Source organism: Larus michahellis, chromosome 1 (genome assembly GCF_964199755.1).
Source record: "Larus michahellis chromosome 1, bLarMic1.1, whole genome shotgun sequence".
Taxonomy (NCBI): domain Eukaryota; kingdom Metazoa; phylum Chordata; class Aves; order Charadriiformes; family Laridae; genus Larus; species Larus michahellis.
The window spans coordinates 214437720-214508200 of NC_133896.1; the positions used below are offsets into that span (position 1 = coordinate 214437720).

The 70481-nt window shown below is 48.0% G+C and overlaps 3 protein-coding genes across 5 annotated transcripts; all 3 read right to left on the minus strand.

Annotated features, from left to right (window-relative positions):
- Positions 1-3500: 3500 nt before the first annotated feature.
- On the minus strand, positions 3501-46958 carry PGM2L1 (phosphoglucomutase 2 like 1). 2 transcript variants are annotated; one of them, XM_074572226.1, is made up of 15 exons: positions 46846-46953; positions 46548-46757; positions 30195-30362; positions 23291-23397; positions 21069-21153; positions 20019-20102; positions 16801-16994; positions 15675-15864; positions 15341-15438; positions 14354-14534; positions 12896-12989; positions 12417-12546; positions 10939-11128; positions 10285-10418; positions 6716-8002 (listed from the first exon to the last, which is right to left on the minus strand). In XM_074572226.1, exons 2-15 carry the CDS (start codon positions 46656-46658, stop codon positions 7900-7902), a joined length of 1869 nt encoding a protein of 622 aa, XP_074428327.1. In that variant the 5' UTR covers positions 46659-46757; positions 46846-46953; the 3' UTR covers positions 6716-7899. The 2 variants fall into 2 exon arrangements, with proteins under 2 accessions (XP_074428326.1, XP_074428327.1); XM_074572225.1 differs by having other exon boundaries at positions 3501-8002; positions 46548-46958.
- Positions 46959-58356: 11398 nt separating this feature from the next.
- On the minus strand, positions 58357-61846 carry KCNE3 (potassium voltage-gated channel subfamily E regulatory subunit 3). The gene is made up of 2 exons (XM_074572229.1): positions 61457-61846; positions 58357-59207 (listed from the first exon to the last, which is right to left on the minus strand). Exons 1-2 carry the CDS (start codon positions 61708-61710, stop codon positions 58877-58879), a joined length of 585 nt encoding a protein of 194 aa, XP_074428330.1. The 5' UTR covers positions 61711-61846; the 3' UTR covers positions 58357-58876.
- Positions 58357-64772, minus strand: LIPT2 (lipoyl(octanoyl) transferase 2). Of its 2 annotated transcripts, XR_012585186.1 has the most exons (3): positions 64232-64772; positions 62060-62659; positions 58357-59207 (listed from the first exon to the last, which is right to left on the minus strand). XR_012585186.1 is itself a non-coding variant. In XM_074572228.1 (2 exons), the coding sequence occupies exons 1-2, from the start codon at positions 64701-64703 to the stop codon at positions 62427-62429; spliced, it is 705 nt and encodes a 234-aa protein (XP_074428329.1). In that variant the 5' UTR covers positions 64704-64772; the 3' UTR covers positions 61989-62426. The 2 variants fall into 2 exon arrangements, 1 of the variants encoding a protein (XP_074428329.1); XM_074572228.1 differs by lacking the exon at positions 58357-59207 and having other exon boundaries at positions 61989-62659.
- Positions 64773-70481: the final 5709 nt, after the last annotated feature.

Genomic DNA, 70481 nt, shown 5'->3' on the forward strand with positions numbered 1-70481 from the left:
GTGGGCACCAGACCAGCTTTGAGGTGGGTTTCGGCATCGCGTTACCCAACTCGCGGGGCTGGGATTATCCCATGGCGGTTACTGCGGGCAAGGGGGGGGGTCTTCGCTGAAGTTTTCCCCTATCAAAAGCCCCTGAGAAATAATTTATGTTGAGGGACTGGTGTCAGCGCCGAAGCCCGTCTCTCCCCACCCCACCTCCCATCTGAAGCAGAGCTGGGATCTTCTGCAGCTCCCATCGGGATAACAAGGCACAGAAACTGCCTCCAGCCGTGGATGTCTGGGATGATCCATGGCAGCTCATTTCTGGAGACTTGGGGGGGTCTCTCAGAGAGCCAGGGTGCGCAGGATCGACCCAGGGCAGACCAGTATTGGTCTCTGGTCTCGCATAAGGATGCAGCGGCACAGATAACCCCGCAGAGACGCTCCATCCTCCCAGCACTCGCCCGCCTGACATTTACAGATACCTATTTTTAGATGATCTTCATCACTTCTAATTGTTCAGGCTCCTCAGCCTCAGAGGACACATCCTCACCTCGGATGGAGACAAAACCAGTCCCCTCCCCGCAGCTCCTTCCCCTTCCTGTGGTTTTACACCGGTGTAACTGGCCCCAGGCCTTGGTAATGGTGCCATGTTACAGCTGCTCATGGCTCCATTCCCTCCCCACCATGGTACAATTTGCACAAACCTTCCTGCTTCAAAGGAAGCCCCTGAGAAGGACTTTTCTGTGCTGCCCTTTTGGGGAGGTTTCCATGTTCTTCACAAAGAGGAGCCAAGATCATCTCTGTAATGCACAAGAGGAGAACCTGCAGCTCAAACTCATGGAGATGCTGCTCTGCATGGGTACAATGAGCCTGCAAACCCATAGAGATGCTGCTCTGCATGGGCACAGTGGGCCTCTGAGCCCCAAAACCTATGGAGATGCTGCTCTGCATGGTCAGGATGAACCCCTGTGCTCCCAACCCATGGGGATGCTGCTGTGCATGCACATGACCAGGCCTTTTCCATCCCCATGGGACAAGTTTCCAGAGTAGAAGGACAGCCCTTCTCTTCAGGATGGCCCAAACTCACAACATCAGAGGTGGGCTTCCATATACCACTTGCAGCTCAGGCTTGAGAGAGAAGAGGAGTTGGGGACCACGAGCACCCCAGGAGCTCGGCTTGGCCCAGCCCAACTCCTTGTCCCTTGCAGAACAAGGGGACATCCCTGTGGCGCAGCAGTTATCAGCTGACGTTGTGTCATTGGGGTAAGGCAGCCTGAGAGCTGGGGGGACCCAAGGTTGCAGCCACGGGTCCCGGTGGACTCAGCTCCTGCCCTGTCCCCGCACCACGCATGGTGTCTTCTCTGCCCGTGGCTTGGCAGGAGCAAGAGCTGCCCAGGCTGCCCAGCACAGCGGTCGCACCACGGGAGAAGTGTCCCTGCCACCCCCTTACCAAGGACCCCGTGCCCCACCGGTCGGTGACCCACAAGCAAGGTCCGTCACCCATGGGCCAGAGCTGGTGCTCAAGGGGCATGGGGTAAATTTGGCTGTAGCACTGGGCTTTTGGGTGGTATTTCTCTCTTGCTCGGTGCCTCGGTTTCCCTTTCAGGGAGCAGCACAGTTGAGGACCTCCCCTTGACCCCAGGGACGGGGTTTTGGGGGCTGCTGATCCCACTCCGACCCCAAGGCCTTTGAAGGGACTTCAGGTGCTCTGGTGTGCTCCGTATGTGCTGCACACACATAGAAATCACTCCTTAGCTTTCCCCCAGTAATGTGATGGGAGGAAGTAACCCTCATCGCTTCTCGCTGCCCTGACACGGACACCGACCCACGGCCCCCACCAGCACCGTGTCCTCCCATGGCGAGACGGATCCAACCAGCAGGATGAAACCATGAGACACAGGCTCCTGAGATGTCTCATGAGTCCCCGGAGAGCCAAGCCTAAGGGACAGGCTATGGGGGCCATGCTTGGCACGTTAGTAATTAATTTAGTTACTAAATTAACATTTAAATTGACAAGACCTGAATGCAAAGCCAAGACTCACCAGCCTCCAGCAACTGCGGCTGCTCCCAGCCTCATGTCCCCAGATCCACCGGCAGCACAGATGGACCTTGGGACCTCCACGCGATGCTCCAGTCCCCAAAACCACTCACCACCTGCCCTGGAAGAGGCTGTGTCCTGCTGGTCCTCGAGAGATGTCCCCGTTCAGCAGAGCCTGGCCCCAGGGTCCCCCCCGTCCTCCCTGCTGAAGGACATCCCGCTGCTCCGCGCCCCAGCCCCGAACCCCGGGGGTGCCAGGCCTGTCCCTCGGTTGTCCCCAGCCTGTCCCTTGGTTGTCCCCGCAGCTCGAGAGGGGCGCAGCGGGCCAGCTGGGGCTCGGCACGGACTCGTGGTGACATCCAGCGCCCGTTCCTGCAATTACAGAGCGGTGGAGCCCGCGGAGGCTCAGCCATCGCTGACCCCACCGGTCCCTGTCCCCTCGGGTTCCTGTCCCCGCTGCGTCCATGGGCGACACCGCTGCTCCCCTCACCCCCAGCCCAAATAAACCCCTCCATCTCCAGGTCCTTCTACTGTTTTCTCATTTCACAACCAGTCTGAAGGCTTCGGGGGTATGGTGAAGTCTCTCCCTGGAAAGCACCATCCGCGTCAGCGCGGCACGGGGGATAACTGGGAGCTAACTGGGGTGAGCTGGGAGGGGGAGGGCAGCTCTGACGTGGAGCATCAGCCTTGGCAAGGAGAAAAAAAAACAGCGATTCACACGCAGATTCCCCCAAGATAAAGCCTGCAGCCATCGCTGAAGGGAGGCAGGAACCCTCCTGGACGCGCTGCTGCGCTCCCAGGAACCATCTTACATCAACCTCATTAAATTTAATATTAGAGCCAAACTGGGGTGGAATCACCTCCTGCCTCAGAGTTTAACAATGAGCATAAAATCCCCAGCACAGGGTGATCTTCTGAGGACAGAGGGACCAGCGAGAAGGTGGTCCCTCTGCCCCATCAGCTTTCCTGGTGGCACTCTACAGAGCTGAAACCTTTCTTTAGGGTGAATGCCACCCCTGGCTTGGACCCGCTCTGTCACCTGCAGCGCCCACCCCAGCTCCTCTCCCCCGGTCCCCTCACCTCCTCCCTTCTGTTGCTCTTCCTGAAGCAACTTCACCCCAAAAAGATCGGCCTCTCCTCATTCCGATTTGTGCCCCAAACATCCACCTCCCTTCCCACGTGCTCTGTGGTGGCATCGGTGGCAAATTCAGGTCACAATTAGTCCTTGGTGCTCTGCCCTGGAACACCTTCAGTGCTGAGCCCCTTGGAAATGGTGTCACAGGGGAGATCTCATCTAGCAGCAGCACCAGGATGAGCCTCTGAACAGGTTCTTCAAGAAGCGCCATTGTTCCCGGGGTTTTAGGTACCCGAGTGGCACAGGGTCAATATTCCTCCCACACCAAGTCAGGAACAGTTATCTGCCAGCTCGGGGTTTCGGGCAACATCGTTTGACTAAAGAAGACCGAAGAAACACAAAGGATTGCTACTACGAAGAGAATATTTTATTACTTGTAACACTTCATTCAGCTAAATCCACGTAGCAATACACACAGAAATACTTCAGGAAAGTGCAAATTCTCACTCTGTATTTGTAATGTGCCCTAGTTTTACAGAAGAACAGACACCGGGTAAACAAGAGCACAGATCCAGAACTCCCCAGGATTCTAGCCAAGGAGATCGCTGCAGCTGCAGGTACTTCCATCACCTCGTACAAAGTTACTCTCGAGCAGGCAAAGGGCAGGGGAGGATGGAAAATGGTATCGAGGCGGACTCTAACCATTCAGGGGGCACCATGCAGCCCCCCCCCCCTTACTTGGGGAGAAAAGAGGGCAAAACCAGGGGAAAGACAAAATGAAGTGATGATAATATTAGTTTTAAAATTAAAGAGAATATCCAAGTGCTTTTTAAAGCCAACCACGTGTTCCACCCTGCCCCAAATGACAGAAACCCCCATTCCAACCTTGCGGCTCCTCCTTCAATACTCTGAAAGTTTCACACAAACACACCCCCTGAAACTGAAACCCCTAATGCTTCAGGAGCCAAAGAGCGGATGCAAAGCGCTTACCTAAGTACCGCTAAATCAGGGAATAACGCCAGGAATTTCAACATGCAGGTATCCTCCAACCAGAGGTACGGCAACAGCCTGAGAGCAGTCAGGAACTGCTGGAGGCAGGTAAAGAAGCCCCAGGCTGCTGCACATCGTAACGCACCTCAACGTCTCAAACAGAAACACATAGAACTAATTCTTAATTCACTCTGTGGATGACACAAATAAGCACTTCCCCTCCTTAGAAGGAAGAGGTAGGTATTTAAAATTAAGGAAATTAGAGACCCACTCAGGCAAGTTCCCAGTTCTCCCACAGCCCAGGGGAAACCTGGCTCCTTGGAGCTGCACCCACCTGGGATGCAAGGGCAGGGCAGGGCAGGCACCACTGGCTCAGCGGCCGGACAGGACACCACGCCAACTGCAAACAAAGCAGGGGCTACGCCACCTCGGGCTGCAGCCAGAGCTGTGCTTGGAGCTCCCAGTCAAACTCTCCTGTGTTAAACACGCTCCCTCCTTCTCCCCCACGCAAGAGTTTATGATTCACTGCTGCTGTGGCTGGAGGCACCCTTCAGAGTGCAGGAGGAGAGACATGAATAGCACCTGAAGCTACTTAAACCACAGACTGGAAGCTGTATCACAACTAGAATAAAAAATTCAGCTACAAGCTCCGTAACGTAGACGTTCCACCTTGGCTGGCGGCTCTCCTGTACTTACAAAGGTCCTATCCCAGCCTCACGGAAACACAACTTCACCACGTCTGAGTGAGACAGAGAGTAAGCCTGTGACATCAAAAAGGGAAAGGACAGACACAAGCCCTCCCAATTTTATTATCAAACACTAAAAACAAATCACCGGCTGTGTGATTACAGTTTAAGCCAATGGCCTGCTGTAGACCAACCTTTGAAAAGACGTATTTTAACTGGAAGCGCCTAGTAAACAGCATCCACAGCGTACTTTGATCTATTACCTGCTTCCTACTCAAGTTTGAAAAGCCTTTGTTCTTATCTGAAAAGTAGTAAAGAACAGCTGACAACCGAAAGAAGATTGTACGCAAGCCTAGCAAACTCTAACACGGTGTATAACAAAGTTACAGGGCAATAAAATAAGAGAATTACAGTCCTTCACAGTAACAGAAGTAAGGGAAGCAAGATGAGAGGGAGGAGATAAAGGAGGAGTTCCACAAATGGAACAGTATAAATATATCAAACAGTTCAAATACAGTAGGAAAACAACAGTAGCAGCAGCTTAAAAACAGCAATAGTTATTATACCCTTAAAATACATTCAACACATTGTGCCTGTTGCTGTCATTCCAAAAGCACTACTACATCTATAACTTACTGCTCAACTCTATCGACGAGAAGAATCCCAGATACTTAACTCCCCGTATTCGTCTTCTTATTAAAGATATTTATACCATGAACAGTTACCAACTTCTAAGAATGCTGACTGGAAAACGTAATCACAATTTTCTTCCATACTGCATTTATAACGCTTGTCTACTGCTATAAAGCAGATCTCTCTGGGGCATTGCAGATTCCTGCTCTTTATAGGAGCATAAAAAAAAGGTAACTCACAAGACGTAACTCCTAACACTAACTGCTACAATACGCACACATAAACTATGCTTTTTTACAGTGTTTACCTTTGTTCAAAATTATGTTCTAAGTCACTTGTTCTCTTCTGAACTATTAGTGGGCTGTTCAAAAACAAAATCCAAAATGCCCAAGGCTTTAATCTGCTGCCCGTGAAAAAAAAGACAAGACCTCCTCCAAATTCAGTGCAGTTGGGATCCAGTTCTGCACTTTTTTGTGAAAACTAAAGACGAAGCAGCAGTCAAAAACGCCTTTACGCCTTCTGAGACCTACCCAGCGCTGTACAATAACATGAGTATACTCTAAGCGTAAATGCTTTCACTCATTTTCCCCATCACATCAGTCAAATGTACAATCCAGAAAAAAAAAAAAACCAATGTTTTTTGGTATTAGATACATTTCACTCAATTGCAGAACAATTTGGAAATACTTTCTCTTAAAATAAAAAATAAATAAATATCGGTGGCAAGTAAGAATTTGTGCAACACAGACCTTCTGCAGTACATGGACATTCATATACAGCAAAATACTTATCCACGGTTATAGTGCAAAGCTTCTGTCAGCATGAAATACCCGATACCCACACGGACAGAGAAACCTCAGTGCTCTTTAAAGCCATCCAGACGCAACACATACAAAACCACTCGGCGCAATCCTGCGGCATCAAGCTGTAAGGGTATAATAAGATGGAGGACAAATTTAGAGATTTAACAATAATGGCAAAACAACGGCTTTAATTTAAGTGCATTTCAGGTTCTTCTCAGGTAACCTTCAATACAGCGGTTAAGTGTTCAGCTTTATCGACTTCTTTTATCTAATTACTGTAAAGTGATAGCGAGGAGATGGCCAGAACACCGACTTTATGCTGAAGGCTTATATTAGCAATTTAGTAGCACACATTAACGAGTATTTTTCTCAGTTAATCAATATGCAATTTTCTTGAAGTGTTCTTTCAGTTAAAGCATCTTCCACGGCTTTTCTGTGCCAAAACACGGCTTTTCTTTTCTGAAATCCTCAGTATCTACATGAGAATTTCTGTATCAGTCTATTTTTTGGAAAAATTGATTAGCAGTATCATTTTCTGCTCAAGCAAAAGTAGGAAATAGATAATGGGAAGTTGTTAAAAATTTGCCCTGAAAGATAAAGAAGAGTCGCATTTGCAAACTGCTATTCTAACAGAAATTAGCTTACAACACATGACCAAAAAAATAATATTATTTAGTAATTAAAAATAATAATCAGCAGTGCCAGTGTCTCACCTCCACTTTCTTCTGTTTTTTTTTTGGTTGGTTGGTTTTTGTGTTGTTGTTTTTTTTTTTAAATACACAGTATGAATTACAGCCATCAAAACAAAAAAAAAAGTCACTAACTGGAATTTTCACTCAAAGTTACCGAATTTCTGGAAAAAAATAAAATAAAAAAAAAAGCTTAAGACTCTTCAGAGATGTGGGACCAAAAACTGGTTGCAAAGCCCATGGTAGTTAAAATGGGCAATTTAATTAAGGAATGAACAAGTTCCTATTCCTTTGAATGCCTTGGAAAGGCACTAGGTAATTCCAAACCCAGCCTGCAAGTGGAACTGCATGTGTTGCCACTATTGTTTCACTGTCAAAGTAAATATTTTAAGATGCACACAGGAAAGATACAATGCACCAAGAGCACCTTTAACAACGGAAAGATACTTAGGTAGCTGAAAAAATGTCATATTGAACAACTTGCCTAAACAAGAACTGCTAAGCACTGAACTCTACTTCAACATTTTTTGGAAATTAAGACCTGTAACAATCACGCACAACAGCTAGGAAGAAGCAGGCTTTTTTTTTGTCAGTTTGGAGCGCTCGCTTCCTTCAAATATTAGGACTACCCGATTTCAAAACCTTGTCACACAAAAAGTATTGAGTACCTGAAATGAATTTAAGACAAGATCTAGTGGTTAAGATCAGCTGTCTTAAACCCAGGGCAGTTTGTTTGCATTGCTGCAGGTTAATTAGTCTTTTGGTCAAAAGTGTAATAATAAATTGCGTCCTTTTCTCTCACGTACTGTCCTTATCCCAAATTTTCTAGCCCAGACTTTGGTGAAAAGCCTGACAAAAGAATGCTTCTTCTTTATAGAATAAAAATGTAGCTGTTTAACACACATACACACACGCACACGTCTTAAACGGAGTTCTGTTCTTGGTTCCTTTGTTTCACACGACGCAGTGCAGGCAGTCGCTTCTTTGAACACCTGTCAGAGGTCTAAGCAGAGCGCCAGATCAGTCCATTCTTATCAGGTTCAAGAAAATTCTCGATCAAAGCTTCAATAAGCTTCTGAAGTTCTTCTTCCAGCATGCTTCTGTCACTAGAAAGAGAACAATACCATGTCAGAGGTTTGATAAACAACAGGCATCTATTAAAAACAAGAAAAAAAAGCAAGCTGTGATGGTGATGGACTCACTTTATTATGTTTCCTACCAACATCAACGTGTAGAGACTCCAACCTGCTTGCTTTAACAAGTTAATTTTTGGTTAGGGACTACTGCAATATTAATTTAAATTCATTTAAGAAAAAAAAAAGTAATCGCCACTAGAGGGCTCTAGCAGAGCGGAGACAAGAACTAATGACCGCAAAACCAACGCAAGACTGGTCAGACACAGACTCTAAATGGATTAAAAAGTAAGAATGAGCTACTAACAAAAAGATAGATACCCTATGTTCTTTTCTAGATGGCATTCAGATGGGTATCAGATTGTATTTTGACTAAAGCGCAGGACTGAGTAATCAGGCAAAGTGTCACCGCTCACAAGAGGACACTGTAATATACTGATCCCTTCCCTATTTAAATGCCCAGACATTCATTCCAGTAAAAAGCCAACATCTACGTGCACAAACACTAATGCATTGCAACATTCCTTTAAAAATGCATAACCCCTCTCCTACGTCCAAAGTCTCAGTGGAGGGAGAGGAACTCAGTCTGTTTTTAACAGAGAATAGGCAAAACAGGCTTATTTACATCTGCTTTGTTCATTTGGGGAACTGGTGCCCTTCAGGTCACCACTTACTTTAAAAGAAAGCACCCCAAAATGCTGCAGTAAAACTGACTTTTCTGATGTTCAGCTTTTAAGAATAATCAGTAACCAGCAACTCAGAGAAATATTTGCAAAGCTATGACGGAGAAGAACGCCTTTTGAGGTTCCTACAGACCATTTTACGCCTTGAATCAGGCAAGCATGAAAGCTTTTCAATTTTGCGTTCCAGATAGTAATTGCCATTAACCACAGGTATTACTAAAATTAAAGGTCGATGTATTTTTCTGACTTACCAGAATGAACAGCAGCAGAAGCCCAAATGAGGCATCAAATCATCCTCATGTACTTCGTTTCTCTCTTACTTGTCTGGCCCTCACTTGTGTTAAGATTAGGTTAAGGGCAATATTTCTGGCATTTATTTCTTCCTTGTCAGTGGAGCTGTTTGCCTCAACTATATCTTACCTTTTCTTCAGTATTTACACCAAATGGTACATGGCCCACTCCCAGGTGCAGGGAACCATGTTCTAACTGAAGCGAGAATTTCCATATCCATGTAACAATGAAGCGTGTTGATGCGTCAGACAATCGGAAAGCTCTCTGACCAAATAAATACAGGCTTCTGGCAAGAGCTGCCATTCATAAAACTGGGATGTAGAATTCCTACCACTTCTCCAACCTGCTGTTATTCCACGGTCAATTCAGAACAATTTAGAAACATGACTCAAAAGATGGGCTGTAGCTGCATTAATACACTTCACGTAGTAATAAACTTTTAACTAAACTAAACTAAAAATAAAATTTTAAAGAATATTTAAGCAGCCTCTGGAAATCTGTCTAGGCATGGATCTGTGTTTCCCCTCCCGTGCACATTTTACAAGCAAAGGCAATCTGCCACTCACTGTCCACTGACTGCCTACATCTGACCAAACCGTTCAGTGATAAAAGCACGCTCGCCCTGAATTCCTGCCAATAAGTAGAAATAAATACCGCATCAGAGATCCCTTTACGTCATTTTCAATTCTCTGCTCCACAGGAACGTTGGGACACAAGTCTAAAGGGAGCGGTACTCACAGGATTTAGGTTAGGAATCCTTCTCTTCAGTAGCTGAACTAAGAACCTAGGCTCCCCAGTCGTACTCCTGATTTCAATGGTGTAAATGTACCGTTTTGTTTTTTTGTTTTTTTTTTTTTAAACTGGAAGAAGCTTAATCCAGCTGTCTGTCAAAAGGGGACAGACCTCTAGTTACTATCCAGTAGCTCAGAGCAACACAGCAGATTCCCAAATGCAACAGCATACCTGCCAGCAGCAGCACAACTTCATCACTTTTTAAGTGAAGTGAATTCTAAGTGAATGAGGATTTGCGTTAATAAAAGAAGTCTCCTACTGTAGCAGATGCTGAAAATTCAATTCTTTGTCTTATCCACTACAGAGGGGATCCCTTATGAGCAGGAATGTGCATCACTGGCCAGTTTAACAGGCTGGAACAGTCAGCTGAGGCTCAGGTCTCCAAGGAGGCAGCAGAGGAATCCCCCTCCACGAAGGGACAGATGCCCAAGTACTGACCTTTGAGCCCGAAGGCATCTTGCAACGGGTGCATGTGGCCTTGCTACTGACCTCTGCTCTGGCAGCGCGCACATCTCCGCGTAGTACTTGATCTTTGGTTCTGTTCCACTTGTCCGAAGGGTGGCAACACAACCATTTTGAAATGTAAAAGTGATCATCTGACTGCTTTTACTCACTGGCAGCACCTACATAAACAACAACATTTTATTACAGAACCCCCCAACTACCACAAAAGTGGGGGGTTTTGGTTTGGTTTTTAAAAAAATTTACAATATTCAGTAAATATAAAGCTAAATAAACATGCTGAAATCCCCTGCAGGTGACATCCACCAGCCAATGCAAAGACTAGAACAAGTTATTTCAGCCCGACACGTCTATCACCTAGATCAGAGTCAGTATTTCAGGATAACGTTGGAAGTCTAACATCTGGAAGTCTGCTAGATAGCTTAAGATCTGCAGGAGCATCAAGCTTACTTCAACTAACAAAGTTCATTCATTGTTATATCAAAATAGCCAACGCAACAGACAAGCCATTTCATATTTAAGCAGTGTTCTCCCAGTAAATGTTATTAAGCAGTTTTAATAGATGGTGGTAATTATACTGCCATCTTAGTTGACATAGTCTTTCTGCATAGTTCTTGGTGTATTTAACTTTCAGTCTCTTCAAAAACAGAACCGTTCCTGCAAAAATACTTTCTAACTCACCGATTTTTCATTTGGCTGGCTGCTGTCATAGCCAGTGGTAATATCTCGTACATGTAGTATATTGTAAATACCACAAAATTTTGGATAAGACTGAGGGGCATCGAAGTTCCGCAGTTTCTCAAATATCCTTTTGATAGTAGGAGGATCATAGCACAAGAAATAGGAAGTCTTTGATATGTGATATCCATACCTAGAAGTAGATTAACATTCACAGTTACAAGATTCAGAAGTTTTCTGCACATTTGGTATCTAAAGAAAGCCCCCGTTTGGAAAAGCAGTAACAGAAAAAGAATGCAGTTCTCACAGCTGTGAAAGCAGATAATTATAGGCAAATGTCTGGACTCTGAAACAGATTTCACTGTATTACTCAGATCATCTTAAGCTATTTTTAAATTCAAGCAAAGGTTTCAGCTCCAAAGAAATAAGAGCTAACCATTTGGCTAAGTGCGGCCTAGGTAGCCCTCAGGAAATTAATGTGCAGTATCATTCCCACACCATCAAAAATTGTCTGCTGTAGCCACACGAGCAGCCACAACTACAGATTATTTCAACAGCCTCTGAGGAAGGTGACCGATTATTTCACCCAAGTTAAAACTACTACCCCCAAGCAGACCTAACGCAAGTGCTCACTAGGTGCAGCAACCATGTTTGCACGCTGAAATGTAGTTGTTCTTCACTATATTCCACCCACTCCCCATTCTACAGAGACTCTTCTCTGCAGCTTAAAAAAATTAGGAGTGACTGGGAGATCATAGAACGGTTTGGGTTGGAAGGGACCTTAAAGATCATCTTGTTCCAACCTCCCCACCATGTCTCATTCAAGTTTCTAAGGAGCCACGGTCTGTCTTTCTGCTGGGCCGGCAGGAAAAGGAATGGCATATATGATTTACTGTAACTGTGCCGCTAATCCTGTTAGAGCACAGGAACTTCTGCTGGTGGGCTGGGCTTATCACAGTATGACTTTTAATTCTGACATAAACATGTTCCTTGTTTTCTTGCTGTGAATTGTGTCCATAGCTATTGAACACAGACCATTCCTTTAACACCTGTCCTGTTACAAATCTCTGCAAGAAAAGCACGTGGTCTTCTAACAATCCCCAGACTGTGTGTCGGTGAAAATATTAAGTGTTTAAAGAGAGGCACACACACCACAACTAAGATATAGCTACCCATCAGAAGGTAAGAGAAGTTACGTAGCATGAATCAGAGAGAAAAGTTTTACATATGGATCCACCAGGGCAAATTCTACTCTCTTACAATTTTTTTGCAGAAACACGATAGAAAGGGCCTCTTTAGTCCTGTGGGAGATATGGCATTCAAGCAGTATCTGTAATACTGAAGACTGCAGTCCACCATAGCACCAGAAAAAAACAACTTACAATGAGAAAACATCCGAGGGGCACATTAAAAATATTTACTAGACTACTCCCAGCTCCAAAATAGTTAAGTAGAACATACGAATGAAAAACACAACTTACGTTTCATAGATCTCAATGAGTTTCTGTGCTAGTGTTAGGTTCTTGCCCTCCAGGTAGGTTGCCATTTCAGCTATGACCACAGCTGCGCTTACACCATCTTTATCCAACACTGATGTGCCACACATGAAGCCTAGAAATAAAAAAAAAATGATTGTGGAAAAAGAACCCGACATACTATTACACGAAGGCCATGAAGCAACAGTAGTTTGGCATTTGGCACTGGCATCTCAGGACTTTCAACCTGTATCAGAAGCGGTTTGTATCAGGAAACTGCAGAAGCACAGTATCAAAATCAGAGATCCATATATCATTTATTACAATAGTTGTCAAGTTGATGTGATGAGAGCAAAAGGCCTGTACTAGTAACTACAAAAGACCAAAAACAAAGCATTTTTGTATTTCTTTTCATAACTAAGACCACTCCTTTTTAGGCGCATTTTCCCCCCACAGTTGAAATTTTATTATATTAACACACATACCAATAGACTCTTCAAATGCAAAGAGAACTTCTTTTCCATTATCTAGGAGATCTTTTACTCTACTTCCAATCCATTTAAAACCAGGGAGTGTTTCCTGAAACAGAAAAAAGAATGCATTAAATACATGTTTTCTATTTAGTTCCAGGTTCAAGAAGATAGTGTAAGCCACTATTCTCCCTTCACCTCCAGGGTGCTTCCTCGAATGGGAATCTTGTGTGCTCGACTTGGAAGTTAAGAAAAAAAAATTGAGGTCTCAGACTTTGAAAATAAAATAAAATTAAAAATGATGCATTCTGAGTTTTAGGGTCAATAGGAAAGACTGCAGAGTCAAAACACCGAAGCTTAAGGACATTTTTTTTATGTTCTTGAAATAATTTCCCTGAATTTAAATCTAATTAATTGATAACAGAATAGAGACAGTAAAGACAAAGATTAGACAAGTTGTATCTTCAACATGATGAATCTAAGGCAAAGAGTCACTGGACGAGTATTCACTAGTAAAATGCTAACTAGGACACGAATATCAAATCAAGGAGTAAGTGTGCCTGAGAGACTGTGACTCTGAGATCAGATAGGATCCTCCATGCTGCTTATCAGGTCAGGCAACTGTACAAAGGTATTCAAAAGGAAAAGTTACAGAAATATAAACAGCAATTTTGGGTGATGGGAGGGAAGAGCACTGCCTGTGTTCTTCAAATCATGCAAAAGCAGTCAAAAGCTTAGAAAGTCCTTCTTGGAGAGAAGAAAGGCACAAAGAGGGGAAGCTTTTAAAGGAGACCAAGGGGTTCTGTAAATTCCTAGCTGTTTTCCAGTCAAACATTCAACAGTCTCAGAAATCAGAGCAAGCACTTAATTTGAACACCGGAACTAAAATAATCACTGTCAGTCTGCAGCGGCATCCCCCCATTTTCTTTTTTAGCAAGTCCTTAATGAAGCTACATTAAAGATCTGTCTGTCTGTCACAATTTGAAGCAAAACCAAATTTAAAACCTACTAGTGATCTGGGCACCTGAAGGAAGTGTGTAACCTGTAAGTGTTTGTTACAAATCCATCGAAAAGCACTCCATTTTTGCAGTAAACACACCGAGTTGCACACACTTTCATTCTCTCACACAGAAGAACTTCTCTCTAGGAAAGCAGACAAGACAAAGGCTTTTCTATTAATTTAGGTTTTAATTTGTGTCACCTGTTACAGCTCCTTGCAGCTTTGTATAAACTGATCTCACAGTCTGCATTCACGGTAAGGTGCATTGAGAAACACTGCAGATGCTGAAATCAGGCTTGTCTAGGTACAACAGCATTCTCTGCAAGTTGGAACGCATTAAAACTCCCAGCCACAAGACTGGAAGTTATCCATCTATTTTTCATTTCGTAAAGTCATTAAGTGGGAGGGCAGGTGGAAAACACGGCAATCAGATTTTCACTCTGCCAAGACGACATCATAAAACCCACACTTACTTCAAAGTGAAATCCCTCTTTAAGTGCAATTGCCCTCAAAATTTTCGAGGAGACCGTGGTCGCTAACATGTAAACATTCTTCACATCAGCATCTTGGGAGCAGTTCTCCTTCCAGCAAAAAAACATCCACCACCCAAACAAAGCTGCCAGCTCGTTGCCGGTGAACACCTTCCAGCAGCCACTGCGGACAGGATAGAAATTAGAAGAGCGTTTTCACGTTTTTCAGAAGCATCCATGCAAGGGGAGATGTTTTCTGCAGTCACTGGAACAACGGGGATCTGAGCACACGACTGACAAGCTGCTCTATACGAAGCCACCGTACTAACAGGACTCCACATTTATCACATCTCAATGATTTACAAGCCCAGTGCGTTCTGTTAGCAAGCAAAGATACAAATCAAGTATCCTTACTGTCAGCTTGAAAACAGCTCAGGTCTTTTTAATTTATCAAACACAAGTATAGCAGTCTATACATTGCAGTCAGGCAATGCCTGCGCAACTGCGCATTATAGACAGTTACTTACACAACGATCAGAATTTTGGCCTGTTAGTGGAAGAAAAATAATTTCTATTCAATATGAAGCAGCCAGGGAAAAACAAACAAACAAAAAAAAGCCCACAACAGCTAGCTCTCCCAAGGCAGAATCTGTTTGCCTGACAGAAGTGAAAAAACAGTAACAACAAGATTTAAGTGTTTTTAGTAGTCACGCAACTTTTCAGTTACATTTTATTTGGCCATTTACTGTAACACTGGTAAGTATTTAATCTAATATTTTCTGAGTTATTAACTTATTTTATTTAAAATACGTTATTTCAGGTGGAGCTATACCACAAGATGAAGCTAGCAAGAAAAATATCCAAATAGCTAAGTCGCAACAGGAAAGAGCGGGCTGAAGGCGTGTGTGCCTGTCTACTATTGGGGGACATTTTGGGATTTTCAGTACCTTTTCTGCAGAAAGAGATAAAATAAAAGATCCCATCACTTACTTCTCCTGCTGTTCTGCCACTGCTAGTCTATCTGCATCTGGATCAGTGGCCACTACTACTTTAGCATTTTCTTTCTCTGCAAGCCTCAGTGACAACTCCTGGTGGGAGAAGAGGGAGGGGGGAAAAAAATAGAATCACAAGAGCAAATAAACTCACATTTTTCCTACTTACATATAACACGCAGTGAAAGAAAAATCTCATATGGATTGCCCACTGTATTAATACAGCTGAAAGCCAGGTACTCCCTGTTCTCTTCCCCTGATTTGTTTTTCACAGTATCATATCCAAACAGAGGAAAGCTCATAGAAATCTGATGATGTAGAAACAAAAATACCAGCACAGATTCTCCTTCTTCAGGATTTGGGCATTTGACAGTAGAGAAGTCTGGATCTGGATCTTTTTGTTCAGGTACTGGAATGGGGGGCTGAAAGCCAAACGCTTTAAAAGCCAACTGCACGTAGTCATGTCCAACTCCATGAAAAGAGGTATGAACAAACTTCAGGTTTGTCTGCACATTTAGCTCCCTGAGAAGGAAAAAAGAATTTCAGTAAGGTTTTAGTAAGACTACTTTCATGCGGGAAAGCAAAAGAAAATGCAATTACACTTTGTACTATCCTACTGATTTCTCCATTAATTTCAAAGAAGGAATGAGTGAACTTTCCTTGGAAATTGCTGGTTTAGAGCTGCTTTTCCTGGAAAATGAGAAATTTACCTTCTGCTGAATCAGCTGAAAGTCTCCCAAGAATGAACTGTTAATTTCTGCATCAAACTTGAGCTCTTCCAGCACCATGAAGATCTTACTCCAGCTCTTCAGGACCTACATTATTCATCCTCCTCCTTTTATTCTTGTCTTCTGCCCCTCCTAACCTTTAAACTTAATCTTCTCACCTCTATTCCATGCATATAGACCTCACCTTTACTCTGAATTTCTGCATTTTATTCAGAACTCTGAGCAAATTCATTTGCATAAAATGGTTCACATTGGGGTGCTTTACCGCAGTCTAGTATCCAAAGGCAGGCTGCTTTATTGTCGAGAAGTATGGTTTAGTCCTCATGATGGCGACCACCTAATTTAATGACACATCAGAGAAGGGATGGGGCGAGACAGAATGGGGAGATAACCGAAAATTATTCCCACCATGAAGGGCACAGAGCAATGGCCCCAAGCAGACCGTGACGTCTGTGGCAGAGTGAAGCACCCAGCTTCTGTGAACCGTAAAGACAGAAATCAAGTCACTAATTTGTGACGATAAAAATCACTACAGGCAGGTCCAAAGCTATTAAAATTTTGGAAGACAGCCCATGCCCTATACCCAAATTGAAAGTGTTTATGTATGGCAGCATCCCATGCTTTATTACTGAAGTCTATCTGTCAGCAGTCAGTTTTCCACATGTAACCCAGACTTAAAAATGTAATTACTTTAAAATATAATTTAAGTACTTTTTGTTTTATACAATACCTGTGATAACAGATCTTTCTCAGATCCTCCATGTAACAGTCACAAATTTTCTTCAAAGGATCCTGTCTAAGGGGACTGGTGTCTACTAGATTCTCATTCCAAGAGCCATTCCATGGTTCAACACACTCTTCTATACATTTTATAATTTCCTTATCGTGAGGAGAGGTGATCTGCGCTCCATTTTCCCAATAAACCTGGTATAAGTTTAAAGAAAACAAGACACGGTTTATTTACAAAGATTATCAACTTGATAAATTCTTTTAGCTACACGATTCTGCATACTTCCTGCTTCTTGAAGTCACACAGAAAAGGCCTCAATTCTTGAAAGCCATTTGGAATCATATCGTTTTCAACTGTAGTTATATAATGATAGCTACTGGACCTATTTGTGGTCCCTATGGAAAAAGAGAACACGGCACCCATTTTTAAAAAGGGTAGAAGGAGGAACCCTGGGAACTACTGGCCTGTCAACCTCACATCTGTGCCTGGGAAGATCATGGAACAGATCCGCCTAGACGCTCTGCTAAGGCACATGGAGGACAGGGAGGTGATTCGAGACAGCCAGCACGGCTTCACCAAGGGACAGTCCTGCCTGATCAACCTCGTGGACTTCTATGATGGAGTGACTACATGAGTGGACAAGGGACGAGCTACATATGTCATTCATATGGACTTCTGTAAGGCCTTTGACATGGTCCCCCACAACATCCTTCTATCAAAATTGGAGAGATACAGATTTGATGGGTGGACTGTTCGGTGGATGAGGAATTGGATGGATGGTTGCATCCAGAGGGTAGTGGTCAATGGCTCAATGTCCAGACAGAGATCAGTGACGAGTGATGTCCCTCAGGGGTCTATATTGGGACCAGTACTGTTCAGTATCTTCATCAATGACATAGACAATGGGATTGAGGGCACCCTCAAAAAGTTTGCAGATGACACCAAACTGAGTGGTGCAGCTGACATGCCTGAGGGATGGGATGCCATCCAGAGGGACCTGGACAGGCTGGAGATGCGGGCACATATGAACCTCATGAAGTTCAACAAGGTCAAGTGCAAGGTCCCACACCTGGGTTGGGGGAATCCCCAGTATCGATACAGGCTAGGGATGAAGGGATGGAGAACAGCTCTGCCGAGAAGGATTTGGGGATACTGGAGGGTGAAAAGCTGGCCATGAGCCAGCAACATGCGCTTGCAGCCCAGAAACCCCCCACAGCCTGGGCTGCATCCCCAGCAGCGTGGGCAGCAGGGCGAGGGGGGGGAATTCTGCCCCTCTGCTCCGCTCGGGGGAGACCTCCCTGCAGTGCTGCCTCCAGCTCTGGGGCCTCAGCACAGGAGAGACACGGAGCTATTGGAGCGGGGCCAGAGGAGGCCCCGGAGACGCTGGGAGGGCTGGAGCCCCTCTGCTGGGAGGACGGGCTGAGAGAGTTGGGGGGGTTCAGCCTGGAGAAGAGAAGGCTCCGGGGAGACCTTATTGCAGCCTTTCAATACTTACAGGGGGCTTATAAGAAAGATGGGGGCAGACTTTTTAATAAGGCCTGTAGCGATAGGATAAGGGGTAATGGTTTTAAACTAAAAGAGGGAAGATTTAGACTAGATATAAAGGAGACATTTTTTATGCTGAGGCTGGTGAGACACTGGCCCAGGTTGCCTGGAGAGGTGGGAGATGTCCCATTCCTGGAAACATTCCAGGCCAGGTTGGACGGGGCTCTGAGCAACCTGGTCTAGTTGAAGATGTCTCTGCTTATGGCAGGGGGTTGGACTAAATGGCCTTTAAAGGTCTCTTCCCACCCAAACCATTCTATGATTCTCAAAATAGCTGGTTCTCAGCTATTATGACTGAAATCATCAGGATGTGAGAAACCAAAACTGGGCACTTACGTTTGAGTGTGTTGTGCAAACTGTAACAGAAGAAAAACATTACTTTCTACATAGTCTGGCATTTCTTTTGAAAAAGAAGCACAACTTGTTTTTGATATCAAAGCAAAACAAGATAAGCAGTGTGCCAAGGTACATGTTTTTCCATAACTGAACAACTGTAATCTTTCAGCTGGAAACACTATCAAACTCTGAACTATAAAAAGTCTTTGTTAAAGAAGTATTTAGATGCCAGTTTTCCCACAGTTTGTTTCCAATAGAATGGTTGAGTTCACAGAGTAGACTTTTTACTCAGACCGATCTGTCTCTCTTTTCCTGTCTGCTGGCTTTCACAAAACCCATAGGTACACCCAGTATCTTCAAAACTACAGGTCTGTCAAGTTTGGTTAAAATTGTCCAAAACCTTCAGAAGCTGCTGAATTCACAGCAGAAACAGTGAAAGATAAAACTATTATTGTGAAAGACTAGACAAAGCAATATCCTGGCAAAAATAACATGCTTTGTGTCAAAAGACACAAAAATAATAGCTTTTTGATAAATGAAACACCTGGAAAACTGATGTGGCTTATTTTCTTATTCATTGCTATGGCTAAGCAAAAGCAAAGGCTGGTGAAGTATTTGTCCTCTGTGGAACAAGTTGTAAAGTGCAGTACAATCACCTCCAAGAGTTCTCTCTGTGCAGAGTAAGATTGGTTTTCCTATCATTGCCATTACTCACTGACCTCTTACTAAGCTTCTAGAATGCTAAGTTCAGTCAAAGTTTAGAGTTTAGTTCAGATTCTTATAAAGTTTAGAAAGGAAATACTGTGTTACAATCCTGCATAAGCAGCATTTGCTATTATGGATGGTTCTACGGTTCCAAGCTTTCAAAATTAAGCCACCCACCCCTCTCTCAATGCCCAGAAAAACAACCAACCCTACAGGGAGCAACACACTACTACGAAGTTTTATTAATCAGCTCTTAAACCCTCACCCATCTTCAGCACAGCTACCTACTGTGTGGATTAATTCACCTAAATTCTAGCTTAGTTTTAAACTCATTTTTAAGTCTAAGAAGTGAAAACATAAATTGCTTAAGCATTTCTTCAGCTGCTGATTAGACTCTATGGAATGCCACAACAGACTTGCTCTCAAGATACGCAAGCAGTATGGTCTTAAGTCCTAGTCGCAAAGAAAGTGTGTGTAATTCAGGTTATAGAAGGATGAATTACTTGAAATAATTTCTCCTTCTAACGTATGCATGTGCTCCAGAAGCAGCCAAATGCCAAAGGCACTTCCAGTAGGTAATACTGGAAAGCAGGTGGCTGTGACCAGGCTACAAACTTCAAGTTCAGCCTTACCTTGTACCCATTGTCCTCCTTCCGGTTGTGGGATGCTGTGATCATCACACCAGCCACAGCTTTGAGCTGCTGAACAGCATAGGGCTACAAAGGAAACCCAGAAATGCCAGTTTACCCAAGCGCTTTGCAGCTGGCACAAGTAATACTATATTATTAGGACAGTTATGCGATAGGATGCTACAGGAGAAGTGGCTCAAAGTTTCACCAGTTTATTTGAAAATTGTATATGTGAATGCTCATCATTCCGTGTCCTGGAGTAGAGAGAAAGCTTGTTCTATTCTCTTGCATAGGAACATTATTCTGTTTACTAATTACATAAACACAATTGTTAACTGGACACCTAAAGAAAGTCTACACTCAGACTACACTAGTATTTGAGAAAGAGAAAAAAGCCTGAAACAGAATGAAGGAATTCACCAAAAGGCTTGTTGAAAAAAAGGTTTCCAGCTAAAGAGCATCCATTCCTTTCAGTCCTCCCCTCAAAACAAGATCCACAGCATACAGAGTGCACTAGAAAATCTTGCAGAATAGAAAACAAGGATTTAAAGCCCTGCAAGAAAAAGCTGCTGTGACTAGAACAGAAAATGCTGGGTTTTGAGATATTAAAAGTAGAGGCGACTCTTCATTTCTTCCACTCTAAACAGCGTAAGCCTTATGTCCAAAACCATACAGTCCCTACATATATGTATACGTTCACATACACATAAGTATCATTTTTGACCCTTATAAGCCTCAGGTGTTTCAGCACAGAATAAAAGAAGACCAGAATGCTTCACCTGTAACTAACAGAGCAAAGCCTGGACTGCAATATCTATTGCCCTGGCATAGCAGCCTAGGGTGAAATGGGATTCTATTGACTATCTGCGTACAGAAAAATTCAGCGACATTCTCGTTACAAACTCCTCAAAGAGACAAACGTACCAAGCAGCCCTTATGGCTCTGTATAAAGGCTGGAATTTGAGAAGAAAATTGCTACTTCACATTTTTAGGAAACTTTCAAATACTCCCTTAACTGGATGGTTCTACAATATAAAGGAGAAGGTGACTCACCACAAACGGTGTAGGGACGTACGTAGAAAAGAAGTACACGGGCACATCTTTAGCCAGTAGGACTGCTGCAGTGAGCTTTGCAAGTCTACCAACATGAAAAAGAAAAGATTCAGTCAACCCAACTCCCCACGACAACCCAACAGCTGTTTGACATTACTGTAACCTTTATTTCACTTGTTTCTTAAATCCCTTTTCTTTCTTATGCTAAAAGTGGTATCCTGCAGTTTACACAGTCAACGTAACACAGTTTCCAGGTTATACAATCCAAGGCAGTGCTTTTATTTGTGACTTGAAAAGCACAAGGCACTCCAGTTAACCACATAAATAAACCAGTGATATCAAAAACAAAGATACAGGACCTACTGGTGTGACACTTGTCCTTCATTCAAGGACAGAACCAATCTCCCAGAAAGTTTAAAGTGCCAGATGGCTGCAACAGCAGGTTTGGGAAAGGATTCAGTATCCCAGACAGCACAGCTTGTTTGCTAGCCTTGCTAAGCAGCTTCAGACAATATTCACGGAGCAGATCTATTTCTGAAATATACTTCTGCAAACCAGCACACTCTTACTCCAGGAAGTTGAGAAACAGTAACAGCAGCTGAGTTTTTAAACCTTGCCTTTATAATAAACTTTTCCTTTCAAGCAGCAGGGAAACTCATTCTCTTTCATGTAACTGATATGAAACTGTTCTTTTCAAGTCAGGTACACGCAGCTCAGCGGTTAATGGGAAGTCTCAGAGCCGAAAGAGATAAGAGATTAAATAGGGTGAGTTTGCTTTGCTCACTTGTTTTTACAGACAAGCATTACTCCTTGCTTCCTTATCTCCCACGCTGAGTATACTGTAAGCCTAACTTTCAGTTACTTAGAATTTCACTATAGCACCTATCAAATGTAACCCGAAACCATTTAAAAGAGTTCTGAGAGCTCAGCTTGTAGCTGAAGCTACTGAAATGTTGCTTGTGTATCACAATGGCTTACATCAACTTAATTACGGGATGCAGCCAGAAGGTCTGCCATCTCCCTCGGCACTGGAACCGATGCAAAGAAAGGGGTGCTCCTGCTCACATAGTGCTGGATAAGCACGGTGATCCAACTGAAAACACTCTCTTGGGGAGGTTCAATTTGACTTTAGCGCTACTGGAATTGTATGTCATCCCAAGGGGACAAAAGAAATATGTAGTTGAGAACTGATTTGCTCCTTAGACATGTGAAACACAACTGCACTGCCATCAAGTCTGAATTCCAAGCTTTATGTGCCTGAAAAGGAATTTATTTCTTACATTTCCACATTTTTAAGCTGTGCATAACCCAATTTGGGTAATAGCCTTACAAACACAGTGTAACAGATCAATTTAAAACCTTTATGCCAAAGCCGGGTGGATAACGTGCCACACATAACTGAAACCAGACAGGAAGGCCTGGAGAGGCAGACTTCAGGGGAACAGAGAAACTCTTAGAAGACAGTCACTACATTCTGTGCTGTATTATACAAACAACTTTCACATCCTTAGAACATCAAATGCTGATAAAAATAATAAAAAACCCCAAACTACATTAGTTAGAACAATTAACTACATTAACTACAATAATTAACTACTAATTAACTAAATAAATTAACTACTGGTTTGGGGTTTTTGTAAAGCATGCCATTACAACATGTGTTTCGCTCCCCAGGGAATTAGGTTTCCTTACAGAATTCAGAAAGCAGTTTTTTCAGAGATTCCCTCTCCCCTTTCCCTGCAAATAGCACAGTCTGGCATCACTGAAGTTCACATTTTAAGCACTCCAAGTAAAATATTCCCAATGTGGAAATACAATGGGATTGCAGACTAGCGTAAGGGTACCAAAACACTGGGTTACAGTAGGCTGCAGGTAGAATTATTTTCCCCCAAGCAAGCTTAAATCAGATGTCATACTAAAGAAGAGTGTTAACAACAGTGCATTAACGTTTAGTGATTTCAAGCTAGATGTTAGTACTCTGAATTTACCTTCATATTCAAATTTTTCTCCGGGCATATCAACTTCTAATGTTCTTGTAAATTAGAGTTAGACCGTAAATTCTTTGGTGAAGTGACTAGCCTTACATTCCGCATTTGCAGACAACTGGACTAAGGGAGGGGAAAGAGCGTGTGCGGTTCATGACAAAAATATTCTGATAGAACAGAATGCATTTAAAGCCACAATTTAATTTCTAGTCTTGCAAATGTAATCAATACTCATACTTCTTACTGCTGCAGTTGCTGGTCACCTGACCTCGTGTGTCATATCCAACAACAAAGCCTCTCTGCTTAAAGTCTGAAAAACACCTCTCGAGATACTTGTAGATCCCCTGGAAAGAAAAAAAAAAAAAAAGAAGAAAAATAAAGCAGGGAAGAATTAGCTCTAGTGCAGCACACAAACATTAAAAATGACCTTTCACATAGGATGTATAATGTCTGTAAGCAAAATACAGCTCAGCAAAAACACCAATAATGATATTCACAAAAGCAGCATATTTATTTTTCCCCAAGGTGTTCACACAAAGAAAGAACGCAAATAGAGAAGCAGTTGTGGGAAATAAAAGCGGTACAACAGAAGTGACCAAGCAGCATAAACAGAAAGCTCGAGCCAGCAAAATCCTCAAGCAGCAAACAGTTGTTTTCAATCCATACTGTGCTTTTGTGTATTCAAACCATCTTCCCAAAGACCCAACTGAGGAAAAATCCATTTTTGCAAAGTCCATCCATTCAGGCAATATAAGACTAGTGTTAGGTGGTGCTAGTCTTTATCCTTGTGCTCCCAGTACAAGTCGGGCACCTTTTCAGCACTGCTTCCAAAGCTAGTTCTAAATTCGCATTAAAAAGGATGTTTCATGCTTACCCACTTTTCCAAAAGAAAGTTTATTGCTCGTGATCAGCTCCAGATGGACAGATTAAAGACCTCAATTTATGTACTATGCAGACACACTACCACAAATACAAGCTGTCTTCCATATATCAAGGCAGAACATTTCCAATGGCAAGATATCAGAGAAGACCCCCGTCAGGAAGAAGAAAGGGGAGCAGATGAAGGGAGTAAATTTTTAAAACACATTGAGGATGAAAAGAAATACGTGCTGAAACATCCTCAGCAGAAAACTCACCACAGCCAAGCTTATCTTACAAAATCTATCTCTTATGAGGGCACAAGCTTCCTCTGGAGAGAAGGGGTGGGGGTGTTTTGTACTAGAATTAAACAGATTTTTCCTCCAGCGTTTAGTGCAATTCTTTGCAATGTCCTTATCTGGATCTGACCCGATATCACCAGTAAGCAATCTCTCAACCAGAAAGCTCCTACCCATGAAATTCAGTTGAGCTCAATGTTTTTAATGGTTACTTCCCTTTCCACCAAAGAATCTGCATCAAACATGAACAAGTGGATTGTGGCATCTCTTTGGAGAATCACTTCAGTCACCAATGTAGTGTTTCTACAGGATTCACTAAGAGAGAAAAACTTCAAAATAAATAAAAAAATCTTTGAATACTGGAGGAGTTGGAAGCTGTGTCATGGCACGATCGCCAGCTGAAGTCGCCTTCACACAGAACTGAAATGTGCTGATACACAAACACATTCATAGCACCCTGACAACTTCTCAAGAATTTCATTCACAGTTGTAAAGTGATAGAAGACAGAGGAATGGGAAAAACTTGTTTAACTTTGACTTGAACAGATCGACTAACATTTAAAGAGATGAACAACAGATTTCTTATCAACAGATCCTTATTTAGGCGAGCAGTATCTTGACATCAGAGCACACTGCAGGGTTTTATCTGTACGAGCTCCTCAAACATCAAGAAGCTGCACCAAAAAAAATATTTACAGAAGCAGCAGGACCCTATTAGACAAACTGGAGCTAGTACTAATTAGAAGAAGAAAACCTTTTCAGAAGCAGCATGTACCAAGGTAAGTTCAGTAACACTCTTGTTCACATAAGAAAGTCAATACATCACCAATCACAAAACGCTCTTTACAAACGTAAAAGTGCTCCCCATGATTTCTATTTTACACCTACCCCCCAGGAGCTCTCCCTCGCCAGCTGAACGTTCTGGCAACCCTGGCATCTCTAGGATTCTGCACATCAAATCTCTTCCTCACCCCTTACTTCCCAATGACACCCATCATAGCTGGTGCCCACGCCCTTATACATCCCCCAGCTTTCCATTCCCTCATTCCTCAAACACAGAAGAACTGATTTATTTCTGTTGCAAAGGGTCTTTTTAGTAGATTTGATCTTCTGTACTTTCTCCCCTGCACCTCATCCCAGCTATTTCTGCCTGAGCATTTCTGGCAGCTATTGGGTGCCACTACAATCTAAATAACGTTCTCCTCAAGGGTGATATGAGATTTTTCCTAAGACATCCTCTTAAACCAGCTTCACTGTTTGACAGGGATCAAAGATTCCATATGAATAAAAATAGGAATGTCTTTACTTTCTGCCGTGGAGAGGTTTTGCTTAAAATTAAGACAACACGATATGCAGTACGAGAACAATATACCTAAGCTTAGCCAAAGATCCCACAGCTGACATTAGTCCAGCCCTACTGGACGTGTTTACCATCCAAACACCTCTATTAAAGCTGCAGGAAATGAAAATAAATAAAAAATGACAGTGAGAGGAAGTGAATGCAGACTCTCTCCACTATCTGAACCCTCTACTCAAGTACACACCTGTTTTCTTCCAGGTGCAGTTCCCCCTTTCTCAGAGGGCCATCAGCAGCTCCAACACCTCTTGGGATAAGTCCTCTTCTTTAATAAGTTTCTCAATTTAAAGAATTTATATTTCCTTTTTACAAGACTCAGGTTTTGATAGTGTCCCCATCTAATTTCTTCTGTGACAGCTACTGCTTCTAAATTGAAGATATCCAAGTCAACATTTTGCCATTACATACTTGGTGATAATTAATAACTTATTAGCAAGTGTCAGCATACAAATGTATAACCACCTCAGTGGATCTAAAAAAAAATAAATTCTCTTTAGGAGCACCGAAGTGTTTCTACTACTGCACAGCTCAGGTGATTTCAGTGTATAAAATTCACAGACAGATCTATTCTGCTTCTACAGTCACGTTTTAAATAATCCTCTTGCACATCTAGGCCCTTAATTTCAAAAGAGAAGTGAGAGGAAAGTGATGGTATCACAAACGGGATGGAAAGATTTTTGATTGATGAAATCAAGAAAGACAGTAACAGCTTTATGAAGTCCAGTATTTAGTTTTTCAACTACTATCTTTAGCTTTGTTTATATAGCAACAGGAAACTCAGAGCAATGATGCAAAGATGACTGGTTTTGTCATTGTGAAGGTCAGGGACGAGTTACTTGCCTATTAACAAAAGCAATTGGTTCAGCAGGACAGAAGCGATACTTGAGCAGGAAAATCTAGGCTTTATGCCTAGGTTACATACCTACAGTCTTCCAAAGAGTCAAAAGCAACTTCTGGATATTCTGTGCCTTTCCGGATCTGAATTTTCATGATATCAATATAATCACGCAAATGAAGAACACAGCATGTGCTTAGGCATGCAACTTAACTCAGGTTTATTTTAACTGAAGGAAGTACTTTAGTTACACTGAAGTCTACTTTTTTGAATGTCTATTTATTCCCGTAGCAGGTGAGGACAAATAGAGAGACAGGGTTGCCTGTTTTCAGGTTCAGTTCAGCAAAACTGTTAATGCCATTAGCTTCTGAAACAAGAGTACTCAAACAAAGAGATTAAATCTGATGCAGTTTACTTCAAAAACAAGCTCTAATCCGCTTCCTAGAGATTGCGTCTCCATGACAGATTGCTTTTCCCAACTTGATATATGGCTTTAATAAACAACTAAAAATAGAAGCTCCACAGAGGGAGCAACTGAATACAACCCAGTTTGTCACTTTCAGAAACCAGCAATGCCCAAGAAACTGAACTTGCAAACGCATTCCCTGCTGACCAAAATGAAACTTTTTGCTTTCTGCCAAGAATGCATATCAGTCAGCCGATCCAAGCTCCGTCACGCTTTCGCGAGACTGGAAACACAAAGGCAGCATGCAACGTTCAGGCGCTGGGAGCATGAGCAACTCCAAATTCAACAGGCTGCACAGGCCAAAAAGCAAAGTGACTATTATTCACTTCCTCTGCATTATTAAGATGTTTACTCTGCTTCAAAGAAAACTGGAATTGTTCAAAGCAACTTCACTACTCTTAACTATTCCATCACTGGCAACAAACTACTAGTTTTTAAACTATTTTTCTTAATCTCTTCAGCTCATTCCCACTGGATCAGTGGGGACCACCTGTACCACACTAGTAAGTTTTGTTCACACCAGTATGGTATTTGTAGCAGATGAGTTTGGCATACTCGGCTCAGTAAGGCTGGAATTAAAGAAAGCATCATTCTAAGATGTGTCCCGTTTAGAGGTTAGAAGCCTAAAGCAAACTTTCTGTTAGACAGATCCAAGATGATACTGATGAGAAAAAATGCTCATACATAAGGCTGCATTTCAAACACTACCAATGAGTTGCAACACGTTACTTCTATTCTTTTCAAAGCCCATACAAACAGCTATTGGAATTTGGTTTCACTGCAAGAGTTCGGGCTCCAGTTGTATAAGTCAGACATTAGCAGTATGTCCAACAGCTTAATAGAGCCCCAGCTGTTCCAAGTTTTAAGCGAGCCAACATAAAATAAATTCCTTCAGTCATGTCTACTGAGGGACTTGTATCAGAGCATCAACCTGCAAAGAGACGGCTATTATAAAACGTTTAAGTACACAGCATTAAATGAGAGATTTTACCAACCCTTTGTAAATCATGTAATAAACCACCTTTTATCATATGGATGAAGTTCCATTTATAAAAAAGTACTTAACAAAGTAGGTAAGATTCAATAGGTTTGTCATAACAAAAACTTTTTATTGATGTTCCAAGTACAATGGTTACAAATACATCAGTTCATTATATTTTCAATAGTCAAGAAGTAGGAACAGATAGGATGTTTAAGTATATTTAACATACACAGTCCAAACCCATTTTTATTTTATATGTTCATAAGGAAAGGAAATGGGGAACATCCATTTTCTGATTCACGCTATTCAATCTCAAAAGGGTTCAGTACTTCTCTTTCCTTGCCTCCCACTACCTTCACTGAGGTGAGAGAAAACTATATTTTGCAGATTAAGAACCCACCTACTTTTTGATTAATATTCACTGTAATAAAGTATGTGCAAGAATCACTACTGAAGTCAGGAATGACAGTTTAACAGGACTACAACCCTACAAAAATCAATGTTCAGATTCAGATTCTTCTTTCACATGCTCAAAGTCCAGATAATACCAGTTTCAAATGTACTCTGAATTAATTTCTTATGAAGTTTAGTTGTAAAGAGTAGTTATTTAATCTACTTGTTTTCAGGAAAATTTGATAGAGGAACACATTAGCTAAAAAGCACCCTGGTACTGTACGATAAACAAATTTAAGAACAAATACACTATGAGATAACAATATAGAAAAGGAGCATGCATCACTTTTGATCAAAAACTAAATCAACATCAACTGTTCCTTCCAAAGGTGTTTATTGAAAGGGTGGGGAAAGAAATGAGACAACTGGGGACCAAGTTCTTTGAGAAAGAATCCATCGTCTGCCCTTGAACAAAACAGTGCTTCAAAGAAAAGCAGAGATGAGTAAGCCCTATATTAATCAACAGGTTTATTTATTTGGACAATCAACACACATACAACTCATTAATATTGCTTGAAAGAGAAGCAGGGAGGAAAACGGAGAAGAGCCCGATCATCTTCAAGCGCTCTTCTGTCATGCTAGACCAAAATCAATAGAGGAAAAAAGGAACGTAAAAGGTATTGAAACAAATCCAGAAAATTGTATTTCTGGTTGTTAATCAACTTAAACAGTTAGTCAAAAGAACATAAAACATGGTTCAAGGAAAAGATGTGTCAGAAGTGAGGAGTCTGCCACCAGTCTGCCCCACCACAGCACTGGTATCATTCCTGTCCCCATTGCAGCCTCTATCCAGCTCCTCAACTCCACATACCAGCTTTTGTGCCCTTCTAAAGTGCATCCAGCACCACCACCAAGTGGAGCTGAATCTCTGGTAGAGGAGAAAGAAATTAGGACTAAAGCCTCCCTGGCCAAAACTTTACCCCACAGGCACACCCATCCCATCAGACCCTTTCCAACAACACTAAAATACAACTACTAAAATGGCAGTCAAGAGCTACATCTAAGTTCCAAGATCTCCCTGTCTGTATTCAAATCAAAAAGTTCATCCCAAAATACTCTACTCCAAACTTGGGAGAACTAGTCCTCAAAAAGATCAACGTCTGTTTACAATGTTATCTTAGCAAATAATTCTATAATGATATCTCTAACCCAAATACACAAATATTAAATCATAGATAAACCATGAATCATCAACCTTTCCAATACAATATGTAAAAATAAGATTTGCAGTTTGAGAGTTTAAGCTTCTATCTCAAATTACTTTCTTGCAGCTCTACTTTAAAAAGTGCCAACAGCTACAGACAGAGCTACAGTGGTTATTTTACAATATTTTCTATAACTATCCAATCCACTTGTAGGTAACACAACCAGTCTTACTGGAAGGATTCCCCAGAAGTTAAACAATTTACTCTACAGATATTCTTTACAGTCAGCCTACATTTGCTTTTTCATCTTACTTCCTGTTCATTTTCTTAGAAAAACCTGCTATTTTTGTATAGTTATTCACAACTTTGGCCAAAAATGAAACAAATGGCTTGTTTGGTTGGGGGTGGGTTTGCTTTTTGGATTTCCTTGGCGTTTTGTTTAGTTTTTCACAAATACTAGAAGTTCTTATGATAACTAAGGATTTCCAATTTCAGAGCAGTATAACAGACTTTAACTACTGGCCAAATTCCAGCAGAAGTGATTATATTCTGCCTCCTAGGATGTCCAGTTAGACCTGTTCAAGCAACTTTATTTTCTTCCAGCACTAAACATTTCATGCTCTCACTCTCCTGTTGAAGGGCTGACATATTTCACCCTCAGCTTGTATATTTCAGCCGTACACTGTATAACCCAAACATTTACTGTGAAACCATCCACTCCTCTCCCATACAACTATTCAGCTCACCTGTGTTGACTGGATCACCGTAAGATCATTAATGTAGCAAAAGCCCGCTCCCATAGCGGAGCGCAGCCCAGCAGTCCCAAAGGTCAGCCTGCAGCAGAGACGATCCCGTAACTCTTTATGCTTTCCATTCTGTAACAAGCTTTCGATCTGTTCTTTCGTTTTTTGGTTCTGCAAAAGAAAACGAAGGTCTTCATTTAGTTCTTGAAAGCAGGATCTGAACGACAAGAAAGCTGGAGAGGGACTTTTTATAAGGGCATGTAGTGATGGGATAAGGGGTAATGGCTTCAACCTAAAAGAGGGGAGATTGAGCTGAGATCTCAGGCAGAAATTCTCGGCTGTGAGGGTGGTGAGCCCCTGGCCCAGGTTGCCCAGAGAAGCTGTGGCTGCCTCATCCCTGGAGGGGTTCAAGGCCAGGTTAGACGGGGCTTGGGTCAACCTGGTCTAGTGGGAGGTGTCCCTGCTCATGGCAGGGGGTTGGCATGAGATGATCTTTAAGGTCCCTTCCAATCGAAACCATTATAAGATTGTATGATTCTATATGCACATTGTTTTTAAGTAATTCCTAGTTCTGCAGTGCAACAAGTTATTCCTATCCTATAAAATGCCTGTCTGCACAAACTAGCCTCCATTGTAACTCTCATTTCTATCATATTCTCTTTTCTGTATCATCCTTAATTATAAAAGATTGAAGACCTCTTGCTGCGGTTGATATGCTGATGTGTTTGCCCAGACGTTAATACACCTTCCGGCCACATGAAGCCTGTAAGTGAGGAGCACAGACTTTACAACAGGTTTTTCCAAGGCAGGCAGCACAAGTTAATTCTCAAGCCGTGCTGCTGAAGACAGACAAAAATCCTAACTTCAAAGCAGTGCTTCCTTCCTCCCCACCCGCAGGAAAGGTCTGTAAACAGGCACAGTAAAATAAAGCTGACATTGTAAAACCAAAAATAAAGCCTGTCTTTTCAAGTTACATTTATCGTTAGTGAGGTAGGTACAATAGAGTCAAAGCCCCTATTTGTCACAAACTCTCCAATAAAGATAGGTATTTATCAGAAAATCCATTTTTCACACTTTCCCCCCTCAGTAAATACCCTGGATATGAGTGGGCTGAAAAATAAGTCCTATTCCTGAAGGTAAGTATCACATGCATCATTATGACAGCCACTTTCACTGCTCTCCAAACTTAGATTTTTAACGTTATTTAGGAGGATGTCAACATGGGTAAAACCCAGAGAATTAAAAACAAATTTCCCCAGTTACTTAAAAGTTCTGACAGAATGCATCTTATACACAGTTGTGATACAGCCACCAAACAAAGAATTCTCCAAAGAGGTCACTGGTTGTATCTTTAAGAGTTAGTACCATTCTGAAGAAAAAAAACAAACATTTTGCTCCCAAAAGCAGTACTCCTGTCAGTGAAACATAACTTTATTGTTGGTCTTAGAGAACACAAAGATATCAGTCAATTTGATGTATATCAATTTATAAACAGTCTTGCGGTTCATATAGAAGAGCCAGAGCCCTTCCCCCTTTCTGGTATCATTGTCAGACGGCTGTTACACCACTTCACCTCCACTTCCACAGCTACTGGAACCCAACGCTCCCTGCAGTTAGTGCTGGTGTTCGTACAGTCCGTGTTGCAGCAGGGACTCGCTTGTTGGCTGCTCCACCGTTACCTGAAAGCAGCTGCAGCAGGTCAGACCAAAGGGTCAGTTAGTCCAGCACCCCAACAGCAGATGCCTAGAAAAAGGCCTAAGGACAGCAAAATCATGGCAGGAAGGCAGACAAAGGTGCAAGGGCCACCTTAGAACACCCTACGTAGGGAGTTCCACATCTGCACAGAAGGGCTCTTTGTACCAACAAAAGGGATACAAACACCAGGCAAGTCAGGACAGAACATTTCAAAAAATGTTGTCATCCCATGCCTTTATTATCTAAAACCTGTGACTAAAATGAAAGGCCACTCAACAAGAAAATCATTTGGCTAAATAGAACAGCAGGAAGCAATTCTTGTGATCTGAAACCCATTCCATTTTAAACAGAGGCCTTGCATTTACCAAATTGTATAAACCTTTGTCATTCCCAAGTATGAAGAACACATTTACTACCATTCCTCATTCAGCTGAGGGAGTGATTATACACATCTCCAAAAGGCTTAATTCCAGTATTTACCTTAAGGTAGGAAAAGTTACAATCCTGTGAGTGTTTTAGAGTCAATCCTATACAGCACGCAGTATGTTACATAGCAGGGTGGATAAGAGACACTGATTATTGAAATCTGCGTCTGTTCATTCAGTATTTTCCCTAACTTGCACCACTCTCGAAGCTATGAACATCCAAGTGTAAAAAGCGCATGTGCACACACTCCATTTGTTCTTCATAGTTATTCTGCACCCTCACCTAATATTGAGGCTAGGAAACAATGGGAGAAAACAGGTAAATTTTAATATTAATTATCTATGATGATTAGAATGAGATAGTCGTGGTAATACCAACCACACTATCCCAGACATGCCTGGGGAGAGCTAGGGGGAAGTGAGAGAAGGCGAGTCCAGTTTGACAAATGACAAAAAAATATCGACACGTGTCCTTTTACAACATCTACTAACAGGGAATGATTCACCCATATAATGCTGTTTTCAGAGAAGTGGCTGAGTAAGTACCATATTTTATAACATTTGAAGGCTTTATAAATTCATTTGGTCATCAAGAAACTCAACCTGTCCACTGAAATGCAGTTTGGACAAGACGCTTCACAGCTCCCATAAACAGCACAACCCAGCCCGGCTCACCAACAACATGGACTGTCTAGAAGACAATTGATGCACAGCTGTAAAAAATAATTACTCCAGCTGTATAATAGTACAGCTCAGGCTGCACAAGTGTTCTCTAAAACGGTGTTGCTTCAAGCAGGGTCCCGAGGAAGGGTTAAAAAAGGCAAATGGAATCTGAAAGGCAAGGGTGAAGCACCCCTGACATTTAAGATAGAGGTCAGCCAGCCTCAGGTCCCGCAGCCTCCGAAGAGCCGGGAAACATGTTCTGCACAGACAGAGGCTCTTCGTGAGGATCTGAAAAACGCTGGGAAAAGCACAATGATATGAACTGCACACTTTCATTAGGAAAAAAATACTCAGTAAAACTTGTTGAAAAATCTGAAGCTATTTCCACAGCTTGATAACAGATCTTGCACACTAGCAGGATAAACCATGTGAATTTAAAATAAATTTTAATTTCTTTGTGCTTTAAAATAAAAAGGCAAGCCATTATTGTTCAGGCTCTCCGATGACTCTGCAACCTAAACGAGCCATTACTCACAACACAGATAAAAAAAGGCCTAAAAATAAAACAAAAACAATGGGGCATGACAAATATTAAATCCCAGAAGTGAAAACTTCTCTTTTAGCTGTTCATAGGCAGTCAGCCACGAAACAAATGACTAATCTGAAGAGAGTCTGCGGCAAGAGTACATTAAATCCTCATTTCACACTATCATAATCCAATACATCATCTTACTTTAAAATAAGGTTACTAAATTACACAGTATGTTTAATAGCTTTCTAGGATACGCTGTATTGCTTGCCTGCAAAAACAGAATAACGTGTTTTATATGGTCTGGAGTTTTGCAAAACTGAGGCAAGACTTTTCTGAAGCAGCAGCACAAACATTTATTTTACAAATAGACTATCATGCATTTTTGACTGAAACTACCTGATTTATTTCCTAGGGAACAAAAACGACACAGACAAAATAGCATCCAAATAACATTTCAATTTGCTCAGGTCACACTCAGCTAAAATTTCCTGCAATCAGAAAAGAATAACGGAGGGGAAAAAAAGAAGGTATTTTACAAGACTTGGTGTAAATTCAGATGTGGTGATGACCTGTCTCATGCTCTGGGTTACGCATTCAATAGTGTTAGAAGACTGATCTCAAGACAGCTATTATCAAAACCGACCGTGGCATGATCCTTATTGCTTTTCATTGTTTCATGCTTTCCAAGTTTTCTCGGAGTTGGAGCTTCAAAGCCTATGGACCAGTCTAGCTTTTTGCAATATGCTGCTTGGGTATGAACACCATTTACCGTACTAAACTGAGAATTTCAAACAGCACTGCAGTCAGGTGGGGCTAAAAGATAATGATGGTTTCCACCACTGAAGTTCAATCCCATGCAAATTCTAAAAAAAACCCCAGGGTTTTATTGCTGTTTTGCTTTACAGTGATGAAATAAAGTAATACATATGAAAGTTTCCCAGTAGCTCTTATGAAGGTTCATTTTTTCAAAGCGGAATAGTTGTAACATTAAAATACACAACAGACTTTAACATTAGAGACTGGGGTTATGAGGAAGAAAGTCTAGTACTCCTTTACGCAGAGCATATTTTCTGAAGTCATTAGTCACTGCATAGTCACTCTCTCCACCAACACTAACTTTCCAGTCATGTGAAGCACTAGGAGGGTAAATCAGATTAGTCAAGGTATGCAGCATCCCATTGTATTTCTAAATTCCAAGGAAATATAATCAATACCACCTATGGATGCAATTACATGATACTGAGGTGAGAGGCTTACTAGAAGCTTTAAGTAGTTCATTGATGTATTAAAAAGTAACTATAGCAGATCGCTGCTTAGAAAAGAATTTTTCAAGCTTCTGAAGCCAAGCAAGGCAGCAGCACCGTGTTAGCACCAAACTCAATTAGCTTAGAAACACAAACACTGAACAACTAAGTGCCCGCTCTCAACCGTTGCCTGGATTAGTATGTTAGTAAACTCTGTTAATCACAACGCAGAAGCCTAGCGTAAGCAAAAGACAAGTTCCTTAGAGAGCTTCCTGTATTAAGCAGAAATAAACTAGGCTGTTTCATAAAAAAATAGCCATTCCTTAACAAAAGCAATGCTCTAAGATATTCACGCACCCCCAATGGCTCTAACAAAGCAATTCAAATCTTCTCATGGATTCAGTGATTTGAAGAGCCCACAGAATTCAGTGCTGCTTCTAAAGTCAAGCAGTACATGGATGTCAATAGTACGGAAACAGCATTTCTTTCACTATCCACCCAGCATGCCAAATCTCTGTGCTGCTGGCCAACAAGACTTTCTGGAAGACCAGCTGAAGCACCCAGGGACAGTGGAGCAGCTCAGGCATGGCAGGTCAGGGCAGGGACCCCAGAGCTGTGCCAGCAAGTGCAGCATCACTGCCGGAGGGCAAAGGTGCTGGGTGAGCTTGGTGTCTGCAGCCTTACCCTACCGATGTGACTTGTGGTCTTTCCTAGGATCCCCCAGCCGCTCCAGAAGCACTGGTGACCTGTCTAGGAGGGACACCCCAAGGGGTTCAGGGGCTGACTGCCAGGGACTGGTTTCTCTTTCACTGCCCTGTAAAGGTGAGCAGGGAATATCACAAAACCACACAATCACAGAATGGTAGGGGTTGGAAGGGACCTCTGGAGATCATCCAGTCCAACCCCCTGCCAGAGCAGGGTCACCCAGAGCAGGTTGGACAGGAATGTGTCCAGGCGGGTTTGGAATGTCTCCAGAGAAGGAGACTCCACCACCTCTCTGGGCAGCCTGTGCCAGGGCTCTGCCACCCTCACAGGAAAGAAGTTTTTCCTCATGTTCAGATGGAACGCCTGTGTCCAGTTTGTGCCCGTTGCCCCTTGTCCTGTCCCCAGGCACCACTGAGAAGAGTCTGGCCCCATCCTCTTGCCCCCCGCCCTTTAGCTCTTGCTGAGCATTGATGAGATCCCCTCTCGGTCTGCTCTTCTCCAGGCTGAACAGCCCCAGGGCTCTCAGCCTTTCCTCAGCACAGAGATGCTCCAGCCCCTCCACAGCCTCCGCTGGACTCTCTCCAGCAGTTCCCTGTCCTTCTGGAACCGGGGAGCCCAGAACTGGAGCCAGTGCTCCAGATGAGGCCTCACCAGGGCAGAGCAGAGGGGGAGGATGACCTCCCTCCACCTGCTCGCCACACTCTTCTGAATGCCCCTCAGGAGACCATTGGCCTTCTTGGCCACAAGGGTACATCACTGGCTCTTGGTCAGCTTGTTGCCCACCAGGACTCCCAGGTCCCTCTCTGCAGAGCTGCTCTCCAGCGGGTCAGCCCCAACCTGTACTGGTGCAGGGGGTTATTCCTCCCCAGATGCAGGACCCTACACATGCCCTTTGTTGAATTTCATTAGGTTCCTCACTGCTCAACTTTCTAGGTCGTATATCCCAGTAACCAGCCTGAGGCTACTATCCCATACTAGGAAGTGGTTAGGGAAAGAGGAGGCTGAGTACCATGGCTTTGGCAGGATCTGTCTGCTGCGATAGGAATGCGTGTGGCACAGGCCTGAGCTGAGCACCGGGCAGAATGTCTGGCAGAAGCAGCACTAACTCTCCTCAAAAAAGGTGGAGACAGACCCTTCAAAGCTGCTACTGGCTTTCAGAGGATGACTTACTAGTGGAAGAAGCGTCTGGCAGAGAGCAGGGTCCTTCAAGCCCACAGGGACCAACCTCCCAAAGGCAATGAGGGCAAGAAAGAGGGCAGCAGTGGTGAGGGAAGTGAGACCCACACAGACCCACACCCTACAGGGATGGGGGAACCTCTGCTGCCAGCAAAACAGCTTCCCATGCATGTGACAAGCAGCCATCGTGCCATAGGGTTCCACTCCCCTTGCAGCCACATGCACACATATATAAAGGTCAGAAGGCAGGACAAGGCAGCAATCAAGAAGCAACAGATGCCGTTCCTCCTGCTCCAGGTGGGGAAGGGGTCCTGGGCACTGCCAGCAGTGCACAAGGAGGCAGCAGATAAGGTGACAGTGACCATGGCGGTGCAAGGAGAGGCTCGTGCTACCTGAACATACATTGCTGCGGACAGAAAAGGGCCAGGGAAGGAAAGAGGTGCCTCTGGCTGGTGAGTGGGCTGGAGTTGAGTTTCCGACTGTGGCTCTCAGGGAAGGGATAAGTAGGAGAAACAGCACCAGCTCCCCCAGTCTCACCTCACAGGGCGAGTGCTCCAGCCTCCGACCATGTTGGAGCCCCTCTGCTGAACTTGCACCAGTTTGTCCATATCTATTTTGTACCGGAGGGCGCAAAACCAGATGCGGTATCTGGATGCTGGCTAACAAGTGCTGGGTAAAGGGAGATAATTCCTTTCCTATAATGGCCCAGGATGCTGTCAACCTCCTCCACTGTCAGGGGAGGCTGCTGGCTCCTGCCTACAGAGACTCCCAGCATTGCCGTAGGGTGTTCCTCCTTCCTAAGCGCAGCCTGTCTTCATTAAATTTAATGTCCCTGCTGGTCTGCTCCCCTGGCCTGTCTACCTCCCCTCTGAATAGCAGCTCTGCTCTCAACCGTCTGCTTCCCAATCTGGCAGCACCTACAAACATGGTATGAGTGCCCTCAGAGACATTTATCTACCATTTTAAGATGTAAATTTGTGAAGCATTCTTAATTTTTAAATAGCTTTGAGGCTTGCCATTTGATACGTGAGAAGTGAAGAGCAACCAGAGGTCAGGCAATGTTTTCCTATCCCATTTCAAGACTCTACCAAGTGCATTCAGGTAGTCCTCTCATTCTCACAGAGAGCAGGGTTTTGTGATACTAACAAGCTGGGAGGAGAGAAAATGAGACTACCAGAACCTTCCCTTCAGGATTTCAGATTCACCGTCGCAAAGAAATGGAAATAAGAATCATTTAGGACAGAGACAGCCAGGGTGCTGAATGGGTAAGAGTCTGAACATAGTTCTGCACCTACATGAGCACCAGAAAAAAAAAATAAGTTCTACATTATTTTTTCTGTAAAATTACTACACTAATACATATACATGCCATCTCTAGAAAGCTAATACTACTTCCTCAAAGTGTTTTTTTGCAAGCTACCCGTGTTGTTTCTGACTTCAGTTCCCAGTCAGGAACTTCATATGACCTATATTAGTGGTCCTGAGGAGTTAAATTTGAAAATGGTTATAATGGCTTTTAAGAAGAGGGAAGGGGACAAGCCTGCTGGGGATGCAAGATATATTTTAAACAACTACTTATAAAAATTTACTGCCAGAATCAGATGTGGGGCAGAACTGTGGGGTCATATCCTGCTGCAGTCCAATGTAGCAACATCAAGAAAGGCTTGAGGTTTTATTAAACAAACAAAAAAAATTCTCACTGAATTAAATGTTATGCTTCTTCACCCTCAGTTTTCCACATACTATACAGTTGCCTATTGAGACAGAATGATACTTTTTTTGTAGCTCATCAGGATACATAATCGGAAACAACTGGAGAATTAAAAGTACAAGGGCATTAGCTGAGTATTTCTTACTGGCTCTTTCACTCCCAATCATGTTAATAATGTGTACTTACTGCCAGAGTTAGGTTTCAAAGCTAATATCCTGTCAAAATAAGTGGCAGTTTACAACTCTCATAGCAATCATTTTTTGTCTTGCAGGACAACTCTTTGCATATGTAGCCTGGAAGAAGTGAAAAAAAAGAAGAGGTCTCAAATTTGCTTATAATTCAGCAAATGTGACAGCCACAAATTAAGTGCACCAAGCTTTGCCAACCAGCCTTTAGTTTTTCATCAGCAATTGTTATAAGCTCTTTTTCAAATAAAATCAGGATCAGTCCTGAAGTCCCAAACACACCAGAGTATCTACTTGTAGGAGCCGCTAACAAAGAGAAAGGGAGCATTGGCTGTGGCACAGCTCATCACCTTACATATACACAACTTACGACCAGCAGTGGCACTTGCATCAAGTTCTCCTTTACAATTTCTCTTAGAAATTGTAGGTTCTCATTACCTCTTCTTAAGCAATAAATGTTTGTTTTCTGGTCAGCAACAGCACCAACATTTTTACGTGAAATCAGATGAGTAACTCCAGGCAAACAGTTATTCAAGCTAGTTACTGCAGTGGCAGAGGGAAAGGTGATGGTAGAGCAAATCACAGCCCCTACACGTGGCTGTAGGTACCATAGTTGAGAGGCAGAAGGTTTCCTACAGAACACCCCTTGTCTCTGCCAACCCACTGGGGGAACATTTATATTATGAGTTTGTCTTGTTCTGTTTTGTTCCCAAATCCTGGTGCCTCAATAAGCCACAACACCTCCATAACAGTCAGCTGCTTCTGGTAGGGAGCCCATAAGAGTGGAGGAAGCCAGGTTGAAAGAATGTTTTAGGCACAGTCTACATCCATTCTCCCTCTTTGGAGTGAAACGTGGAATAGTTTTGCTCCATGCACCAAGAACAGTCCTCCAATACTGTCCCCCAAAGGCCCGATACCTTCCCCATATGTCACACAACCCATGTACAAAGGACTCAAGTCTTCACGCTATCAAAACCACCATCCCACCAGCACTTTGAAGTAACAAGAGCAATGAGTTCCTGAGGCAGGGAGGCTGCACGTACCGTACAAGATGGGCTCAGCCAAGCATTATGCGCCCATCCGCCCTGGAGGGTACGTTTGTGGCCTCGTACCCTCCAAGGTGGATGGGCACAAGGCCACAAACAGCGTGACTACAGCCACACTGTACTGCAGAAAGCACACAGAGACTGCACCGCTGACATGCTACTTCCCTCCAAGAGAGGGGGACAGGCACGTCGTGCTGTTTTTTCAGGAGTGCAAAAACCTGGAAATCTGCATCTGCGAGGAAGTATTGTAAAAAGCTCTGAATTAGCAACTGTCTGATGAGGGACCCACAGTCGCATTTCAGAAAGGAAGGACAACACAAGACCAAACACTAATGGCAAGAGGAGCAAACAGAAGTACAGCTCAACATCCTTTAACTTAATTCTGTGTCTCAGCATACAAAACAGGAAGAAGTCACGGGCAAAGGAGACCACATCACTGTGTTGTTCAACAATCTGAGATAGTTCACAGCACACAGAATTCACTTGGTTCTCTGCTCTTCCTGAGGATCATGCTAAGATTGCATCCAGTAAAGAAGAGAACATCTTTCTGTTGGCATTCATTTCACTACTTCAGTTTTTGTGGAAGATTTTGTACAGTTCATAAAAACAAGTTAAAGCAGATTTTCATTTTACAGAACAGGACCTCCAGAGGTCATCTTTTCCAATGACCTCTGCTCAAGCAGGGACACTGACAATCAATCAGTTGCCCAGGACCCTGTCCAGACAGCTACTGAATATCTCCAAGGACGGAGACTCCACCACCTCCCTGAGCTACCTGTACCAGTGATCGGTCACCCTCACAGTAAAAAAGTGTTTCCTGGTGTTTAGAAGATACCTCCCGTGTTTCATTATGTGCCGATGGCTTCTGGTCCTGTCAGTTAAAGAGGATGTAATACTGCTGCAGTAAACCAAGGAGATGGAAGTTAATTTATGTATTTTGTTCCAGTGTCTAACTGAAGCGTGTAGCACAGGACAGTCCTAGCAAAATCTCTGGTTCATATCAGGGAGAGAAAGACTTGAGTGCTGAGGTTCACACTGAGATGTCCTCAGTGCACTCGTGGATGCAGGGCTTAGCACTGAATGTGTCTTTAATCTCTAACATGTGAAATATTACCCACAGACAACTTGACAAGCATTTTTCTTCCAGAATTTAGCCTTCAAACCCACCAATTTCAGCAGCATAAGTCTTTAAAACTGAGCAGTAGATAGGACCTGCTGCTTTTAATTCTATTTTAATCTGGCTCATGATAGGTTATGCAGTACATAGATGTTTGGTGGTGCAATGCTGCCTTTGCCCTTGGCTGCAGGGAGCTTCCAGTTGCGTGTAGGACCATGACAGGGTTCGGAGAATGTGGGTGGATGGTGTTTGAAAATGGTGGGTGGTGCAGAGATCCCTTTGTCCTCAGCTGTGGGGAGCTTCCAGTTGCCTGTAGGACCATAATGGAGCGTGGAGATGGAGGGTAGTGCGGAGATCCCTTTGTCTACGGCTATGGGGTGCTTCCAGACGCCTGTAGGACCATGACGGGGAAGGAAACACACACAGTCCCTGTCTGTACTGTATCACAGACCTACAGGCAGCTGGAAGCTCCCCATAGCTGAGGACAAAAGGATTTCTGCACCATCCTCCATCTTTACAATCCATTACAGACTTACAGGCTTACTGGAAGTTCATCACAGTCATGGACAAAGGGAGCACCACACCACCAACCATCTCTGCACCCCACCACACTCTATCTCCACACCCCATTACAGTTCTACAGGCAGCTGGAAGCTTGCCAAATCCAAGGACAAAGGTATTTCTGTACCACTCACCTTCTTCGTAACCCACCATGGGCTGTCAGCAGCTGGAAGCTCCCCAAAGCCATAGACAAAGGGATCTCTGCACCACCCTCCGTCTCCACACCCCACTGTGGTCCTACATGCAACTGGAAGCTTCCCACAGCCGAGGACAAAGGATCTCCACACCATTCACCTTCTCCGTATACCATCATGGGCCTATAGGCAGCTGGAAGCTCCAAACAGCTAATGACCAAAGGATTTCTGCACCACCCTCCATCTCCACACCCTATTATGGTCTTCCAGGCAGCTAGAAGCTTATCTGTCATGGGCAAAGACAGCACTGCCCCACCAACCATCTCTGTACCCTACCACCCACCACCTCCACATTCCATCATGGCCCTACAGGCAGCTGGAAGCTCCCCAAAGCTGAGGACAAAGATATCTGCACACAACCTACCACCTCTGTATTCTGCCACCTCCATACCCCATCGTTGGCCTACAAGTAGCTAGAAGCTCTCCACAGCCACGGACAAAGTAACCTCTCCACCACCTTCCATCCTTCCTCTCCATTGCTCTACCGGCAGCTAGAGAAACCCCACAGCCATGAACAGAGTAACTGCCCCATCACCCACCTTAAGTACATAAAGTTCCTCAAAATAAAGTTTCTGATTCATGAACCCATTGGCTGGTTCCTCCAGTTTGTACTATCTTTTTTGGTACCTTTTGGGATTGCTCCTTGCTGTCCTTGTTTCCTTATATATATGTCTGTGATGTGCACACATACATAAATACACATATATACAGTGTACCTATGAATAAATCTGAGAGCTGCACAGAGGAACCCGGGTGGGTGGAAGCCACCAGGGCTGGGTGCTGCAGGACTCCCCAGGAGGCAGCTGCACAGGCCAGCAGACAAGCCACCGCTTTTATATTGGCCCAATACAAAACAAGAAACAAAAAACCTTACATAACTGCTTTTTTACAGCCACTTCCGCATGTCTTTTTAAATAAACTGGATTGAAACTTATTGGAGTAATGCTTTATAGCTCACTGCTGCTGAAAGAGGCAGTTCTCACATTTCCAGACTGCTCTCACTAATGTGCTGGCCCCTTTCTTGTGTCAGGAAAAACATTTATGCAGCTGCAGTGAGTCTGACCAATAACAAATCCACTCCCTTCCCCCCACCACCCTGGATCCATTCCCTAAACAACTACATGAATATTGTGCCAGCTCAGGCAGGTAGTGAGGGGGAAGTATAGCAATGAGGAAGGGTGAGACTACCTTCTTTCTGCAATTCTCTCATTATGATCTGAAGCAGAATAAAAATTTTAAAATCATTAGACCACCCAAATACGGGCAGACCAGCAGTTAAAAAAACACATAAGATCCTACATCATATAGAATACTTACATTTATGAACTCAGATGCACCTAACATGGGGAAGTTCCAAATTATACAAAGCAAGTCTTAATGCTCACGTCTTATTTCTGATATCTGAAATTCTAAACACAGAACGGCGATATCCTTTCCTGCCCCCATGACAACACAGACAGCAATATAGCTAATTTATCAATACAGACAGTAATCCCATGAAGTACAAGTTTCAAGACTATTCTGATGGACTTCATATAGTTTAATGTCTTAGAACAGGCACTAAAGCACAGTACTTGTGTTATTTCAGCGCTTCCTTCATTTCACAAACTTGTTTAGGCGCTCTCAGTAGTGTTGGTTGTTCCAATAGAGGTTTTGCGGCCCAGTCTACCCAGAATCAACTGTTTCAATAGTTCACAATTTTATCTTCCATGTTTTAATGTTAGAGCCTGCAACACATACATGTAATTTTGAAGAATTTCTCTTGTCACTTATGGCCAATTCCTAGACTTTTTACTCTTAAAAAATCACTTAGAAGTCTTAATAAAAAATATTGCAAGTTGAATGACAAGAGCAGGTTATTGGTCTCGAACTACCAAGTCCATTTCCTCCTGAAAGGCATCTTAAAAATCACAAAAGTTGAAAGAACACTGAGGGTCATTAAAATAAAAAAAAAACCTCTAAAACCAACCAAGCCACCTTGTTAGCAAGTAGGAAGCTATTCATGCTACCTTTGTGCACTAACAATGAGTCCATGAATTAGTAAAAATAAAATGAGAGTATAGTGAAAGGGGACCGCACACGCAGCTCCTGCAGAAATAATTCAAGTATTTCCCCCCATGCAACGTTCTAACAGTGCCTTTGTAATAAGCACAGAAAATCCCCTTCTCCCAGGTATGCTCCACCACAACCACGACGGCCCAGGAACAGTCTGTGTGCAAACACTCCTCCTTATCTTTATTGAAGATGGGCAAAGCTACCCTACACAGAGCATGCCCAGGAACAGGAGTCTTGCCAGGAATCCTACAGGGCTAATCAATAAACCAGCAGCCAACAGCTTGAGCTTAGGCTTCACTTTTACAGAGGGAGGACTAACTGAGGGAAAGCAAGAGGGCATTGACTTTCAGGCAAAGCTGTGAATCTTCCCTTAGGACCATGGTTTTCATTAAGTAGGTCAGGATCTTAATCATACTGTGCTCTCCCACCAGCTGCTGGGCCGGTATCTGACCCTCAGACTTCGGGTGAAACCTCTTCCGCTGCAATGTACAACAAATGCTCAGCTAGTGTACCAAGCACACCTCATTTTCATGCCACTCTGTGTGTGTAGCACATTCTTGCCACTCTATAAAGCCACTTAAGACAAGCACGTAAAATCATTACTACAACCAAGGTCCAAAATTCCAACATTTGCTCTAAAGAAAAGCAGTTTTCTTGGAGAAAACTGCTCTGACACAGCTTTCTACACAAGCCAGACTCCTTCAGGAGACTCAAGGCAGATGTGGAAGTACAATAGGAAAGTTAGAGAGTGGATGAAGAGGAATTAAAGGGAGAAAAATATAGAACAATGACTAATTGTTCACATAGTTTACCAATGAGGACCAAACAAAAGGTGGGTGTCTCCTGCCTCCAAGACAAAAGTAAACAGACAGCAATTAAGGAGAGAGAATGGGAAAGGAGGGAGTTTTAGTTAGTGAACTGCTGCTATAAATATTAATGAAGATGCTGCTGTAAGAGAGAAGGAAAGCAAAAAGATGATCATATGGTTAGGTTTCCTCCACCCACCCACGCCCCAGCCCATAACCAGTAACAGTTTTAGAAGAGGTTAGCACGTACATCCAAATCAAAAAGGATGAAGAGCACAGCTCTAAGAATTAATTACAGCAAGTAATTTTCAATTAAGCTAGAGGACGAAAGCTCCCCACAGCTAAATACAGCTGTGAATGTAGCGCATAGATTTTTCCTTGATCAGAGGCAGCAAAAGTCCCTATGGCCAAGGAAATTGTGGCTGGGGAAGGGGTGAGACAGAGACAGCTCCTTGTAAAGCTGTTGACAAGCAGCAAACCTACAGAGACCTCATTTCCTAGGTTTGCGGTGAAATAGGAGGACATTGGACAAATAGCCCTTCCTCATCTGTACTTGCTGGTTTCTCCTCACCTTCCTGTCCCACAGGACTGTCACCTCTTTCATTTACATCCTCTGCAGAGCAACTGTGAGTGCCTCAGAGCCACCCATGCCACCCTGCAGCCCCTCTCCTGCAGGAGCACTGAGTCCTTCTCCAGGCGATTTTGAATTTTCAAAATTCACAGGAACTCTCTTTGAAATCTCTCCCGGTAATAAGTTCAAAGAGCCTTGTAAGAAACCTCATGATTATCACCTAGGGAAGCAAGGGTAAACAGGTACAATCAAACTAACGCTTCAGTTTGTATTTTATTGGTTCATTTTGGCCTTAGAAGGAGCTATAGAAACAGTAATATTTCACTATTGCTGGGTTTTAATCAAAATATTTTTCCCCAGTAACCTTAACATTAAAAAGGGTAAGTTCTCCTACTTCATCCATTTTTAGGATAAACATACAGTAATCTGTTTAAAAGAAAAAAAACAACGACACCCCTTTCAATACACTAATCAGAAGTTATATTAAAAAAACCCCTATTTACTACAGTTCAATCTGGGTTATCAAGTGTATTATCAGGAATGTTATCTCCCTTTTCCACTCCTTCCCTCCCCCATGACACTCTTCCCAGATATTGTCACAACAGCAGCTCTGAGCCCAGAACATGCAGATGGCAAGTGTTAATTCCTGCAAAAATGAACGAAGAGAACGTATTTACAAGCAGCAGAAAGCTCATCTAAGAGGCGTCAGGTAAAGTTTACCTGTAACCCTCCTGCTTTGATCGTGACAGGACAAAACTAAAGAGGAAATAGTATAAACGCATTGACAATCACTCTAAAGTAAAAAAAAAAAAGAAAAGAAAGAAGCCACAGAGAGAAACCTAAACCACTGGTGCACTGGTAGTTTACCCTCCCCCATCTCCACAATATTTTTTAAAGCACAGGCCATGACATTTGGACAAAGCAGCTGAAAAGAAAAGTAAACCCTTCCAACAATGAGTTCAGCAAAATAACCTCCAATCTCATATTATTATGGCCCCAAATTTGCTTTGGATGGTTTAATCAGAACTAACCAAGCCTGCAGTCCTGTTGACACCCTATTGGAGCTGAAAAGGAAAGGACCGTGGCAGAGCTTAGACCTCTGTAGCCTCTTTATTTCCTGCAGAGGGTGTTAAATTCGGGAAGCTGAGGAAAACAAAATGATGCCGTTCGACTCTAGCTGCATTTTAAGCCATTCAACAATCCTTCCTTCAACCTGACTTCACAAGACACACGTTTTCCATCTTAACGAAGAAGCGGCAGCGACACGAAGCAGATGCCAGGCTCCATGTACCAGCAAGATGACATCATGCCATCACTTCGCCAGGTAAAGCCCCTGGATGGCTGCACGCCTCACCTTTCCCCTCTCCCAGGTTAAGGATTTCTCCATCACGTCACGCTTTGTGGATTTGGCTGGATCTAGATAGATATTTTTCGAAGGGCACCTGCCACCCCCAGTCTCAGGGGAAAGGGCCTTGCTGAGGGATCACAGAGGCCCCAAGGGAGGGAGAAGGGACCAAACGCCATCCTTGTCACTGGGCAGGGTGGGAAGCAGACGGCACACACCATGGGAGCGATGACAGCAGCCCCGGGAGGGCGGAGAAGCCCCCACCCGGTGAGGGGGGAGTGTCCGCCGCCATCACCCCCCCCCGCCACCGCCGCCACACACCCACCTTGTCCCAGTTCAGCCACTGCCACACCGCCTTGTCGAGCTGCGCGTCGCCGGTGCTGCGGGCGATGAGCACGTTGGAGTTGACGTCCCCGGGGGCTCCGCACTCGCCCATGTCGCCGTTCGGCGGGGGTCGCGGGTGGGGGCGGGCGGAACGACGACGACGACAGCGGCGGCTTCACTTCGCGACACCGGCCGCGGCACCGCGCATCGCCTGAGGGAAGGGGACAGCCAGAGGAGGCGGGCCGGTGGTCTCGGCTCAAAGGGGAGGCGGGGGTGAAACCGCGGCAACCGCGATTTACCTCAGCTCAACGATCGTAACGGCGAGTAACGGCGACCGCCGCCTCACCGCCGGCAACGGTCGGGGCGCGCGCCCGCCCCCGCCAGCAGCCCCGCCCCGCCCCGCGCGCGCGCCCCCGCCCAAGCACCGACCACAACAACCGCGGCCCCGCCAATCCCTCCTCGCCGCCCCCCCCTCCCCGCGATGCATGACGGGAAATGTAGTCCGGCCGCCGCGGTGGGCTACAGAGGGGCGGGGTGGGCAGGCGGGCGGGGGAACTACAACTCCCGGCAGCCCTTGCGGCGCGCCCCCATTCACCTCAGGTTGAGGGGGAGCGGAGAGGGCGGAGGGTGCAGTGGTTTTGCCTGTCTTCAGCCGGTTTAGCTGCGGGGTGCTCGGCCTCTCTGGCCGCATACCGTCTCCGGTAGCCATGTGTCTGCCTTCAGGGCCTCTCACCCCATCTTGCTGCCGGCCCGGGCTCCCCAGGGTGGCGGTACCGGCCCCGCGGGTGAGCAGCCATCACCCCTCAGTGTCACATAGCAATCGGCCCTCAGGAGACCTGAGCAGGGAGGGCTGGGTGGAGGTTTCCTCCTTTTACTTGATGGAAAAAAAAAAAACAAAAACCAAGCATGGTATGTCTCTTGCAGTCCCACTAAACGGGCACTCTCTACCTCTTGGGTAATCTATATGAGGAAAAGGTAAAAAACCCTGGCTGGTCCCCTCCTTCAGCCTCTGAGGTGGACTTCGACGCTGCTGAGCACATCATCTCTTCGCTCTGAAAGGATAATGGAAAGGGTGCTACCCCAGGGGACCAGCTCGTTGTTCAGAAGTGTTTCCAGACAGGCTTCAGCAGCAATTAAGTTGCCAGTAGGAGGCAAATCGTAACCCCCATCTCCCCTTCCCAGGCCACTTCAGTTCTAATTGAATTGCCTGTCTCTGAGCAGAAGGCCATCCGGTGACCGCATCCTGCAGAGCATCTTCGTCCCGCGGAGCATCCTCATCCCACAGAGCGTCCTCATCCCACTGCTCGTCCTCGCAGAGGTTGCCATAGTGACAGCAGGAACTGCTGAGGGATGCAAGGCTTCGGGAAGACAGGCAGAGGGCCAAGACAGGCAGAGGGCAGTGGGATTGCTGCCCGGGGGATGCTGGACATGAAGGGAGGTTCAAAACGCTGGAGTTGTGAGCAGCACAGGCTCCTGCAGGAGGTGGAAAGAGGGACTGAAGGGCGAGGAAGGCACAATGGAGAGGTGACAAAGATGTGAGGAAGCAGTTTGGGATACCCAAGCAGCATAGCAAAGGATGGTGTTGAAAACTAAATATAGAAGGGAATGATCCATCATAAGAAAGCTTAGAAATCTCAATTTATTATCTCTCCCCTTCAAAGCTCTGAAGTCCATGTCCTGAAGGGACCTCTTCTTTGGCTGAGACGCAAATCCTCCAGTGCAGAGGTCTGACTCTGGTGTGTTAAATTGGTCTATTACAGTAAATTACTGATAGAAGTCAACAGAAGATTATGATAAGAAGGAAGTAAGTTAAAATAAGTTTTCTGTTATCACTAAAGGACTAGCCTAAGGTTTTTTCTGGTAGAGAAGGAGAAGAGGAATCTGGACACTGATAAAATTAGAGTGAGGAAATCAGACATAATAGATAATATCCCACAAACAGTGAGTGGGATACTCCATCTCTGGATGGATTTGGGGGATCCATCCTTTGATACTGATGCTTGGAGAAGGAGTGGGCCTGCAAGGCAGTAGGGAAAGGCCCTACAACCAGAGCTGCTGTGTGGTAGGCTTGCCAGACCACAAGCCAGAGGTGACCCTTCCAGCCCAACCCAAGAGCAGGACTATACAGCTCCACACTTTCCACCAGCTCTGGCTTCACCCCATGGACTTCTGAAGCCGATGCACCCACCCTCACATGTTGTTTCCTCTCCCATTCTTATTTTTTCTCTTTCTCCCACTTCTCCACATAAAGAGGTGGCATCTGTGGCAGCGCTGATGCCATCCTGAGCCCAGCAGTCTGATTAAAACCATGTCCAAAACAGTCAGATGCTGGCATGTTTCTCCACATCTCAGAACAGCTGACAAGGGTGGCTCCTGCAGTGAATTTGCACCTGAGAATCAGCATGAGACGCAGCACCTGCTTTTCATACCTTTGCTGCTCTTTTCTCCTCCTTTGTGTTTTGTCTTGAAGGAAAGAAGGCTAGAGCCTGGCGTAACAGGAGCTGCAGCCTATAAAACCTTTGTTTCCCCTGCCAAAAAAGGACAATGGTCATGTTAAATATATCTCCAAAGCCTGCCAAACAGGAGCATTTCTTACAAAAACTTTGGAGCTATTTGAGAAGGCAGGCAGAGATGTTGTTAAAATGAAACTTCATCCTTCAAATGCTTCTATTCTTGCCTCCTTTTTTTTCCCTATGTGCTTAATGAAAGTTTTAAATTATTCTGAATGGTGATTTTTTGCCATCAGAGCAGGCAGACTCTTTCTGTACATGAAACCTTGAACCTCATTGAGTGATTTCACACGGGACAGTGGCAGCCATGCCCACAGCCTGCGTTATCAGTGCTCAGCTACATAGCCATGATTAAAGTGGGATTTTCCCTTCGGATACTAGATAGGAGATGTCAATGCACCTCCATGATTATTTCCCTGAAGAGCAGATAAAACACCCTCATAGAAGATAAAAGGCTCTCCGTGTTATTTCTTTACCAGGAATAACCACAACGTGGAGGGTTTGAAACTTCTCAGGATCTCACCAATGCATCCAAAGTCAGAGTGTGACGGTCTGGCTTCCAAATATTTCCCTGGGAGAGGAGTTTGGTTACCTACCTCCAAAGCACCACAGTGCATATAGCAGATGCCAGGCAGCCCAAACAGCTCCCGAGCAGGGCAATCATATAAAAAGATTATAGGTGATATGGCTTAGATCGTGCTTATGGAGATTTGCTATGTTTGCCTGGAGAAAACATTGACCTCACGGGAGATGACAACTGCATCCAATGTATTTGAGGGTTAATCAGCCACCAGAAGAATTTCTAAAGCTGATTATGTTGCTACAGGAAAGCTAAACTGACTGCCATCTGCTTTCATGCTGTCGCAGAGAGCAATAGTGAAGAAGCCGACATGACTCTGGCCTGCGCTGCTTTGCGGCCCAGCACATCATGACTCTCCTGGGCACTTTGGGGTGGTTGCAGAGCCTCCCTGCACTCACTGGCCATGCACATTGCCAGGAGAAATCTCTATTTTCATCTATTATTAACGACACAATTTTCAGTCCTCACGGCCATGGAGGAAAGCCAGAAAATAGGAAATTAATATTCGAGTGAAGGAAAGCCAACATCTCTACATTTTCACCCTTGCGTATCATTTCGCCTAATTGAGGCACAGCATGCTCAGACCAAACTGAGCAGCAGCAAACAGTCTGGGGGCTAAAAGACACAGGAGAGGCCACATTGCCAGCGATGAATATGAGCCAGGCTGGGAGGAGAAGGGCTGACAGGCTGCTGGCAGCCGCCGGCTCGTGTGCTGGGAGCTGCCAGAGCCAGCGGGGACCGTGGCAGGGCTCAGCTGGGGGGAATGACTTGTTCCTAGCCAAAACGAGCGTGTGCATCCGCATACATATGTATAACTGCGTGCACACATTGCTTGCGCTTTCAGGGAAAGGCCCTGCTCTCTGTGCCGCTGTTATGAAACCCAGAGTTCCCACATGTAGCATAATTGCAACTGTGAAATGGCAGATAACTCTCTGTCCCCCCAAAATGGGGGGTCAGAGGTTTCTTCTGATGTAAACAAAATCATGGAAGTTAAGAGAGACTCGTTAATAACACATAGCTCCTGTTTGGGATTTGCAGTTATGCCATGTTGGGGGGTAGAGAGCATATCCATTCTCCTTTGCATGGTTAAATGCACCAGTCCTCCCAGCAGAGTTTGGGTTTGCAGCATCTCAGCGTCGTACCCCTGAACAATGATCCACATACTTTGTTCTTACCAATGTGTTTAATGTTTTTTTTTTCTGCGGAAGAAGGGCTAAGCACGCAGTGATGTCACCGCACATCAGAATTAAAACACATCTGTACGGTCACGTTAGCATCCTCAGCAATCTGGTACTGCAGCCCAAATCCTCAACCACAACAAACTGGATTAGCTCTGTCTATTGCACAGCTCCGCCCAGCCCTGCGACGAAGAGCCTGGGGTCTGAAACCAGCCAGTACAGTGTTTCCATGGCAATTTTACCGCACACAGTTCATTCCAGATTGCCTGCAAATGGCCCGGGGCTCCCATGATATTCCAGGTTGGTTCTTCTGCCCCCAATTTCTGCAGTGAGCTGGGTTCGTGTGGGATGAACCCAGCGCACCCTTCCATCTCGCTGCCGAGCCTCTCGGCAGGCACTGTGCATGCCCTCGCCCTGCGGCATATCTTTGTTTTATTATTTATGTATCTGTTTATTATTTATGTACCCTCTTCTCCTGTGCCTCTTGGGTTACCTGGTGATAACACAGCAACTCCCATCCTTTCATTTCCCTCTTTCAGAGTAGTGTATTGCCAGAAAGGCAGCACAATTCTAAATGCAGGCAATAATGACATCCCTGCCAGTTGATAGTGTGCTGCACGGGAAGGGGCAGGTGCATTTTTGGTCCTGAATGCCATTTTTAATCCTATCTGGGGTCAAAGCAGCCCAAGCGCTTTGTCCTGAAGAAGCGCAGGCGCCCTGCAGGCAGAGCACGAAGAAAAGGAGCGGGCTGGCATGTGGGAAGGATGCAGCAGGGACCGCTGAGATTAGGAAATGGCTTTCAAATTCTGCAGCTGACCCTGGCTTGGTGCTTCATGATGGCAGCCCTGGAAAGGCCTGATCCTGCACCCTCTGGCACTGACAACACACTTCTCAGCTTCCTCAGGAGCACAACACCCTAAATACCCACGCTTTAAAAGCAGTATGTAACATCCAGCTCGGAGACGCTGGAAAAACCTCTGCGCTCGGCCCAAAGGGAGGGCAGGGAGCAGCTCTCCTTGCTGTTGCTGCAGTCTCGGCTCCCTGGTTCATGGGCCCTGCTGCAGACAGTAAACGCAGCTGGTGAGATCTTTCACAACAGGCAGTTTGGAGCCAAAACCACGCCACAAGTCCATTTCTAACCATGGGCACATGTCCGAGGCAGCAGCCCCGAACCAGCGAGCAGAGAGGAACCATCATCATTACCTTTTCCCACACTAGTCAAGGGAGGGGATTCTGCCCCTCTGCTCCGCTTGGGGGAGACGCCCCTGCAGTGCTGCCTCCAGCTCTGGGGCCTCAGCACAGGAGAGACACGGAGCTGTTGGAGCTGGGCCAGAGGAGGCCCCGGAGATGCTGGGAGGGCTGGAGCCCCTCTGCTGGGAGGACGGGCTGAGAGAGTTGGGGGGGTTCAGCCTGGAGAAGAGAAGGCTCCGGGGAGACCTTATTGCAGCCTTTCAATACTTACAGGGGGTGTATCAGAAAGAGAGGGACAGACTTTTTAGCAGGGTCTGTTGCAATAGGACAAGGGTTAATGTCTTTAAACTGAAAGAGGGGAGATTCAGAGCAGATATTAGGAAGAAATATTTTATGCTGAGGTTGGTGAAACACTGTCCCAGGTTGCCCAGAGAGGTGGGAGATGCCCCATCCCTGGAAACATTCCAGGCCAGGTTGGACGGGGCTCTGAGCAACCTGATCTAGTTCAAGATATCCCTGCTCATGGCAGGGGGTTGGACTAGATGGCCTTTAAAGATCCCTTCCCACCCAAACCATTCCATGATTCTATGATAAAAACCGTTTTATAGGCTCCGGTGACTAAACATTTAATCTAGGGCTTAATCAACTACTGCACACAGGGGTAATGCTATTTACCAAGGCTGGGTAGTGCAGTGTGTTAGTGTGTCAGGTGTAGGTGCAGGAAAGCATCCCGGTCCCCAGCATTGCTCTGGAGCAGGCACTGATCCAGCTCTCCACATTCTTCCTTTGCTAGGCGCACAGGCTTCTTCCAGGGCTGCTCTTTCGCTGGGGGAAATTTCGGCGCCTCCCGCTCTCTTGGGCCTCAGCACCCCGGGGAAGCTGGCTTCGGTCACCAATCCCCTCATATATCAACGCCTGTCCTTTACAAACCAGAAACCAAACACAGACCTGGTTTATTTTTAATCCTCCCCTCTAGGTATTAATAGCCCACGTGCGTGCTCTGCTGAGCAGTTGTCCACCAGCCGCATCCTTCTGCAGAAAAGAAATGTGATGGACCGATTGCTTCTGGTGAGAGAACAAGAAAGGAGTATGGATCGGGCTTCTCACCCCAATTTATCCCCTCAATTAATCCCAAAGTACGGCGTAAATTGTGTGGAACTAAGAAAATTTGTACTGAAAACTTTCTGCAAGGGGAGTACATGAGATCCCGGGTGTCCGGGATTTCCTGATTGTCAGTAAAAATAAATGATGCTTTGATCTTTATTAAGAAATGCTGCTTTTTCTTACCATGTGGTGCAGGTTTTGTAGGTAGCCATAGGGCAGTCAAGCTGAACTGAACTGCCCTTGATCACATAGTCCCAACGGTTAGTTTTATGACCAGATTTTGATAACATTGCTATACTTTATCACCAGTATGTGCATATCATCCTTCAGCTGGACTGACCCCAGGTGTCCCTGTTCCCCTCACCTGGATGAGGATGGGGGAGGAAAGGGAAAGAAAGGAGCAGAAAAAGGGAACACAGACAGACCTGTGTTGCTGGAACAGCCACGGTGCAAAGGGAGCTGGGGCGGTGACTTGCCTGTCAGTGCAAGATGTCGCGTAGAGAGGGTCCAATGTCACCCCCAAATCCAGACTCTGCCTGCTGAGGGCTCCTCCGCTAATTAGTTTGGCAGTTCTCAGTGCCAATTTGGGAGTGCATGCAGACAGCCTGTGCAGACCACCACACTACCAGACACCAGGGAAAGGAGCTGGTGCTCTGCCCAGAGGCTCAGAAAGCCAAAGTCTCCCGAATGCTGCATTTTTCCATCATGTACTTTTAAAAAAAGTCTGTAAAATGACTTATCTGGGTTAGACAAGAGCGTGAGCTGCGCCCAGCGCTGCTCAACGAAGGGCTGTGAGTGAAAAACACCACAGCAGCAAGCATCAGAGCTGCTTTAGGGAAGAGGGAGATGTCAGAGGTGGGTTTTGTGCTGAGCATCCCCTGGAGAAGAGCCATCAGGAACCGTTGCTCCCTCTGCCACCACAGAGATGCATCTCACACTGCCAGCAGCACTCAAATCTGACCTTGCAGAGGGGCTGGAGGGGGCTGGCTCAGACAGGGAGAAAATGGAAAGGGGCAGAATAAATGTTTTTCATGCCTGCACGTAATCAATTTGGTTTCCCACATCTTTATTTAAAGCATCTGATACCAGACCGCAGTGAGAGAGGCAACTCAGATGGACAGATATCTCTTGCAGCAGGATGACAGAAAACAAAGAGGGCCATGGAGGACTTCAAGTGACCAACCAGGTATGGCAATTCCTGCAGAGCTTCCAAACAGGTCAGATTCTTTGGTTTAAGTCACTTTAATTTCTCTCATGCCTCTGAACAAGGGTGTCACTCCTGCCGTGACACCACAGGGCTGTCAGCAAGGCAGGTTGAGGAATATCTCATCTTTGGTGAGATGAACTGATGTGTTCAGAAGAAATGGATGTGTTTTGTGCACTGAGGGTTTCTGATGTGAAGGAAGAGCTTGTGTGTCCAGGAGCAGCCCTGTTCCTGTAATAAGGATCTTGTCACCTCCCAGAAAATCCTTTTAAGGCAGCACAGGCAATGGCCAACCCCATCTCTGAGCAGGGCCAACTGAGTTACCTTGCAGGAGGACATCACCTCTGCTCTCCCTCCGGAGCAAGATGGGCAATAACAAATAAGTAATGTCGTTGCTTGAAATTGCTCATGTTTCCGTAGGATGCTGTGAGCTGTGGTGCCAGGTTTTCATCCGATACCTGCAGCGCTGAGCCCCACAGCCCTGTGCCTGTGCAGCCAGGACATCGTTACACCTTCATATCCCGTTTCTTGTGGGCAGCGATTGCCACTGATGCATGAACTGCCCTTAATCCCCTCCCCGGCTTTTCTACCTCTTGCTTTGTAGCATTTAGTTGTAGCTCTCTGCATGGGACAAACAGAGCTCATTGAAACTCCTTAGTAGCTGAGAGTCATTTAAATAGCAAATAAACGTCACCCAGTGGTACCTATGCACCAAATCTACCAGCCAAATCGTGCTGCAGCACCTGCCCCGGTTTACAGTGTGCTCCAGCCAGCACAAAGAGCGTAACCAGCAAGAAGGGCCGACAGTGAGGGTGAGAGGGGACTGGGGAAGTTACCACAGGGAAGTACAGGGGAAACCCCCACTGAAACGCGGAAGATGCTTGTTTGGTGTCCATCTGCTGCAGTGCAGGGGATGCTCGTTTGATGTCCGTTCACTGCAGTGCAGGGGATGCTCGTCCAGCGCTTCTCTGCCCTGCCATGAACTGGGACCGCTTTCCCTTTCCCTCCCTTTTTTTTTTTTAATGTTTCGCAAGATTAACTTTCCCCATCATGAGCCCTGTCTACCGTGGGCTGCTAATAAGCGTTTGTGCCCTTGAGCCTGGCTCGGCACGCCTGGTGGGAGAGCAGTGTGCCCTTCCCAGGCCAGCAGCCCTCTCCTCCCCTGCACGCCCGCCCTGTCAGCAGCACCGGACTCCCACCGAGCACTGACCGCTCTCTCGGAGAAGCAGCTCCCCTTGAACACACTTCAGTCCCACTCTGCCGCATACTCACCTGCCAAAACCAGTACACCACAAACTGCCGGTTCCCTCATGCTGTTAGCTAAACATTTACTGATACCCGCTGGCATCGCTCGGCGATACCATCGCTATCAGTCCCTGCATAGCCACTGTTTCACCTTGCACATTTCTTATCGAAATGCCCAGCATCAAAGCAGTCCCAGGAACAGGCCTCCGCAATTTCCATCGCTCCGACAATCCTACCATTGATTCACTAAGCCAAGGTCAGCCTGAACTTCCCATGCACATGATGTTTCAATATCTTTTTCCATATCTTTTTCCAAGGACCAAAATGCTACAGACATCATCTCACCCGCGATTCATGGCTGCGTGCCAAGAAAAAAAAATCTTAAATAAACTGGCCTCCCATGAGCCCTTTTTTTTTACTAGCTGCATTGCTTTAAATCCTAATGTAGTCAGCTATGATTTTCATGGTTGAATTTAGGGATTCAGCCAAGGCTACCACTTCCCCAGCTCTCGTCTCTCTGTGCCTGAGTGTGTTTCCTTGTTATTTACACAAACCGCATGAGTGTTATTCTGAAATCGTCTGTTCCTGCAGCACAAGGAGCCAAGCCAGAGCCCCATCAGCTTTGATGAGGAATCTCTGAGCTCTGGGATGAGCATCTAATTAGTCTCAAAATCCTTTCTCCATCAACTGAAGCAAACCCATTTCAGGAGGCCCCCAAAGCTGTCCTCCCCATAACAACCTGTTTTCATACCCCTCCAAGCATCCTTAGTAGCCCATTGTAACCCCCTGCTGAGGATGAGCTCTTCAACCCAACCTGGAGCTGTGGGTCCCGTGGGGACACCAGCCAGCCTGGAGTCATGGATCCCATAGGGACACCAGCCATCCCAGAGCTATGGGTCCCATAGGGACACCAACCAGCCTGGAACCATGGGTCCCAAGGGGACACCAGCCAGCCTGGAGTCATGGGTTCCAAGGGGACACCAGCCAGCCTGGAGCCATGGGTTCCCTAGGGACAAGTCCATCTATTCTGGCCCCGGGGATCTCAGGGTGCCCCGGGGAAGGAGCAGGTGCCTGTGGCACAGGGACTCTGAGGCAGCTGCCACAAGGTGGCACTGGCACCTTGTCACCCAGCCCGGTGGCCTCTAGCCCGAGGCCCCAGAGTGGGGCACGCAGGGCACCCCCCAGCCCTGCTGCAGGCTCTGGTCAGAATTTAATGGTGGGGACAGACAGGAGGAGCTGCCGATGGGCAGGAAATCGTGTGAATAACTGTCACCACAGGAGCTGTGTCTTGCAGGAGTGTTTTTCCCCCTTAGGGTCTTCTGGATTAGGAGAAAGCAGCATTTTAAATTTATTTATGATGTTCCACCCTGTAACAGACTTGTCCCACCCCGGTCATAGCAGCAGAAAGGACTCTGGGGTCACTAGATCCATGCCAGCCTCCCCCTCTCCCAGGAGGGCCAGCGGCCATCAGGAGAGGCAAGAAGACCACATCATCTCAGGGTTTTGGGGTACCACACTCACCGTTTAGCACCTGTCCCATCACGGGGACCCCCATTCTGGCCCTGGCACGAGCGGCTGCTCTGCGGCTCATCCCGCCAGAGGAGCTGGTTTTAGAGGAGGACAAACACCGGGGAGATGGAGAAAATTGCAGCGCGGTGTGTGTTTACACAAACCAGCCTGACAGAGGGTTGCTGTCTCGGCTGTCCCCTCCTGGCCTGATTCCCCCGATTTATTTGCAGATAAAGGGTTTATTTTCCTTTCCCAGCACTGCAACTGCAAAACAAACACAGCAAAGCCTCTTGAGCTACTTCCCGCTTGGGCCAGGCGCCGGGGCACATTGGTGGCATTTGTCCCTGCACCCTTGGAAAGCCCCGCTGGCACCACACACCCATCTCAGAAACTACAGCAGGCTCAGCCCCAGAGCAAGCACCCCCAAGGGCTCCCCAAAATCCCCTGTCCTGGGTTTTGTGCCCAAGCCAAGGGCATGGGAAATCAGGAATTGGTCACCAAGCTGCTGCCGTCCTGGTGCCGCCAGTGCCAAGATTTCCAGCCCTACCCTAAAAACGCTCACATCGAGTATTATTTTTTGGATTAGGGTTTGGCGTCACTGTTTGGGCTCAGGCATCACAGACGTGTTTAACCTTTGAACGCAGGTGGAAAGGCCCCTATGGGTCAGCTAATCTAGCTGCAATTAAAGATATTAATTATGCCATTATTAACAGGTTAAGACGTGCGAGGGACCGGGTCACCAGCACTGCCCCACAGCCTGTTTTGAAGGACGGGGACGTTTACTGTCCTGGACACTGGCCACTCCACAGACCAGTCCCAAACGCGGCCAGTTTAATAGCGGAGATGAAGCCAAGGAGCCCAGCAGGACCTGAGAACATCCCCTTCCCGTCCGCCGCTGCGCCCTCGCCCCGTGGAAAACACATTTGGGACCTGCAGTACAAAAGGCCAAAGCTACAGCCGACAGCAGGAAGGAAGCAGGAAAAACTTCGGCATCACCGACCGGAGCCCAGAGAGACCTTCGAGGACGCGCAGAGCCGGATGCCTCCGGCCAGGCTCGGGCCATGCTTGCAGCATTGTGCCGCTGCTCTAGCGATGCTCCCCGGCCGGCAGCAGGGAGAAAGCATCTCGTATTCTGGGACGCGGGCTGCGATGCCACCACGGGGTTGCCCTTGATGTCCAGGGAGCAGGTTTAGCCCTCACAGCATCCCCTGGGCTCTGGCAGCCAGGGCAGGGCACCCATGGATATCCCCCAGCGCAGACTTTACTCGGAGAAGAAGCAAACACGACCCTACTGGAAACCGCCACCTCTTTTAATTCCCCGCCAGAAAAGCGGGGCCCAGCCCGGCTCAAAAATTACAGGGTTTTAGCACCAGAAAAGCTCACTAGCCCATGTCACGAAGATGCTGGCAGCCCACGGAGGTCAACGCTGCCTGATCTGTCTGGGGAAACGGTCAGTTTTTCTTCCTGAAGACCCCTGCCAGCCTCTTCAGGCCACGGTGGGAGAGGAGCTGCCTCTGTCATCCCCGTCCCGCCGGGGCTCAGCCAAGGTGGGTCTGCGGGACCGGGACCTGCCCATGGGTCGCACCCTGCCACCTCCTGCCAGACAGGAGCCGTGGCCCAGCCAGGACATCCCCACGCTGCTCACACTGGGGCTGAGCACCTCCATGGGGGCACCGAGGGGGGTTCCCAGCAGCTTTGGGGCCGGGCTGGCCGTCAGCGCTGCCTCATCCCGCAAGGAGCGGGATGCACAGCAGCGACGTGACCCCCAAACCCACCGGCTCCCAAGGGACAAGGCGTAGGGGGCCAGGCTCAGATCATGGAGACTCTGTTCTTGATGTAGACATGGTAGGGGTCGCTTCGCTTGTCCACTTTGCGGGAGCGGGTGTAGCCCAGGATGAGGCTCCCCACTGTAGCGGCAAAGAGGGTCATGACGAAGAGGATGTACATGTAGGCGTTGTCGTTGCGGCCAGCACGGCTGGCGCGGGTGCTGGCATTGCGGGTGGCAGCACTGGTGGCGGCAGGGCGGTCGGCGGGGCAGAGGATGACCCCGTGCAGCGTCTGGTTCAAGGCATTAAGCACCGCCTGGAGGCTTTGGTGCCAGGTCTCCGTCCGGTTGTCCTCCTCCATGTCCTCGCCCAGCCTGAGGGGAAGGACAGGGAGGGTCAGCCAGGGCTGCCCTTGTGGCAGTGGTCCCCCTGGGATGATGCCAGGGATGTCCTGCCAGACCCAACGATGACCCCAAAACGGTCTTTGAAGCACCAGCTCTGCCACACAGCAAAGGCAGAAGTGGGGGCATCCAAGCCCTTTGCATTCACGGCAACCCCCTCCCCAAATTTCACTCCCTCCAAGTACGGAATAAAGTCCCCGGAGCTTCGGGGCAGCTGCCTGTCCCACTCTCCTCCCCGGGGCTGGGGACAATGGGGGGACACAGCTGTCCCTGGGGGCTGGGATGGCTGAGTTCAAAGCCTGCTCCCCCCAGGGACGCGGTGGGGTTGGTGGGCACTACCCGTGTCCTGCACTGTTGCAGGGTGCGGAGCTGGCACCCAAGGGAACCCGGGGAGGCTGTCTGGGGTCCCCCATCCTAAATAACAGCCCCAGGCAGGACTGATCCTGCTGTGCATCAACCCTACTCGCTCTGGGCCAGGTCCCCTGGGGTGAGCAGGGACCCCCTTTTTTACCTGGGGCCAGGAGCCCTGACCACCCTAGCAGGGGGGACACAGCTCCCCAGATGCCCCCGTGGACCCATCCCGAGGGGTCGCTGCCCTAATCCCCTCGGGGATTTCCCTCCCCATGGGTCCCAGACCCACTGTGACCTCCCCCAGGATGCAGTGCCCCTCTGCCAGCCCACCCTGGACCCCCATGTGCCCTTCTGTGTCCTCGTGCACCTTCGCACCCTGCCGGGGCCTCAGGGCAGGCACGGACGGGAAGCGACACAGGGACACGGTCCCCCACGTGTGCCATCCTTTGGGACACACCATCCCCACAAACCACCATCATTCCCCAGGGTAAAGCCCCCCACACACACACACTCCTGAGCACCCTGTTCCTGCAGCAACAGGAGCTCTGCCCCATGCACAGGTGGCTGCCCCCCCCCCCCCAAAAAAAAAGGGTCCCCCTCAAACCCAGGGTGCATCTCCCAGGACAAGATCCCAGCAGGGAGGAGGAGGAAGGGGCTGCACAGCCACGAGCCCACAGGGATGGGCTCAGACCTGGCTGTCTGCCCGACTTAGAGACAACTTTGAAGCAGGAGGCGGACAAATTTGGGAGATTTAGGGCAAGATCTGGGTTTATCCCAAGAAGGGACCCACAGATGGGGTGTGGCATGGGGGGGACCCCATGTTAGGGGGATTGTAGGGGACAGGGGGGCCGGAGGGGTGGGAAGGGGGGTTCGCACTCACCCAGGGTGCCCTCCCTGCCTGCGCTGCTGCCAGGCTGAGCCAGGACTGGAGCATCGCGGGGCGGCAGCGAGGGATGCCGGCCGGGCTGGGAGTGCCGCCCAGCCTCCTCCCCTTCCAGGGGCAGAGCCACCTGCCAAAGCCACCCAGCCCTGACACGGGCCACCAGCCTGTCCTCAACCCTGTGGGTCCCAAACGTGGCCCCCTCGCCCCGGCCGGATACAGGAGGCTTTACAGGGCCGGGAGAGCAGGACCCTGCGTTTCCCTCCCAGCACACGCTGCCGGTCACGCTTTCCTGTCCCTCCTCCGTCCGTCCGTCCCTGCTGTCCCCAAGCCCTCACACTGGGCACTGAGCCTGCCCAGGGCACTTTTGTCCCCGCTCACCATCCCCTCCCAGAGCTGAGCCAGCTCCGTGAAATGGGATTTTCCTCCCCATTACTGCCTCCCGGGGCTCCTCCAGCCCCATTGCTCCCAGCTTTGCCCACACAAAACCCCTGGGGGCTGTGGGGCCCGTGGGGACTCGATGATCTTAAAGGTCCCTTCCAATCTAAATGATTCCATGATTCTATAATTCTATGAACTCCATGATTCTATGACCCACCAGCACTGCACAGCAGGGGTACCCCAAAGCTTGTGGGGCAGAAAGAAGGCCTAGAGCAGCAGTGAGGGGCTGCGGGTGGGGGTCAGGTCCTGCTCCGAGCAGGGCGCGGGGACTTTATTTGCCATTTTCCACTTCTCCTGAGCCCGAAGCACCTGTGTGGCTGCGGAGCTGCTTCCACCCGCCCGCAATCAGTGCCTCCAGCACAGGCACTGGGTCTGCCAGCAATGGGGGTGACTCAGAAGTGGCCGTGGCTGTGCCACACACCAACAGGGGGAGGTTTCGGGGAGCCCAGACTGGGCGCTGCCCCTCCTGCCCACGCACTGGGAGAGCCACGAGCATCCCCGAGGGGGAGCAGGCAGCTTCGGGGAGCTCAGTCTCAGGTTGGCTTCTTACCCCTTAAGAAACTTTTCGATTAAAATCAGTTTATATGTGTCTACCCATAGGTTTGCATTGACAGGCACGGATCCCAGTGCCACCGGGACCCCAGGGTGGCCGTGTCCCTTCGCCCAGGATGGCTGCTGTAAGCCCTCTGTGGATGCTGCAGCCGGAGCAGCGATTTTGGAGGACCTGATGTCACCTGCATGGACCACGGCAGCACCACAGACCCAGCAGGAACTGGTCCCCATTGCCCAGCTGGGACGCTCCATCCCACACTGTGTGGTCCCATGGGGTCCGGGATGGCCGCGGCTCCTCTCCTCGGACACCCCAACTCCTTCCCCTCCTCCTGCCTTCCCACCGCATCAGCATTGTTCCAGTGGCCTTTTAACCACCATTTACAGCTTCTTATCAGCGATTTTTCCACCTGCCCTGACACCACAGCGAGGATCTCAGCCATGCGAGGATTTCTTCAGGCACAGGGCAAGAAAAAAGTCGTTACTCATAAAGTCTTTGGGTAAATAAATGAGCAAAGGATCAGCAGCCAAAGTTCACAGCAACTCTCTTTATACAAAATCTGCCTCTTTTTATGCAGCAACAAGGGAAGGATGCTCAACCTACCGGTCCTTCTTGCTCTTGTCCAAAGGCTGTGCGAGTGTTCACCTGAATTTTGGATTTTTTGAGGGAGAGAGGCAGAAAAACCCCACAGAAGTGCCTGTTTGGGCATTTCCCCAGCGAGCAACGGGGATGTGGTACCCTCGGAGGTCTGTGCTGAGGGATGGAGACCCGTGGCGCTGGGGAGAGGAGCCCCGATGGAAATGTGGATGTTTAAGCAACAGCGCAAACCTCTGTGCCACCATTCATGCACAATCCATAGGCAAAGGCACGAGAGCTCTTGGCTTGCAATGAAGCCGGAGGCGGCTGCTGCGCCATTCGTCGGCCGTGCCGAGGGTTTGCCAAAACACCCAGCCAAGGTGTCGCAGCTCTCCTAGTCCCCGGGGTCTTCTGAAAAGACCAAGGTGCAGTCGAACACCTCCTGGAAGGCGTCGAGGAAGGGTTCGAGGACGTGGTCAACGGTGACGTGCCGCCCCAGCTCGCGGCTCAGCGAGGTGACGCCTTTTCCCTCCAGCCCGCAGGGGACGATGTGGTCGAACCAGGTGAGGTCGGTGCAGCAGTTCAGCGCCAGCCCATGGGAGGTGATGTGGTTCCCGCAGTGCACCCCTGCGGGGGGGCAAAGCACCCACCCGTCAGCACCGAGGGATGCCCCAGCGTGAGCTATTTAGTGACTGTGTTGCTCAGGCCCCCCACACACATGCCATGCTCCCCACTTCTGCCAGGGAAAACCCCTAACCCATAGGCGGACTCCCCAAATTTGGGGCAGAGCGGGTGCAGCGTGTCCAGCGCCCTCCACCCCGGCCCGGTATCCCCCAGCACCTCCCACCGCTGGAGTTCCAAGTGGGCTTGGACACGGGAATGCGGTGCAAAGGGGGGGTCTGGGCTGCAGGACCCGACTCAGGATGCAGGGCTCCAGGAAGGGGTGCAGGGCCTGCCTGGCTGGCAGGGGAACAGCATGGGGCCCGGGGAGGGGGACAAGGGAAGGGGACAAGGCTGGGGACAAGGGGGTGGGAGAACAGGGCAAGGCTGGGGACAAGGGGGCAGGAGGGGGCAAGGCTGGGGACAAGGGGGAAGGCGAGCGGGGCAAGGCTGAGGACAAAGGGGAGGGCGAACAGAATAAGTCTGGGGCAAGGAAGCAGGAGAATGGGGCAAGGCTTGGGACAAGGGGGCAGGAGGAGGGGACAAGACTGGGGACAAGGGGGCAGAAGGGGGGCAAGGCTGGGGACAAGGGAGCAGGCACCCAGTCCTGAGCGCAAGGGCCTCGGTCGGGGGGTACAAAATGCAGGGCCCTGGTTCTGGGTGCAAGGCCCTGGTTGCACTGCAGGGCCCCAAAATTGCGCTGCGCCCCCCCTCCTCGCTGCATACTCTCCTATATAATACCCCACCCGTACATGCCCCCCTGTGCATAACCTTGCTGCTGCATGCCCCGTCCCCCCCCTCCCCCTCCAATGCACACCCCCTGATGCACACACACACACACACCTGGGTGTATGGCTCCCGCCGGTGCATGTTTCCCCCTCCCCCAGTGCACATCCCCACGGTGCACACACCCCCCGGGTGCATCTCTACACCCGGCGCATTCTCACCCCACCGGTTCACACCCCCGGGTGCACATATGCCCGGTGCAAGCCCCCCCCGGTGCACCCACTCCCCCGGGTGCACGTCTCCTCCGGTGCATCCTCCCTGGGTGCAGGTCTCCATCCCGGTGCATGCTCCCCCCTCGGTGCACTCCCCCCGATGCACCCCTTGGGTGCATGTCTCCCCCTGGGGCACACCCCCCCGCCGGTAAACCTCCATCCCACCCCCCGGTGCACTCCGCCGGTGTGTATGTCTCCCCCAGGTCCGTGTGCCCCCCCCACAGTGCACCCCCCTGTTTCACAGCCCTTCGGGTGCATCCCCCTCCCCCGGTACACACCCCCTCGTACCCTCCCCTCGGTGCGTGTCTCCCCCCGGTGCGTCTCCCCCCACCCCGTGCACTCTCCCCCGGTACATACGTCCCCCCGTGCCGCCTCCCCTCGGGTGCTTGTCTACCCCCGGTGCAGCACCGCCCCCCGCACCCCGCGGTGCACTCCCCCCGGTGCATACACCCCTCGGTGCGTGCCTACCGCCGGCGCAGCCCCCGCCTCTCCCGGGAAACACACACACGCGCCCCCCCGCGGTGCCCCCGCCGGCGCTCACCGATGGCGCAGATCTTGCTGTCGCCCATCCAGACGCCGGTGAAGGGCGGCGGGAGGGCGCGGGCGGCGGCCAGGCCCAGGCGGCGGCAGAGCCGCAGCACCAGCCCCTCCAGCGCCGCCACGTACCCGCGCAGCGGCAGCCGCCGCCGCCGCAGGTCGAGCACCGGGAAGGCCAGGAGCTGCCCGGGCCCGTGGAAGGTGATCCGCCCGCCGCGCCGCGCCGCCGCCAGCCCCGCGCCCCGCGCCCGCAGCCGCGCCGCCACCTCCGCCTCCGGGGCGCCCCGCAGGCCCCAGGCGTAGACGGGCCCCGAGGGCTCGCTCAGCACCACGCTCTCCCCGGGGAGCCCGGGGACGGGGTCGGGGCCGCAGCCCCGCGCCGCCCGCGCCGCCCCCATGCAGCGCTCCTGCACCCGCAGCGCCTCGGCGTAGGGCCGCAGCCCCAGCCGCAGAACCCGCACCGGGGCCTGCGACATGGCGGCGGCTCCCGGCTCCCTCCGGCAGGAGCGGAGCGGAGCGGGCAGGTCGCGGCAGCCGGCGGGAGGCGCCGGGACAGGCGGGCGGAGGCCGGGGGGGGCGCTGGCGGGCGCACCGGGGGACGGGGGAACGGCGTTATGGGGACAGACACGGGGCCAGGGGACGGCGGCGGGAGGGGAGAGGGGACACGGGAGAGGGGACAGCCACGGGGGTAGAGAATGGGGACGGGGAAACGGGGAGGAGGGGGGTTGGGGGACAGGCACAGGAGATGGGGACAGGGATGGTGGTTGGGGGGCGAGGGGACAAAGGCTCTGCAGAGGGATCTGGACAGGCTGGACCGATAGGCTGAGACCAATGGTATGAGGTTCAACAAGGCCAAGTGCGGCATCCTGCACTTGGTTCACAACCCCATGCAGCGCTACAGGATTGGGGCAGAGTGGCTCGAAAGCAGCCCGGCAGAAAAGGACCTGGGGGTGTTGGTTGACAGCCGGCTGAATAGGAGCCAGCAGTGTGCCCAGGTGGCCAAGAAGGCCAACAGCATCCTGGCCTGTATCAGGAACAGTGTGGTGAGCCGGTCTAGGGAAGTGATCATCCCCCTGTACTGGGCACTGGTGAGGCCCCACCTCGAGTACTGCGTTCAGTTTTGGGCCCCTCGCTACAAGAGGGACATTGAGGTGTTGGAGAGTGTCCAGAGAAGGGCTACAAAGCTGGTGAGGGGTCTGGAGGACAAACCTTATGAAGAACGACTGAGGGAGCTGGGGTTGTTTAGCCTGGAGAAGAGGAGGCTGGGGGGAGACCTTCTCGCTCTCTGCAACTCCCTGAAAGGAGGTTGTAGAGAGATGGGGGCTGACCTCTTCTCCCTGGTGACAAGTGATAGGACGAGAGGAAACGGGTTCAAGTTATGTCAGGGGAGGTTTAGATTGGATATTAGGAAACATTTTTTCACTGAAAGGGTTATTAAACATTGGAATAGGCTGCCCAGGGAGGTGGTGGATTCCCCATCCCCGGAGGTGTTTAAAAAAAGGGTAGATGGGGCACTGAGGGACATGGTTTAGAAGTGGCTTTTGTCAGGGTAGGCTAAAGGTTGGACTTGATGATCTTAAAGGTCCCTTCCAACCTCAGTGATTCTATGATTCTATGATAGGGGATGGGGGGATGGGGAGAGGGGTGGAGGGAGAGGGGACAGGCACGGGGAATAGGGACAGGGGACAGAGATGGAGCAGAGGGAAGAGGGGACAGGCACGGGGACAGAGGACGGGGGACAGGGATGGAGGTAGAGGGGACAGGGGAGGAGACAAAGATGGAGGATGTGGGATGGGGGTGGGGGGAGCGGGGACAGGCACAGAGAGGGAGGATGGGGGAACACGTGGGGGAAGTTGGGGACAGGCGGGAAGGGGACAGGGGACGGAGTGGAGGAAGAGAGGACAGGCTCAGGGGATGGGGACAGGGGACAGAGATGGAGAATAGAGGACAGGCACAGAGGATGAGGAGAGGGGACGGAGTCGGGGGGGAGGGGATGGGGACAGAGGATGGAGGACAGGGGAAAGGGATGGGGGGATAGGGGACGGGGAGAGGGGACAAAGATGGAGGATACGGGACAGGCACAGGGGATGGGGACAGGGGAGAGGGGACAAGGGACAGAGATGAAGGATTGGAGACAGGGGACAGAGATGGAGAATAGAGGACAGGCACAGGATGGGGATAGGGGAGAAGGGACGGATGGGGGGAGAGGGGACAGGAACGAGGGATAGGGACAGAGGATAGAGGACAGGGGAGGGGGATGGAGGAGAGGGGACAAGGGAGGGGGGACCAAGATGTAGGATAGGGGACAGGGATGGGGGGACAGGGATGGAACAGAGGATGGAAGATGGGACAGGGAGGCGGGGATAGGGACAGGGGAGAGGGGACAGAGATGGAGGATAGGAGACAGGCACAGGGGATGGGGACAGAGGATTGGGACAGGGGGATGGGGACAGATGGAGGACAGAGGAGAGGGGACAGGGGGATGGAGGATGGTGGTTTGGGGCTGGGGCACGGAGGACAGGGCCTGGGGACATGGGACGTGGCCCGAGACATGATACCGGGAATGGGGCCTGCGATGGGGGAGAGAAGGCAGGGGATGGGGATAGGAGACTGGGGACAGGGGATAGGAGGCTGGGGACAGACCCCCAGGATGGTGCCCAGGGACAGTGGTTAGGGGTAGGGGACAAGGCCTGCGGAGGGGGGTAAGGCAGGGGACAAGGTGAGGGGCTGGGGGTGGCTGGTGGGGCCCAGGGCTGCAGGAGGGGCACAGGGAGCAGAGAGAAGGTCCCCGTCACCATAGGGCATGAGGCACAGGTCACCAGGGGTCGGGGGGGAGCAAGGGGGGGACAGCGCAGCCGTGGCAGGTGGGGCACGGGCAGGGGGCAGTGACGGGGCACGGGGGCAGGGCGTCCCAGTGGGGCTGGGGCAGGGTGGGCTGGGCGGAAGTGCTCAAAACGGGGTAAAATTGGGATTCTGGGGTGGCCCCTCAAGGTCGCAGAGGGTAAATAAAGTCATTGCACTGCCAACGCGCTGACGAGCGCTGCAGTTAGTCACCCCGTGACTCCCAAAGCCATAAAACCTTCCTACCTCAACTTTTTATTGCAAATGTAGAAAATACGCACATCTGGCCAGGGCCGCTGATGAGTCAACGATTAAAACCCGAGCAAACGGTTCCCAACCCGCTGTCCTTCCAGCTTATCGACCGGATTAAGCGTGTGAAAGTACATTTGGATTTTATAGAGCCATCGACGGTGTTAATAAACTCTCGGCTTTATCAAAAATAGGCCTCGCTGTTAATCTCCCCTCTGTCGCCGCAGGTAATCGAGCTGTTGGCGTTAACTTGTGTGCGGGTATTTGCGAGGAAGGGAAGGCGCTTCCCTTTGTTTACTCGATTTTCTCACTGGAAAAGAGCAAGCGCTATAAAATTAATACAGCCCGGAGGAAAAAAAAAATGGGGAAAAAACCCACCATAAACCTCACTGGGTTTTTGAGCGCACGGAGCAGCACCCAGTCTGCGTTGGGTGGGATCCTCGCCTCGACCACCAGCTTCACCCGGCCACTCCGGCTCTCTGCCCTTGGCAGCGGACACTCGTATTTTGCACCAACATTGTGTGTGTATCGAGTGATTTCCTTTTTTTTATGATTAAGCCTCAACTTTTTGCTGGAGATCAAAGCCAAACGCTCTTCCTTTTTGGCTTGCCGCGGCGCTGCATGCGTAAGATGAGGCCAGTTGTGTATAATAGGTCTAGGATCCTCGTAAATAAGACGACAGAGATGAGCGCGGTCGCGTCACTGGGGTATTTACTGTCAATATCCTGCTTTTGAAGCAGGGAGGAAATTTGTGTGGCCGGGAGCCATGGATGCCCTGCGTTTTATCCTTCCATTGGGCTTTCAGTATTTTTTAAGGGTATTTTTTTTTCTTCACGATAGGGCAATTTGCTGTCCTGTTGTACCTTGTCCTTTGGGTGCCATAAACGTTAGCAGAGTCACTTGAATCCTCACAAATTCCTTGGATTGAGCCCATTTTCTTGGCAGGAGAACCTCCCTCGGGGAGCTTTGGAGCTCCGGCAAGTCAGGGCTTAATAGCAGGAAGGGGAGGGGAGGACAAAGGTGGTGGCCGTGAAACAGGTGCCTGGCAAGAGGGACTGTCACAGCTCACAGAAAGCTCCAGACGGATGCAAAGGGCAACATTTTGGCTCTGGTGAAGTCCGGGACAAAATTCCTGTTGATTTTGGCAAAGCCGGGATGTCACGGAGAGGTGACCGAGCTGTCCTGACATCACTGGCAGAGCCAGGAGTGGAGTGGCCAGTCCAGGCTGCCCCTGGCACCTCCAGGTGGGGCAACCCCCTCCCCACACAGCCATGAGCCTTGCAGAAAAATCCCACATTATTTTTTTTCAAGCAAATTGTACTTGAGAGCCACAGCAGGAATGGGGCTAACAGCGGCTCTGCTTCCTAATGACAGGAACTATTTGAAGCGTGCAGGAGTTCAGCACGTGGGCACGAGCCCAGCTCTTATACGGGCTGCACAAGCTCAGAAGAAGCCTGTCCAAAAAGACATCAGAGCATAGAATCACAGAATCATGGAATGGTGTGGGTTGGAAGGAACCTTTAAAGGCCATCTAGTCCAACCCCCCTGCCATGGGCAGGGACATCTTCACCTATTCCAGGTTGCTCAGAGCCCCGTCCAACCTGGCCTTGAACCCCTCCAGGGATGGGGCAGCCACAGCTTCTCTGGGCAACGTGGTACAGTGCCTCACCACCCTCACAGCCAAGAATTTCTGCCCGAGATCTCAGCTCAGTCTCCCCTCTTGCAGTGGAAACCCCTTCCCCCTCATCCCATGGCTCCTCTCCCTCATCCAGAGTCCCTCCCCAGCTTTCCTGGAGCCCCTTGAGGGACTGGAAGGGGCTCCAAGGTCTCCGTGGAGCCTTCTCTTCTCCAGGCTGAACCCCCCCAACTCTCTCAGCCCGTCCTCCCAGCAGAGGGGCTCCAGCCCTCCCTCCCAGCATCTCCGGGGCCTCCTCTGGCCCCACTCCAACAGCTCCGTGTCTCTCCTGTGCTGAGGCCCCAGAGCTGGAGGCAGCACTGCAGAGGGGTCTCATCTGGAAATGTCCCCAGTGTCCCTTCTGGGGCTGTTGTCCTCAAAGACCTGCCAACATAACTGCATGCCATCCCGTTCCCTAACTGAGATCTTCCAGAGAATCCTGCATAAAAGCAATGCTGGGATGAGTGTTTAACCTAACTGGCGTGGTTTCGGCAAGACTGTGAAGACATGCTGGTTGACCAGAGGGGAGGGTGACCTCTGGCAGGGTGGCCAGCCAGCAGCTGGGGACAAACCAGAGATGAGAGCATCTTCACTGGGGTGGATGAAGGCCAAGCAGTGCATCTGAGCTTTACAAGTGGAACCATCAGCTCCCGGCAGCACGGGAAGCTTGGAGGAGCGGCACTGCCTGCCACATCAACTCCAAGATGGGTCAAAAGATGACGACCACCAAGAGCAGCACAATCAACACGGAAACTCACACCGGCTCTGACCCGTCTCCCCAGGCACAGCAAGGAGCTTCCTTAACTACTTCCTTAATGCACCCCGCGGTGCACGCAGCCCACGGCACAGCCTTACACATGCGTTTCCTTGTTTTTCTTGCCCTTTGTCACAGCCTCGGGAATGTGCTTTTTGGAGTCAATGGACAGATCAGCGGGGGGGGGGGAGGCAGGGGCAGGAGTGGTTCTTCCTGTGGGTCACATCCACCAAGACCCTGCCTGAATGAACTGGAGATCTCAGCCCGAGCGATTCCCTCCCAACACCCTCAGGGAGAGGCTTATGGAATAAGATGGAGTGGAAATGTTTGTCCTTCCCAATAACTGCAAGACTGGTAGCTGGTGCATGGCCAGCGGGGCGAGGGGGGCAGATTCTGCCCCTCTGCTGCACTCTGGGGAGACCCCCCCTGCAGTGCTGCCTCCAGCTCTGGGGCTCTAATCTCAATGGGTCCAGACTGTGTCTCTGGAGAGATGTCATAGAGTCATGGAATGGTTTGGGTTGGAAGGGACCTTTAAAGGCCATCTAGTCCAAACCCCTGCCCTGGGCAGGGACATCTTCCACTGGATCAGGTTGCTCAGAGCCCCGTCCAACCTGGCCTGGAATGTTTCCAGAGATGGGGCAGCCACAGTTTCTCTGGGCAACCTGGGTCAGTGTCTCACCGCCCTCAGTGTAAAACATTTCTTCCTTAGATCTAGTCTGAATCTCCCCTCTTCCA

Excerpts from the sequence above, each read along its gene's own strand:
- PGM2L1 (XM_074572225.1), bottom strand. The coding sequence starts at position 46,658 with ATGGGCGAGTGCGGAGCCCCCGGGGACGTCAACTCCAACGTGCTCATC. Across the intron at positions 15,439-15,674 it reads AAGAAGGAGAATCTGTGCTG|GAGTTGTCACTGAGGCTTGC; the intron begins GTATTTTTGTTT and ends TTCTCCCACCAG. Across the intron at positions 10,419-10,938 it reads GCCAGCCAAATGAAAAATCG|GTGCTGCCAGTGAGTAAAAG; the intron begins GTGAGTTAGAAA and ends TTGTTTATGTAG.
- KCNE3 (XM_074572229.1), bottom strand. The coding sequence starts at position 61,710 with ATGGAGCGTCCCAGCTGGGCAATGGGGACCAGTTCCTGCTGGGTCTGT. Across the intron at positions 59,208-61,456 it reads ATCGAAAAGTTTCTTAAGGG|GCTGGGCGAGGACATGGAGG; the intron begins GTAAGAAGCCAA and ends CCTTCCCCTCAG.
- LIPT2 (XM_074572228.1), bottom strand. The coding sequence starts at position 64,703 with ATGTCGCAGGCCCCGGTGCGGGTTCTGCGGCTGGGGCTGCGGCCCTAC. Across the intron at positions 62,660-64,231 it reads CAGCAAGATCTGCGCCATCG|GGGTGCACTGCGGGAACCAC; the intron begins GTGAGCGCCGGC and ends GCCCCCCCGCAG.